Below are 72,089 nucleotides of genomic sequence, written 5' to 3' on the forward strand. Positions count from 1 at the left end.
AACCGCTTCAGACGAATAAACATTTTGCGAAGTGAGGTTGTTCCAAACAGAGATTTGATAGAGACCAGGAAATCAATAGAACAACTTTCCGAGCAAAATAGGTGCATCACTGAAAGATGTAAGCAGCTATCTGAAAGCGTAGAAATTCTGAATGGTAAGAAGTCCATATCAGACGAAAAATTAGAAGAGCAAGTCAACAGAAACAATGTACTAGAGCAAGAGAACGAACAATTACTTGCGTTGGTAAGAAGGCTTGAACAGGTTCATGGTACTATCAACATAGAGAAAAAGGGAAAAGGGTTTTCCCATGTTGGTCAAAGGCAGCAGCATCGGATCTTGAAAGAGTTAAAGACAAACGCGAAAAGATTTCTATGGTTCGCAAAGACATTTGGTTTAAATGTATCTTCAATTGAATTTGAAGATGAGTCCATTTCGCATCATGCTGTGAATTACAGTGAAGCAGGAGGGAACGATTCCAAATCTTATGTCGAGCTTACTGAAGACCAGAAGGATGTTATAAAGCAAGTTACGTTTATTACAAAAAATTCTGTATTGGCGAGGCGGCCTACCACGAACTTACCATGGGGGAGTCAGCCACAAATTTGCCACGCTCCTATCTGCTAAAACAATGCAAACGAGATTTGAATAAACTGGCACAAATCAGCAAAACACCAGGAGTGGCTGAAGGAGCACAGTTGGACTTTGAGAGTGAACAAGCAGGAGTATTAAGAAACAAGGTGGGTCAACTTAGTAATTAAACTTTGAAAGTGATCAAGATCCAAGATTATAGCTGCACCATAGCAAGGCTTGGTTGCTAGATTTAAGTCTAATGGATACTAAGCATCATTAGCATAATTATATTATTGAAAATTGGTAAACGCATTTTTTCTATCTTTCCCTTGAGAGTTGAGATTTATATTGTACTTATAGATTGAGAAAGGGGAAATTCAAGTTGGAAATGGTGAAAAAATCAAGGTTAAGATAAGTGGGGATGGAGCCAACATGACTTGCAAGACTTCATTTGTGGTGATATCATTTTCTGTAGTAGATAGTGATGATGTTTTGTCATCAAAAGGTAATCATATATTATATATTTATTTGGCAATTTATATAAAATATTTATACTTATAGTATGCCTTTTTTTATTACAGGAAACCACACAGTTGCTGTAATTAAAGGGCAAGAAAAGTATTCAATTTTAAAGGAATCTTGCTCTGTGCTATTTAAATCTATCGATAAAGTGATAAGAGATGGCAAAATTAATATTGATGGCATGGACATATTGTTGGAGATGTTTCTTGGGGGTGATTATAAGGTATATACATACTAGTTCAACTACATCCCTGTAGTGTACTGTGCATATATATATATATATAATGATAATACTGTACATATATAAAATGATATATAAATCTGAATAGGTAGGCAATATTTTCAGCCAAATTGTATTTTCAGTTCTCCTTCACTCCTTCTCCGACTGATACTCACAATACTGGGGCAGTTCGCGGCGCGCAACGGCTTAGAACCCACGATTTTAATTAAATTTATACGCATGCGTACTGACATCCTCTTCTTTCGTGGGCAAGCTTCGGTTGTTTAACTCACAAAATTCGCTTCAAAATCCTTCAAAAAAAATCATCCATCCGTAACAATTTCTCTGTGTTTATGCAAGCATGACCTCTGAAAAGGTAAGTGCTGAATATCGCAAGCTACATTATATTTTAAAAGCCATTTTATACCGAATAATATTAAGATAAAACTTAGCATCTTGTTTAATACGTTTACATTACCTTGGTTATACGTCGCCTGATCGGAAAATTGATATGTTTCGTCAAGTATGGGCCTTAAATTTGAGTATATCTCCTGCAGGTACCCATCTCGCAGGTAGATAAAAGCAATATTCGTCTAGAGTACCCTTTATTTCGGTTGTTCGACAAGAGCCGACAAGCGTAGATGTTGATGAGGATGAGCCCTCAGGTCCTGATCCTGACCACATAAAAGCTCTTATTGAAGATGCTATTGCACTACTGGGAAACGCACATTGTCACCTAAACATTTGGCGCCAAAAACGTTTCGCTGAATACCTAACAGATGTGGGTAAGCGTACCCTGAAAGACCAGATACCAGCTGACAAGTACCTGTTCCCCGAGCAATTTCATAATGTAATTAAAGAGGAAGATGATCATGCAAACACCAATCGCAAATTAGTGGCCCAATCATCCAAACCTCAAAGGTTTGTCTCCTCTAGAGGGCGTTTTCAAACCAACAAGTCCTTTCGTGACCAGCCCTTTCGTGACCAATCCTTCCAGCAAGCTAGTTTTACCAGCAAGCTAGTTTTTTTAACTCCTTCAGGAAGAATCCAAACAACAACAAGCCCTATTGGGCAAAACGTGGAAACCACGCAAAACGCAGCTGACTATCAGCTACCAACACTGAAGGACATCAAACCACCGGACAATCTTGTAACCGGCCGCATCAAACATTTTTATTCAAACTGGACACTAATTACATCAAATCCCTGGATTCTATCCATAGTTCAAGGGTACAAAATCCCATTTATTCGGCAGCCCATACAGTGGAGACAGAGACAAACAAAAGCAAAGTCGAAAGAGGACTTGGCTTCTATAAAAGAGGCCATATTACAACTCAAAGCGAAAGGCACAGTAAAAGCTGTACAGGAGGAGACCAACCAATTTACTTCAACACTGTTCATAGTAAAACAAGTGTCCAAGAACAGGCCAATTTTCAATTTAAAGAATCTAAATCGCTTTGTTCAATCTCAGAAGTTCAAGATGGAAGGTCTGGAAGCAGTGCGCAAAGTGATCCAACCAGGAGACTTCATGATGAAGTTAGATCTCCAGGACGCCTATTTTTCTGTACCGATTCACAACAGTCACAAGAAATATCTGAGGTTTGTTTTCCAAGGAATAACATACGAGTTCCAATGCCTACCATTCGGACTGTCCAGTGCACCCAGGACATTTACAAAACTGTTGAAACCAGTCATAATCTTGCTACGAATACAAGGAATACGGATTGTAATATATCTGGACGATATGCTTATTCTGGATCAAAGCCCAGAAAGACTGTCGTCAATTTTTTGGAGTGTTGTCAATCTACTACAACGTCTGGGATTTCTCATCAAACAAGAGAAGTGCTCCCAAGCCCCATCCCAGTGTCTAGAGTTCCTGGGATCCTTGATCAACTCGAGGGAAATGACACAAACGGTACCCAACGAGAAACTCCAAAAGCTCCAAATAGAGTGCAGGAATGCACACCAGAATCGCTGGCTGACGCTGAAAGAACTCTCGGCCTTGTTAGGCAGGATGAGCCATTGCTCTCAAGTGGGTCTAGCCCAAGGACCTTTGCATTATCGTGCTCTACAGAGGCAACATATCAACAGCATTCACCAGAGCAAACGTCTCTCGAACAAGACGAAAGTCTATCTGACAAAAGAATCACTAACCGACCTCAAATGGTGGATTTCGACTTGGATTCATCAGTTCAACAAGTGTCTAATCTCACTGCCAGCGTTCGACCTGATCATTTATACCGATGCATCCAATCAAGGATGGGGAGCACAGTGCAACGGCGTCATAACAGAGGGACGATGGAACATCCAAGAATCCAGACAACACATCAACATTCTCGAAACGAAAGCAGCCCTTCTGGCCATCCAGTCCTTTCTGACGACACAGGTAAAAATGCCACAACATATTGGATTGCAGATGGACAACTCGACAGCGGTTGCATATATCAACAAGAAAGGGGGGACCAGGTCTTCGACCCTAGCAGCCTTGGCGGTCGAAATTTGGAATGTCTGTCAACAGAAAGGAATTTGGATAACAGCACAACACCTTCCGAGAGTACAGAACGTCGATGCGGACTGGGCTTCTCGGCACTTCAACAAACGCACAGAGTGGACTCTGGACAAGGCGATCTTCACACATATAGTCACGAAGTATTACACTCCGCAAGTCGACTTGTTTGCATCTCGGCTCAATCATCAACTACCCCTCTACATGTCCCGACACCCAGACCCGGGTGCAATGGAGGTCGATGCAATGACATTGCATTGGAACAGATGGACATTGTTCATTCATGCGCCAACTATAATGCTGCCTCGCGTTTTGAAGAAGATACGAGAAGATCAAGCAAACTGTCTCCTCATTGCCCCCAACTGGCCGGGCCAGCCCTGGTATCTGCTACTATTAGAGATGTTGGTCAACATCCCGTCCCTTCTTCCAATGATGGAAACAAGTCTATATCTACCTTTCGACCGGGAAGCACAACACCCTCTGTGGAGAACAATGAAGCTGGCGGTATGGCCACTTTCAGGGAACGTTACCGAGCAGGAGGTCTTCCACCACAGGTTTGTGACATCCTTATGGCCTCCTGGAGAGAAGGAACGAAAAAGAGGTATGAAGGGCCTTGGAGACTTTGGACTAGCTGGTGTGTCTCACGGAATCAATGTCCATTTTCAGCCACTGTAGCAGAGGTTTTACAGTTTTTGACTGAGCAGTTTCATTCTCGAAAGCTGTCATACCGAACTGTCGGTGTTTACAAATCATGCATATCTCAACTACATGATCCAATAGATGGACAACCACTGGGAACTCTTCCGCTCTTATCCCGCTTTATGAAAGGTGTCTTTGAACTTCGTCCGCCAACACCCAAGATATGCTCAACCTGGTCAGTTGGGACATTATTAGAGCATTTAACGAATATGGAACCAAACAAGAACCTCTCGCTTAAGGAGTTCACTCTTAAAACAACTATTCTGTTGGCGATTACGTCTTCGGCCAGGGCTCACGAACTCGCAGCATTGCACTTGGATTATGTATCCCAAAAGAAGAATGGTTGGGAGTTTGTTATACCTAAACATGTAAAGAATTCTAGGCCGAATCACCCAGCAAGAAAGATTTATCTTCCAGCCTTACCAGACAACCAAAAGATTTGTGTTATTGAGAGTCTGAAACAATATGTTAATCGAACAGCTTGTATTCGCAAAGACCAGCATCTACTAGTATCTTATGCCTCGCCACACTCGGCTATCGGAAGTCAGACTGTATCACGCTGGATACGCACTGTATTATCCAATGCAGGTATTGATGCTCAGTACACGGGTCATTCTACACGAGCTGCAGCAACATCAATGGCTGCCGATAGCGGTGTCCCTCTTGAGGATATCATAGCTGCTGCTGACTGGTCTTCAGTCACAACGTTTGAGAAATTTTACCACAAGCCTATTTCAAAGGATAAGTTTGTGAACAGTATTTTAGCCTCGGCCGTACAAAAATGACATTAATAATTCCACTCCAAGATACATTAGTTAGCAACTTTGGGAATATATGTTGATATTGTTTTGTGTTCAATTCAGAAAAAAAGATTATATAATTACATTGATTAACAGTGTCTTTAAAATCTGCCCCAGTATTGTGAGTATCAGTCGGAGAAGGAGTGAAGGAGAAATTATATTTCCTCGGAAGGTACTTACCTGAAGGGGAGATATGGTTCTCCGAGCTCCTTCGAAGACTGATACGAGCAATACTGGTCTCCGTACCAGTGGTGGTAGATGCCTATACCACCCCACCCTAGTCTGTTAATCAATATTCAGCTTGCCACTCAATCAGAAGATGTCAGTACGCATGCGTATAAATTTAATTAAAATCGTGGGTTCTAAGCCGTCGCGCGCCGTGAACTGCCCCAGTATTGCTCGTATCAGTCTTCGAAGGAGCTCGGAGAACCATATCTCCCCTTCAGGTAAGTACCTTCCAAGGAAATATAATTTCCTCCTTGAATTGTTTGGCATGAAAGGAGCCATCTCTGACCATTCTTGCCTATGGTGCAAACTACACAAGAAGCACAGGTAATTAATAAAAAAGGAAAATTAATTGGCAAACATAAGGTGTGCAACATGTTATTTGATTATATGGTAAATTTTATTATACTTTCACTCTAATTTAGACATGACATGACAAAGCCAGAAAATTATTACTGGGAAATTCCTCTGGTGAGGTCCCTGGAAGACATATTTAAGTGTGTGAGACAACAGATGTACTCTTGCGTTCATCCCCCTTTGATAGAAATCGATGTGCAGCATGTTGTACCTGATGAGTTACATTTGATGCTTCGAATCACGGGTGAATAATTTTACCAACATAATTTCATTTCACATTCATAAATTATTCTCACACTAATTCCCAATTTTTATGATCAGGCTTTTCTTCAGTGTTCTTAGAAATATTTTTTATTATAATTGCCCTGATTTGATTTTATATTTAGATGTTTTATTGGAGCTCTTAATATTAGGAGCAGTCGCAATGGATGAGAAGCTTAACCATAAAAGAATGCCAATGGAAGTGGGAGTGGTACATTTGATTTCACTAGTCTCGTGGGTTCAGACAAGAGATAACTTCTCCAACATCTTGGTAAGCAGCTGGAAATCAATCCAGATGCAGTGGAGGAAAGCATCCAGCCCAGTGTTATAAAACTCTGGAATGTAAGTTTGTAATTGTGCATCATTGGAATTGCAGTAATTAGCCATTTAAGCAGACGTCTTCACAACATATTGTACCTATGCCCAAGCTGGTTTAATGTTTAAGGGAAAATTTATTAAAACTGGTCATGAAATATTGAACTTAAAGTTTTTTATCTTATTTTGATCTGCCTAGGACTTTAATGAGCTTTATAGCATACTAACATCCAAGAGTGTAGATGTGGCTAAAGTTGAGGAATATTTTCAGAAGGTATGTGGTTGTGACAGATTGTTTCAACAAACTTTTACAATGCATGTTTATGTCACATGCTTTCTCTTCCCTGCAAGCATATCATAGCATTTGATATATATACCACAATTACCACCTCTTAACACAAAACAGAGGACTATTTGTGAAACAATGGCCTAAATTGAACCTGTATAAGCCATGTAAATTGATAATACAGTAAATGGTAATTTTATTGAATATAAACAGAGCTGGTACGTAACACTTTATTCTAAAAATATATAGTGTGAAATAAGTAACATCTTAAGGCAGTTTCACATCTAAAGGAAGTTCCTCCCTTTTTTTTATATAGGCAAAATCATGGATTCAGCTTTTTGTATCACTTGAAGGGTTAGGTCATTCGCTACAAATAGCGAATATGTCGAATAGCTTTCAGTTGTTGTCTTGTCGAGTAATATATGGATAATTTGTTACCTCGTGTGCTCGTCAAAATGAGAAATCTACTGAGATAAGGTAAAGATTCATGTCGATGTTCATATAAACATTTCTCCTATAAGTTCGTATAAACTATAGTACTATAATTTGCTATGTTAAGTGTATATTTGAGCGTGGTTCTGTAATAGCATATTATATTTGCATTCGCCCGTCGTTGTTCGGTCATAAGGTCGATTATTGTATTGTTTATTTGTATCAAGTATCAACCAAGATTTACTGTATGAATTTATGTCTAACACACAGCCAATGCATAATACTAGATCTAGGTGCGTAAAGAAGATTTATATATTTGTAAAATCATGTAATCCGTGTTTATGTCAAACAATACAACGTAATCTTGATTACCCACCAAACCAATACGGTAATTATAGCGCATTATAAACAATATTGCCCTACTGTGACTCTTACTGTAAAGTGCATATAAGTGGCATTAAGCACATAATATTTGGCATATAGCATAGCTTGGAGCAATGCTAGCTTATGCTGTAACAGTTATGAATATTATTCTGTATTTATTCAGGCTTACAAATTGACCACATTCATGTTTTTATTCCATGGATGTAATTTCATATAATTGCCTGTTATTTCGACACACATGTTTGATGTTTCTGCTATTAGACATTTAAACATTTTTATGCGTACTTTTCGTGCATGATTTTTGTATAAATTTCGGGTTCAGATGATTAGTTAATAATTTTTAAAATTTAATTATTCCGGGGGGGGGGGCAATTGACCATCTCCCCTCTTTCCCTTCCGATAATTTTGACTAACGTGCGAAAAATCCTAGATCCGCCCCTGATCTATTTAGATGATCTTTTGCTAGTTGCAAGTTCAAAACAAGAGTGTTTAGCGCAACTTATGTTTTTAAGCCAATTGTTGGAAGACTTAGGCTTCGTTATTAATGATGCAAAGTCACATCTTGAACCAAGTACGCAGATAAAATTCTTGGGTTTCAACATTGATTCTATAACGCTAAAACTCTCTTTGTCAGAAGACAAGATACAGAAAATTGTTCTAGCCTGTTCAAATATTGTTGCAAGAAAACGCCTAACTATTCGGCAGGTCGCCCATGTTACTGGGCTCTTAGTTTCCGCTTTTCCAGCAGTATGTTATTTAAAAATATATTACAGGTCCATTGAAGTATGTAAGTCTGAAGTACTATCTATCACAAACGATTTTGAGCATCAATTGTCCTTAAGTTCCGAAGCAATTTCTGATTTGAGTTGGGTGATCCAAAATCTTGCCAAGTTTAATGGCTGTTTTTTTGGACCAAGACCGATTGATATCATGATCGAATCAGATGCTAGTTTGTTGGGATGGGGAGCCACATGTGGCCTCCAACCAGCACAAGGGTTATGGTCTAAATTAGAGGCCTCAAATCATATCAATTGCCAAACTTCGAGCATATGGCTTTGATGAAACAAGTCTGCAACTTATGAAATCATATTTGTCTGATCGTTACCAAAGAGTTAAGATTGATGATTGTTACTCAAATTGGGAACAGATCATAAACGGGGTTCCCCAAGGATCAATACTGGGACAAATTCTCTTTAATATCTTTATAAACGACTTCTTTTATACCATTAAAAGAGCCAGTCCACATTCTTACGCAGACGATACTCAACTCTATCATTCAAGTAAGGATCCTCATATAGTGGTACATACACTTAATGAAGAGCTCACCAAAGCACATACTTGGTTTTCAAATAATGGTATGAAAGCTAACCCAGATAAATATCATGCAATGATGCTCGGTAGTTCATCTAATTATGATAATTTTGAAGTAGACAATTACATTATCCCTGTAGAGGAAAACATCGATCTGCTTGGTATTAACTTAGATAATAAGCTAAAATTTGATAAACATATATCTAATCTTTGTCGTAAGGTTAGCTCTCAACTTGCTGTTCTAAATTGATTCAAGAACTTAATATCAAGTGATGCTAAAATGAAGATCTACGATGCCTTCATACTTTCGCATCTCAACTATTGCAGCATTGTATGGAATCATTGGGGTGCCCGGAATCAACTAAAACTAGAGAGAATTAACAAGCGTGCTTTACGTTATGTCCTTAATGATAAGACTAGCGATTACGATTCACTGTTAAACGAAAGTAACACTGTTTCACTTAAACATCGTCGCATTCAAGATATGCTTATCTTGAAAAAATTACTATAGATATATTTGGTTTTAGATTGTCATTACTATAGATATGTATTCTTTTTTAATTTTTATTTGTATATAACTTTTCAATAATTCGGAGATACTAGCATACTTTTTGCTAACTTAAATCCGAATTCAAATAAAGTTTCTATCTATCTGTCTGTCTGTCTGTCTGTCTGTCTGTCTGTCTGTCTGTCTGTCTGTCTGTCTGTCTGTCTGTCTGTCTGTCTGTCTGTCTGTCTGTCTGTCTGTCTGTCTATCTGTCTATCTGTCTATCTATCTATCTATCTATCTATCTATCTATCTAGAATTGTTGGCAGCCTTTTATGCCTTACAGACGTTTGTATCATGGCACCTAACAAATGGCGCTGAAGCTATCAATGCTTTTAGTATAAGTTGGTCTAATTTGAAATGTTATGCATTTCCTCAATTTAGTCTGCTACCTCAGGTTTTGAAGAAAGTTTGTGTCGACCGAGCCTTGCTCTTACTAATAACACCCGTATTACTACGCAAACTTGGTATCCTCTCCTTCTCCAGCTGTTGATAGACACACCAATTTTGTTACCGAAAAAAGACAATCTTCTCCATCTACCTCAGAGCACAATCCTTCATCCCATGAGAAATCATCTGGTTCTAGCCGCCTGGAAGTTATCTGGAGATCCCTTGAAAGTAGAGGCTTTTCTGAGCCGGCAGCCAAACTCATTACCGCATCGTGGTCACGAGGAACAGATAAACAATATAACTCCGCATGGAAAACATGGTGTCACTGGTGTGAACAAAGAAAAATTGATATATTTCAAGCATCTATAAACGAAGTGGTAAATTTCCTGTCTGAATGTTTTGAGGAAGGGAAAAGTTACAGCACTATTAACACATTCCGCTCTGCATTGTCAACTTCACGTTCTCCTATCAACGGAATCGCAATTGGATCACATTCTCTGGTAACCTGACTACTGAAAGGGATTCATAAACCACGCACAACAACATGGTGGTCACACAATTTTGGGCTCCTCTTTTAATATTGTTTTTTGCTTCGATTTCTAAACATAAATGGTGTACCATTGTTAAATTTCATGACATGGAGTTCCATGGAGTCAGGGAGTTTATGTTCTGCACTCCTTTGGCATCACAGGAAGCTGTAGCACTTGGACATCAAGCGTTATATGGCATGATTTATCGAGCAAACAAGAACAACTCCTGAATATGTTCAGCGAACATTCCGTCACTGTTCTACATTTTACTTCTCCTCGGAGGCTATATAGAACTAAACCCAGGAGATAAGTGGCCTAGTTGTGGTATATGTTAAAACCAAGTAAAACCAAATCATGATCAAAGGGGAATTTAGTGTGACAAATGTTATACATGGTTCCACATGACCTGCCGCCAAATACCGAACGAAATATTCAATACTTCGACAAACTCATTGTGTGTTTGGTTGTGCCCACAATGTGATGAGTTGAACTTGTCTTTCTGTGGCTCTTTGAATCCACTGTGTTCGGAAAATTCTTTTGCACTGCTTACTGAAGAGGTCTATCAAACTTTTTTGCCATTCTCAAGCCATGTTTATAGCCATAACAAGAATCGAAGTCGAAGGCAATTCAAGCGTAACAGCATGTCATGTTTGTTAATTAATTGTCAAAGTGTAAAGAATAAAGTTGCTGATATCGAGACTGTGATTAGCGAATATAATCCAGATATTATTTTAGGAACAGAATCATGGCTAAATTCTAACATTGGGAGCGGTGAAATCTTTCCAGAAACATACAACGTCTTTAGAAAAGACCGAAATACAGACAGTCACGGTGGTGGGGTCTTTCAAGCTGTAAAAAAAGACATAATTATCACTCATCGCACTGACTTAGATACTGAATGTGAATTAATTTGGTCACAGTGTCAACTGGCAGGCAGGAAGTCGAAGTCTATTTTCTTTTGCTGTTATTATAGACCTAATTCATCTGATATGGCAAGTCTTGTTGAACTGGATGCATCATTATTGAAGATGCATGACAATATTCATAAGAACAATGTTATAGTCGCGGGTGATTTTAATGCACCTGACATCGACTGGCAAAAGCCTGAAGTTCCTATTACCTCCAATACATCCGAAAGATTACTTGAAATGACGAACATGATCTAATCCAAATCGTCCAAGAACCCACAAGAAGACATGGAGAAACACAAAGCATTCTAGACCTTGTACTGTGTAACAACAAGAATATTGTAAGTAATGTGTCAGTTGTACCTGGGATAAGCAATCATGACATGGTGCTATTTACTGTGCGACCGTCTTGCAAAAAGAAACGGAATATTAAACGCAAGATCTATTGCAGAAAAAGAGCTGATTGCACCCGTATAAAGGAAGAATTGAAAGAACTTTCTGACGATCTTTTAACAAATGCTAAAGATTCATCGGTAGACAGTAAGTGGGATAAATTTGAACAAAATGTACATTGTATTATGGACACACACATCCCACACAAGATGACTAGCTCACGGTACAATCTGCCTTGATTTAATCGTCAATTGAGACATGAAGGGAGGGTTAAGCAAAGACTATACAATAAAGCCAAAAAATCAGGAAATCCAACACATTGGCACCAGTTTCGTGCAGCTAGGAAAAGGTTCCAAAAGAGTTTGAAATGTACCAGAGATAAGTATGTGTCGGAGTATCTTGGGACGGCAATTGAAGAAAATCCAAAGCGTTTCTGGTCTTACGTTAAACAGTTAAAACAAGACAACCCAGGAGTAGGAGATTTAGAAGTTGACGGAAAAATCATTAGTGATGGAAAAAACAAGTCAGAAATTCTTAACAAACAATTTTCTTCTGTTTATACCGACGAGAACCTTTGCAATATTCCAACAGTAGGAAGTAATCCAAATCCAGCAGTAGGATCTATCAAAATCTCCGTTTCTGGTGTGACCAAGCAGCTACTTTCGTTGAAGACAAACAAGGCATGTGGTCCAGATGCCATTCCTGCTTGGTTTTTAAAGGAACATGCTTAAGAAATTTTACCTATGTTAACTGATATTTACCAATGCTCCATAGACACTGGAACTGTACCCTCAAAGTGGAAAAATGCAAATGTATGTGGTATTTTCAAGAAAGGAAAAAATCAGAACCAGCTAACTATTGACCAATTTCACTAACTTGCATTGCTTCTAAGATATTAGAACATATAATCCACAGCCACGTTATGAAACATCTGGAACAAAACAATGTGCTAATAATAGACTGTCAACATGGATTTAGGGCGAAAAGGTCAACTGATACCCAACTCATTATAACTATACATGATCTGGCAAACACAATTCAACGTGGTGAGTCCACCCATGCTGTAGTTCTTGATTTCTCCAAACCATTTGATAAGGTACCGCATCAACGACTTCTGAGGAAATTGCATTATTATGGAATTTGTGGAGAATTGCTTGCCTGGTTTGAATCCTTCCTCACTCAACGATATCAATCTGTTGTGTGTGATGGCAAAATATCTACCCCCTTGCCAGTGACATCAGGAGTTCCCCAAGGGACAGTGCTTGGACCTCTCCTATTCTTGTTGTATGTTAACGACTTGCCAGACAAACTGCAGTCCACTGTGAAGCTCTTTGCAGATGATGCCTTGTTATATGGTGTCATTACAAGTGACTCGGATTGTAACCAACTACAAGAAGACCTATATAAACTTGAACAGTGGCAGAACTTGTAGCAGATGGAGTTTAACCCCACTAAATGTAAAGTCTTATGTATCTCAAACAAGAAAAACCCTCCCCAAAAGCGATATACGTTCTGTGGAGTAGACTTAGATCAAGTTGAAGAAATATCTTACCTGGGTATCAACATTACCAGCAAGCTGAAATGGAGTCACCACATCTCATCGGTGGCGAGTAAAGCAACAAAAATCTTGGGGGTCGTGCGACGTAATCTGTGGAACTGCCCAAAGCAAGTGAGAGAAACGGCATATAAATCTGTTGTACGACCTAAGATGGAATATGCAAGCACAGCCTGGGATCCTCATCTTAAAAAAAGATAAGTATGCTTTGGAAAGAGTTCAAAGAAAGGCAGCCCGTTTCTGCTCCAAGAATTATAACCGTATGGCGAGTGTCACTGATATGATCCAAGATCTGGGATGGAAAAGCTTAGAGATGAGAAGCAAGATGGCAAGATTGACTTTCTTGTATAAATTTTCCCACAACCTCACCAACGTTTCCACTGAAAACTACTTGCAGTTAAACAATGAGACTAGAACACGTGGTAGCCACAGTTTTAAATATAGAATTCCTAGAACTACTAAAGATGTTTTTAAATTCTCTTTTTTCCCCCGCACGATCAAGGAGTGGAATTTCCTTCCTGAGGAGATTGTGAGCTCAGAGAGCCTTTCGCAATTTAAAAACAAATTAACCAACTTTTTTTAATGCATAAACATATGTTGAATTTTTTAGACCTTTTATCTTTAATCTATATATTTTTAACTATATACTTTTAACTATATACTTTTAACTATATACTTTTAACTTTTAACTATATATTTTTAACTATATACTTTTATTTTTAATCTATATATTTCTATTTTTAATGGTTGGTGTGATATCGAATAGGATTTTACCAACCTAATAAGTGTAGATGTAGATTTACAATCTTCGCACTCCAGCTCCTCGATATTCGACCACGTGGGATGTAACTACGGTAACGAGTTATTTAAGAATGTTGTTTCCTTTAGCGGAATTAAGCTTAAAGACCTTGACGTTAAAAACTGTTATGCTTTTTCTTTATCATCAACTCAGCGAGAACAAACTTTATGTGCTCTAGATTTGAACAATCAGAGGGTATCTGATAACTGTTTGATTTTCAATATTACAGAACGTTTGAAGACTTCCAAACCTGGGAAGTCTATACAAGTTAAATTTGAGTGTTTACCTGAGGACCCCAAGATATGCATTAAGTGTACTTTGTCTGAATATATTTTGCGTACTGCGTGTTTGAGAAGTACTGATCCAGCTAAACGTGTCACAAAGTTATTTATCTCCTACGTCAAGCCTCATAAAAACATTTCAACCGATACTCTAGCCTGTTGGATAAAATCTATTCTCAAAACCTCGGGTATAGATACATCGATATTCAAAGCACACAATGTTAGAAGCGCTTCAACTAGTCACGCTTATGCTCAAAGTGTTCCAATCGCTGATATTCTCTAGGCCGTGGGATGAGCATCGAAAAGATGCAATTCCGTTGCACCCCTCGTGGAACTACGTAATTTTTACATGAATCAACACATAAAAACTTACTTTATCAGAATCCATTGCTCGCCAAGTGAAACAGGTGCACAATTGGGAAAAAAATCCCTCCAAAGTTTGTTATTTTGGCGCTTCGAAATATTCGAACCGCCATTGTTTTAATAGCAAATACGCATGCGCATGTCAGCCAAAGTCGCACTGCGCACGCTCAAACAGGTAAAATGGATTTTCCCTGTGGGTTTTCCCCAATTTCCCGTGTGAAAACAACAAAATAAAATCACGGAATAAAGATTAAACCTTGTAATATTAACGAATAAATACGCACATCAAATATTGTTTAAAACACATTGTACATTTTGCTTGCTCATATGCTAAATCACTTCAATTCATTGGCTATTGTTTCAAAATACCGTTTTATGAAAATTGCATCAAGTAATAAACCCACCTGTATCAAACAGGACAGAGAATATATAAATATACATACAACTCACACAATCAAGGGACAAGTTAAATATTTTGCTTAACTATATATAGCCTTCACATCACTAACAAAGCCTGGAGGAATAGCAGAATCCTTGGATGTATTCATCTGTGCAAGGGCAATCTCACGGCACAATACAAATGAGTGTGACATGCAATGTCCAAAGCCACTCGATAGAAAAATTACTGAGGCTGAACCTGTCAGTTGTCTAAGTGTCATGGCAAGTGCTATGCTCTTGGGCGCAGGATTCCTTCCCCCAGATGCTAAATTCACAAGGTCTTGTACAATTGATGTTAGTTTGGCACTGTTCTTGCCCTCAATTGGCAGGTACTCACTTAAAGTTGGCTCTGAAGAGAATCCACAAATCCAAGCCAATACATCAAAAAGTTCACATGGAACCACTTTTTGCACATAATCCATTGTCAAATAAGATGGCAATGGTGGCTAAGGAAGATTTAGTTTTGGTATTTCTTGGACCTTTTGGCAAAGAATCAATGCAGCATTGTATAGAATTTGTAACTCATTGACTTTAGAATTTCCCTCAGTTTCTGTGTTGGAATTCAGATCATCATCAATGGTATAGCTTGCTTCATCAAAGTTTTCATCGTTGTTTTCTGACTTGTTTGACATATGTTCCTCAACCAATTTGGAAGAATCCAAATTTTCCACTTTTACAATCTCACTAACATTTCTCATTTTCGGTACATAGAACACAAGTTGGGGATAACTTTTCATCAGTCGTTATTTGGATAAAGCTCTATATTTGGATGCATCCACATTTTCTGTGTCCTTAGCAATGATAACAATAAGACTTCTCGTACACTGATGTAGATCTTTCAGTCTCCAATTGCTTTTTTGCCTCTCTGGTGAGAAATTCTGTATAATTGTAGTACCAAACTTTGTGATAGATGACTTCCAGTGCTGCACAGTCTTTCCCCCTGATTTGCATGAGTATTCATCATTCCTTTTCTCGGCAGCTGTAGGTAGAAGACCAGCATCAATTGTTTCTGCCAACATGAGTGTGATGATATTTGCATTTCGTTTATTATTACGCTTACCATATAAGGTTCAGTTAATAGATTCAGATTGTTAATTGCATGCTTTATGTTAATTATCCATAGCTATATATATTACGCTGTATTTGTTTTATTGTATTATATATTGATCTTGTTAGCAGAGTAAACTTGTCTGGTTTTCCTGCACGCGTTACATGGTGTCAGGTGTTTAAAAGAAATGTAGTTGAAAGTCAGAATGGCTTCAAATAATTCAACAAGACCGCCAGAACCGCTTAATCTTGAAGACCGAGCTCATCGCAGAGAAAATTGGAATAATTTTAAGCGAGAATGGTCGTATTACGAAATAGCAGCGGGAATTGCATCAAAGACAGAAAAGATTAGAGTCGCCGCCCTTCTGAACGTAATCGGAAGAGATGCCCTGGATATGTACGAAACATTTCAGTGGGATGACGAAGGTGACAACTTCAAAATAGCAAAAGTGCTGGGGAAATTCGAAGAACGCTGTGTGCCTGCAAGAAATGAAATCTTCGAGCGATACAACTTTTTCAAGCGGAACCAGAACAATGGCGAGTCATTAGATGCTTACATTGTTAAAGCTCTCAGAGACGTGTGTGTTTGGGGAACTACGTGAGTCGCTAGTTCGTGACCGGCTTGTATATGGTATTCGAGATGACCGTGTTCGAGAAAAGCTATTGGGGAAACGTGACCTAGACTTGGATAAATGTATCGAGATACTTAAATCAAGCAAACTGACCCATTTCCAAGCTAAAGAAATTGCAAATGAAGAATCGCAAGCAAATTTCGTGAAACGTTCATGGTCAAAACAATCAGTAAAGCCGAAGAATGATGCAAACTTGGGTTCGAGTAAGTCGAAACGTGACGCGCCCAGTGAATCCAAAACGCCAAGAGAATTCAAAGACTGCAAGTTTTGTGGTCGTAGACACTTGCCCAAGAAAGAAAATTGCCCAGCCTGGAAGCACTGTTGTCGGAAATGTGGAAAGACAGGACATTTCGAGAAAGTCTGCCGTTTGTCTAACATTAATCAAGTCTCGCAAGAAGTCAAATATTTATATATTAACTCGTTGGGAAAGAGCAAGCCCGAGCAGCAAGCGTTTGTTACGTTTAAAGTAAACCAAAAAAAAAGATATTGCCTTTCAGATTGACACTGGTGCAACCTGTAATGTCCTACCATTTGATGAATATCAGCAGATAACGAGAGATTTCGACGGGCATAATCTGCAAGCTACGAATAATGTGTTGGTCATGCACAACAAATCGCTGGTTTTTCCCCGAGGCAGTACAATGGTGCAACTAGACCGTGGTGGTCACGGTTATCGAGTGCAATGTCTGGTTGTCAAGAATTGTGAAATACCATTGTTGAGTTTAGTGACAAGTAAGCAACTTGGTGAAGATCATCGATAGTGACAGCACACAAAATCCACAAGTTTCAAGACATCTACGTCAAGTAAGGACTGATATGCCTAACAAACCGATAGGGAAGGACCAAATTCTTTGCGATTACGGAGATGTTTTCGAGGGAATTGGCTGTTTACCTGGAGAATACCATGTAGAAGTGGATTTAGAACACTCTCCAGTGATACATGCACCTCGAAGAATTCCTATAGCGATTCGTGACACAGTTAAAAAAGAACTGCAGAAAATGGAAGAAAACGGTATCATCGCAAGAATAACCGAGCCAACTCCGTGGGTTTCGTCAATGGTCGTTGTTCCTAAGAAGAATAATCAAGTTCGTGTGTGTATCAACGTGATTTGAATAACGCCATCAAGCGGTGTCATTATCCATTACCAACGTTGGAAGAAGTCGCGACAAGATTGCCTAAAGCTAAGGTATTCTCGGTATTTGATGCAAAGGCGGGGTTTTGGCAAGTGAAATTATCAGAGAGCTCCTGTAAACTGACTACATTTAATACTCCGTTTGGGCGATATTACTGGAAGAGAATGCCATTCGGAATTAAGTCAGCACCCGAAGTTTGGCAGCGAAAGGCTCACGAGTTCATCGAGAATTTGCACGGGGTTGAAGTCATAATGAATGATTTCTTGGTCATTGGGTATGGTGATACGGTTGAAGAAGCTGTGGTAGACCATGACAAGAACCTTCTTGGTTTCTTAGAGCGTGCTCGAGAAAGAAATCTGAAGCTAAACCCGGAAAAGATGAGACTACGTTTGAAAGAAGTCCCATTCATTGGTCATCTGTTGACACCACAAGGTCTGATCCCTGATCCGGCTAAAGTGGATGCCATTGCGAATATGTCAACGCCATCAGATGCTAAGTCCTTGAGAAGAGCATTAGGAATGATCAACTATTTGGCCAAGTTTCTGCCAAATTTATCCACTACAAGTGAAGTTTTGCGAAGCCTGGTGCAGAAAGGTGTGGATTGGCACTGGAGTGATCGCCATGAGAAAGCCTGGGACGGGTCGAAGAAGAGCATAACAGAGGCTCCAGTCCTGGCGTTTTTCGATCCTGAGAAAGAAGTGACTATCCAGTGTGACGCTTCGCAAGGAGGTTTAGGGGCTGTCCTAACCCAAGAAGGAAACCCTATCTACTACGCGTCAAGAGCGCTGTCGAAAGTTGAGAAGAATTATGCTTAGGTGGAAAAAGAACTTTGCGGTAGTCTTCGCTTGTGAACGTTTTGATCAGTATGTCTACGGAAGATCAGTTACGGTTGAATCGGATCATAAACCTCTGGAGCAAATCACAACGAAGCCCTTCCATGAAATCACGAAGAGATTGCAGCATATGTACCTACGATTACAGAAATACGGCGTGAAGATCACTTACAAGAAAGGAGAACAATTGTTTATCGCGGATACCCTGTCTCGTGCATATTTGACGAAGACTGATGATGCACAGAATGATGTAGTTGGAAAAGAAGAATTCAGTATCCATTTGGAAGAGATCAACTTGGTGGTTGAAGTACCCATTGCCAACGAGAGGCTCAATTATCTCAGACGTGCAACAGCCACTGACCAGACACTTCAGAAGATTCGTGGCTATGTCGAGAATGGATGGCCAACTTCTCGGCGGGATGTACCACTTGATGTCCACTAGTATTATTCATTCTGCAGTGAATTATCGTATCAGCAAGGTTTGATTTTCAAGTTGGGAAGAATTGTTGTTCCAAAAGCTTTGCAAGAAGATCTAACTAGACGGTTGCACAGTTCGCATCTTGGAGTTGAAGGATGTCTGAGAAGAGCTCGTGAAAGTTTGTATTGGCCAGGAATGTCAACTCAAGTAAAAGATTTCGTATCCAGATGCTCGGTGTGTAAGACGTATCAACCGAGGCAGTGTAGAGAACCACTCTTACCCCATGAGGTCCCTGCTCGACCATGGGCCAAGGTAGGAGTAGACCTGTTTACTCTTGAGAACAGAAATTACTTACTAACAGTTGATTACTTTTCTAACTTTGTGGAAGTAGATTATTTAACGAGCACTACTAGCACAGCAGTTATTAAAAAGATGAAAGAGTAGTTTAGTCGACATGGTATTCCAGAGATTGTATTTTCTGACAATGGTCCTCAATTCTCGTGTGGAGAATTCAAGTCATTTTCTGATGGTTGGGAATTTGAACATCGTACGTCTTCACCGTTCCATCCGCAGTCCAATGGAAAAGCCAAAAACACGGTGAAAATGTGTAAGTTAATTATGAAGAAAGCAGCTTTGTCAAAGTCGGATGTACACCTCGCGTTGTTGGATTTCAGAAACACCCCAAGCGAAAGAGATAGTATGAGTCTGTCGCAGAAACTGTTTTCTAGAAGAACGAGAACATGTATTCCAACGACAACAGATCTGTTATCTCCTCAAGTGGTAGCGAAAGAGAGAGTTTTGGCTGGTTTGGATCGTGCTAAAGTGTTGCAGCAAAGGCATTATGATACGAAAACTCGTGTTTTGCCATCTTTAAAGCCCGGAAAAATGGTTTGTGTAAGATTGCCTGGCGAACAGAAATGGTCTCTGGCGACTTGTTCGAAGCAAGTTGGTCCTCGATCGTACGAAGTGTTATGTAATGATCAAAAGTACAGACGGAATCGACGTGATCTGAGAAAGACCCTAGAAGACCAGTCAGATTCCACCAAGGAGAAGTTAACACCGAGAGGGTGGAGTGAAATTCCTACTTCAAAGGACTCGGTTCCAGTACCTACGTCTGGAGATGTACTTAGTACTCAAGATAGTGGGCAATCATGTATAAGAAGATCTACTCGAGTGAGGAAATCACCTGAACGTTTTCAAGCATAAGGACAGATGGTTTAGTTTAGGAACATTTGTAGGAAATATAGTATAATTACTAGAAGTTACTATCGCAAGGTGAGTGCTGCTCGAGTGCTCATCATGGTAAATTAATATTTAATGGTAGGACGCTCCCTATGATTTTCCGATGATGACGTTTTCGAGCAAATTCTCCTTCGTATATGACGCGGGGAAATGACTGTTGCTAGCTTATTTTGCATGTGCAAAAAAACCTCATCACATACACTGTCCCAGCTAACTTAGTTAAGGCTAGCAAATAGTAACTTATTTTAAATCAGCAATGTCTGATAAACAATACTGTCAGGCGTTAAAACTACAGTCTTTAAGTAGATTCATCAATTCTTTATAAAAATATAATTAACATAGTATTTACAGTAGCATGTTTTTCTGTTAGAAGATTATTTAAGAAAGAGGTATTATTTTATATTAATAAACAAAGAGAAGACACATCACATCACATCACACTACATCACGTCACATTAGTTAACATCATTGATCATCACATACATGACATAAAAAAAGGAAGAACTCTATGTACATGGTCGAAAATTGACATTTGACACTGTATGTGTGCATTTTGTCCAAAAAGCTTTTATCTCAGGTGAAGTTCATGTTTTCACATTTCGTATATTACCGAGATAGCTATGTACCATTTTTAATAGTTCATTTGGATCATTTGATAAGTTGTTCGTTATTGCTCTTTCGGAAAGTGACAATTATCGCATTCCACATATAAAATATCTTCAATAAAAACATATGTAAATGTTTGAGAATTTACTTTTTCTTCTTCGAGGACTCTTTTGGTGGTAGAACACTGTCAACATTACATCAATAAATGATGTTATTTAAAACTGCCAGATCCATGAGATTGAATGTTAATTTGGTTCAGGTGTCCATTGATAGCACACTACCGACAAGTAACAATATACCATACACCTTTCTTCGCGTACAACTGTATTTTTCCATGAGTGTACATAACAGTATTGCAGATTCATTGTGTTTTCATCATTGATTGCAATCCAATTGTTTGAACAGTTTAAATTCCAATATATTTGACAAGATCCAATCTCCAGTAATGCCATTTTGTTTGCTAATTCAGTTACTCCTTAAAATTTTTATCCAGAAAGAGGTATCTACAAAACAAAAGAGCGAAACTTTAAGAATACAATACATTTTTTAGGCTGAAGAATGTTGAAAGGAAGGTGGAGTAAAAAACGTACTAAAAAACTTACCAAATAACTTGCTGATGATCATATTTTCACACATACAGTGATAATAAATATAATAACATAGAATGATAAACATACAGTTAACATTAAAGAATAAAGATAATACACAAAATGAAGGTTAATGGGATGTATAACACAATCCCATGTCTAATTTCAAACCTATAATATGGTTTGTGAATTTAGAATGCACTGCTGTTGGTAGTCTGTGCTAAACGATCTAGGCGGTTTTCCTCCTCAAGCCTGTATTGTAAATTAGCGGATGATTTCAAGCTTGTTAATCGCTCGTATGTCATGGGTTCAATGACGCAAGAAGAAAGCAACTTCACTCTGCTTATGGCCACGTATGAAACCCCAGCAGTTCTTTCTGTTTTACCAATATCTATCCAAGCTTTTGGAAGAGTTAATCCTTGGCTCTTGTGTATTGTTAGAGCCCAGGCGAGTCTTAGAGGTAACTGTTGCAGCTCATGAAACCCAGTTTCTGACTGTGACGAGACAGTGATTGGACATATTGGAACGCAAGATGGTTTGTCCACATTAAAAGCAGGACCTCTGTAGTTCTCAAACTCAATAATGACCACAATAGGCAAGTCAGGTGGTTGATGGTTGTTCTGATAGACAATATCAACAACTATTCCAGTAGCACCATTACAAAGGCCAACACTTGACCACAAATTCATGGTTAACATGACTCTGGCACCTTTTGCTAGAAATGCAACAGGTTCTAAACCAGACATGTCATCTGCGGATAACTTCTTGGCAAATGCAGAGGAGTGGCGAGCATTAATATGAGCGATTGGATGCTCAAGTTTTGTTAGTTGTTCGCTATTGTAGTTTGCAACTTGTTCATTACTGTAGAACAGTCTAGTGGCATCTGCAAAGTCACATAAACTGCTGACATTTGATGGTTGGCGGGTCAAAAGTAATTCCCAGTCATTGACTGTTGACTCACCTTTGCCAAGTCGTAACAACAACTCTCTAAACTGTATCTGTTCAGGTGTCATACCTTGTACACGTTGATTTACAGTAAGTTTAACAAATTTGTCAAACATATGATATGCTTGGAAACCTTGTTCACCAATAGCATTTGATGGTTTCGCATGATAAAGAGGCTTATCTGCCACTGGTGGCAATTGTCCTGGATCACCAGTTAGAATGAATGATTTCCCACCCAGTGGCGGATTCAGCGTACATCAAACCGGTCAAGTGATGTACGTAAAATTCCCAAAGCCTAGCTTTGTTTAATTATCATTCAGCATAGTATTACTATCACTATCTCAAACTATGCGGTTGGTGCTGGTTTCGGTTTGAATCCGTTTGACTATATGGGGGATATTCCGTTTATATAATTCGGTTTTGTTCTGTCGCATTATGATGCAAAGCAAAGTTTCCGAACATGATGCAGTGTTACAGCGGTCTTTATGACCGGTTTGCAGGGCTTTCCCCCACGAAATTGAGACTTGTGATTGGTCAAATCTCACATTGCCATAGAAGCAAACTTTTTTGACCGGTCTGCGGGCAAATTTTAGGGGGTTTGCCACAGTAGCGGGCAGGCCGGCTATGCGAGGCCTTCAATGATTGGTTACTTTCAAATACTTGCAAGGCTTTTATTGGTTTATTTCTCTGCCCGGTCATGACGCACATGGCTGCATGGTTATATTATCTTAATACAGCGGAGCTATAGACACAGTTTATTATAGTATTTCTATCTTTCCGAAAGTGTTTGTTGACCCTACGGTCTCTACCTGTGTGTAATATTACTTAAAATACATGTCTAAAATGGAAAAGAACGTTTTCTCAGAAGCAAAACCTGCCCTTCAAGAGAATAATTTGAAGTTTTGTCGAATTTATTCGAGTCGTATCAGTGATAAGCATAGCTATAAGGAACAAATCAATTCTAAGCCTGTGTGAGCGAATTATTGACCGCTCGTGAGTCGTCTTCGGCTCTTCGCCGAAATTTCGAAGCGGATTCTCTGTTTACGTCTATTTAATAAGGCTGGATTTAAAAGTGGTTAAAGCGCGAGTATATGTTTATATGAAACACTTTACAATATGTTTGTGTGAGTGCGGGTTCTTAAGGCCAAAGGTCATTCGGGCACTTGCAAATAAAGTGTATAACAATAATGAGTATGTTATAACTAATAAATCTATCCGAAAATTTTTTGATGGGGGTTGTGCGTTAGGATGAATCCGCCCCTGTTCCCACCAAATACTTTGTCATAACAACCAGTTGCTTGTTTGCAACATCTATCTATCCAGCCAAAGCTAACTTGGCCAAGCATGGAGTATTCATCGATAATGATGTATTCAATGTTTTTAACACTTTCTTGTAATCTACACAAGCTTTGTCCTATTAGGTCTTTATTACCTCGAGACCTTACAGGTAACTTTAACAGGGAGTGCACAGTTACATCTCTAATGTTATAAGCTGCTTTACCTGTGGTAGCAGAAATAGCACATTTACTCTGCAAAAGATTTCTGAAAGCATTAATAAGGTAACTTTACCTGTCCCAGCTACACCATTTATAATTAGACATAAAGGCTCTTTTTCAGATGATGTATCATGAAAATGAGATAGTACAATGTCAAATGCAAGTTTTTGCATCTTGCTAAAACTGTTTATGTCAATAACATCATATTCTTCATCAACGGTGAATTGCTCTTTGTTTGTTTGTATCCATGTTGGCATTTCATTAATTTGTTGTTCTGAGTAATTGCCTCTGTCAAGATGCCAGTCATGAGTTAACTCTGGTGTATGCTCAGAGTTGTCAAATGCAGTGTGGAGATCTGATAATATCATCCACTCTTCTTGAGTTCTCTCCTGTTCCTCAGAAGGCTCAACTTCTGATTCTTGACTTTGGATGACAGCTTGTAATTTGTCAAACCAGTCTGGGACATTGGATTGTCCATAAGGTGTTTGCAAGAATTCTTGCCAAAAATGGAGTAAGATATCATCAGTGGGCTCTTGATCACCCCATGCATTGTTTTGGGTTGTTCTCCAGGGTTTATACTTCAAAAGTTGATATTTACAATGTAAACCAAAATTTTGGCCTTTGGGGTTAGGTGAGTATGTTGGAAATATTCTTGGTATAACATTCTCTGGCAATTTTGTCAGTTCATTGTTAACAACTTTGAATGTTGTAGCAAATTCAACAAAGTTCATATTCATGACATCTTGTGAACTTTCATATTGTTCACGGTTAGCATAAACATCAAGAAGTGAATAATCAGTGCATGTTTCACCCTCCTCAATACTTGTTGTATCATGCACTCTACGTGAACCATTTAGACTTACAGGCACCACTTTGAATGATGAGCTATGTAGTTTTAAAGACAGCAAATGGTGCATTGTTTCTTGAGCGGCATAGTCTCTTTCACCAAGAGATTTCATAACTTTTTTTTTATAATAGTTTTGCGAGGGTCAGTACTGCTGTCAACATTTTGGATAATAGAGTTAAATGCCTGTTTAAATAATGGTGACCTTGGTTCACCTTTAGCTGCATATTTTGTGAGATATTCAACACAGGCATAGTGATCAATGACAACTTGAATATCACAGTTCGCCCTCCATCCTTGAAGCTGAAGTTGTTGGTGGTTATTTAACCTTGAGTCATTGCGTTTAGTCACAATTTTAGCTCTGTAATGTTCATTATCACTTGAAGTATGAATTTGTTCAAATTCTAATTTTGTCTTAGGACATTTATCAAAAGGAAAGTGAAATCTACATTGCAAGTCAGTTTCATTTCTCTTTCTTCTGAGACAATAGTTTGTACTGCAACGAGTGTGTTGTTGAACCATATTTAACAAATCTACATAATCTGATTGTTTTTCATTTGCTGAAATGTCATTATGTCGTCTCTGACATAAATGAGTATCAGGTCTTATCCACAAATCTTCATCAGGTGGATTTGGATTGACAGTTGATAACAACCAATCGACATACCAACATACTGTATCAGCTGCTTTTTGACCAGATTCAATATCATGGTCAAGTTCTGTTGTATCAGGACAATCATTTGCATCTTTAAATTTTTGAGCTAAGAAACCTGTTAATGCTACCTGAGTAAGTTGACACAAACCTGGGTCATTGTTCAATTTGGCAGTGCCATGACAGTGGATACTACCTCTACCTTGGTATTCATATCTAAACCAGTGCCATTTTGCACCAAGTGTATCATAAAGCCAGTGTTTTACAAAGCTTTCTAATCTTTGGGTGAAAAACCAATCAACAACATGTGGATTGTTGATTATATTTTGTCGTCTGACCTCACTGGTGAAATTATCAGTTTCACAATCAGTATCAGCTTAAATAAACCATGTAACTCAGGCCAATGCATATCTGCAGAGGAAAAAGTGAAAAATAATGTTGGTGCTCCAACATTAGTTATAATAGCTTTAAGTTCTTCCCTTACTTTATTCCAGTAAGCATTAGTACCAGCAATATTACCAACATATCTAGACACTTTTGACATAAATACATTAGTATTGTTATTGGCAGACATTTCCCGCAGTTCATCAATGGTGAGATGTGCTTCACCTGGGTTTTGTTTTAGGAAATTCCACTTTGCTGTAAGATTCGTTTCCTCTGAATCATGTTAAAAGCCCAGTAAGAAAATCTAGGATGATTGGCAAAACGATAAACCCATTTGCCATCAATAATTTCAGCAAATTTTAAAAGATGCTTTATTCGTTCTTGAAGAGGAACATCTCGCAAAAGTCCTTGATTAGTAGGATCACCTTTTCCATCAGGAAATAATGTTGGGAAAGCCATTGTTGCCCGATGGGAAACCTGATATTCATTCAATGGTTCATTTTCAACTGATGGCCATTGCATTGGCTCATTTTCTGAAATTTGATTTCTGACAGCATCAATTTCCTGTTGCTGTTGTTCACCAACAGGCAAAAAACTACTCATTTCAGTAGAGTCATTATAAACAACATCTTGTGAGGATTTTCAGTAGGAGGACCTACATCAGGAGAACAATCATCATCTGAAACTATATCATCATTAGTCTCAACAGTCATGAGATCTTGTGGTACACCATTATCAGGCAATACTTTTAGTGCATCAATATTAATTTTTATATCAGAATAATGTGGATTATTATTCATAAGCCAAAGTAAGGCATTGTGCACTTTTTGTTTTTGCACTGTCACATCTTTGAAGGAATTGTCTCTACCTTTCACCTTGACAATAATAACAGCCAAGTCTTTAGGATATCTTGGCAAAGATGTTGCAAGTTCAGTCACATTTTGTGGCAGGTTGATACAATGCCCTGAGTAACCTCGTTGACCACCAGGTTTAATATAAACTCTCATGATTGGAAGAGCGCAAGCAATTAACATTTCCTCAATCTGAGTTAAATTTTGTAATTCATTTGGAACATTTGAAGGTATCATTGAATTTTCAAATGAAAATTTTTTAGGAGATTTTTTATCTCTAGAGCATCGTGAACACAAATATGGTGACTTCGGTTTGGATTTTAAAGGCCAAGCCTCTTGACATACAGTACACTGACTGACTGTAAATTGCACAGATTCAACGAATTTATTCATGTTAACCTTTGCCCAACATTGCTCATGAATAGGACCATTTTGAGTGATGTCAAACATATTTAAAATAATCCTGTTGGTTTATTTCTTTTTGAAGCTACAATGTTCTTTTTGCATGCTTTTGTTTTCTGTCTTTGTCAAGTCGTATTTTTCTTTCAATGTCAGTTTCTGCTGATGTTTTTCTCTTTTTAGGCTGTCTAGCTTTCTGAAGTCTAACTTGTCTGTGACTATCAGTTTCCTCTGATCGCTTCATTTTTCTAGACTCAGTACTTTTATAAAGTAAAGTTTTCTTAAAGCTTGTTAATTTCACAGGTACAATTTCAAATACATTGATATGCAAATCTATTGACAGATTATAGAAATGTTGTTCTAACTTGCAAACATCACTAAACTTCATTACAACAGCTGTGCCATTGGGGTCAGGCATACCATTGAAATCTCTGGCATGTGAGTCAATTAGATAGAAAGAATTCATTTGCTTTATCAAGGCCATCATATAACCTTCTAATATGAAAATGGCATGACAGCAATCAGCAAAAGTATTTAACAGTGCAGTATGAATATCATAGTAGTGTGATTCAATTTCTTGGTCAGTTATAATTAGACCTTGAAGCTCTTTTCCATAATTTATACAGCAAATTTTGTTTTCACTTCCTGCCTCAATGGGCACTGTAATGGACAGATCACTTTTGTTTTGTGCCTCAATGGGCTGCATCATAATAGGCAGATCACTTTTGCTTTGTGCCTCAATGGGCTCTACCACAATGGGTAGATCAATTTGGTTTTGTGTCACAATGGGCAGATCACTTTGGTTTTGTGGCTTAAAAGGCAGACAATGCATAGATCCACTGATGTCAAAAGGAAATTCATTTTTAAAACATGCAACGCTTTTCCAACTTTTGGTAAGTCATTTACTGACAGAAATTCTACACCTGGTTCTAAGACAATTAAACCACTATTTAAAGCATTCAAGTACATTTTATCCCCTTGTAAAAGGACATTATTCAATGTTATTTTTGACCAATCTATCAATGGTCTGTCTTGGGCTATTAAAATAGCCGATAAAGTCATAAAAGCACATTGCTTTCCTCTAGACTGAACAATGAAAAGTTCACTGCCTTGATGTACATTAGCAGAAAGAAATAAAGCCATACTTATCAAGATTTTTCTTATGTAATAAAAATAGATTTCGACCACAACCAAATTAGTAGCAACATTCAGACTGAGCGCTGTCCACTGTGGCGCTGTCATATGGAAAGCACGTGGTATTGGTAGCCTGCATCACACTGTGCCTGCATGCAGGGCAGGCGTCACTGAGCTCTATATTAAATTGCTGCATGGAATTATTATATAGCTCAGTGGCATGCGTTCAGTCGGCACAGTCACTGAGCTATATTATAATTCCATATAAGGAATTATTATATAGCTCAGTGGGCACAGTCGGTAATTTTGGCACCCCTGGACTTTCAATAGGGAATATCCAAATATGGATAAAAATAAAGGTAAAAAGTATATAAATTGACTGAGATGTTTTTTCTTTTTTTATATACTTGAATGATATTGATAGTTGACATAGTTGTTCAAGGTTTTTAAGTTTGTATAAATGAGTTAAGGGGACTTATGGACTTTTAACATTTTTCTCTGAATATATTAGAGCTACCAGATATCGATTGCTTCATTCTTTGTATCTCACCACTAAAGAAATCAAGTGGGTCACAATATATCAATTTAGATATCCAGACAGAGTCTGCTGTGGTTAAAGGTGTATGTTTTGCACCTGAAAAACAGCCAGCTCTAGAATCTCTTGCACTACAAAAATCACCTGTCAAAATTAAGAAGTACAATATCTCTTATCCCAACAACAGTTGATTTTTAGTACAAAACTTTGGACAACAACATTTCAATTGCCTCACTGTCGCAAGTTGCACCTGACCAGCTGGTAGCCATTAAGGGCTGTGTAACGCAGTTGTCATCTACAAAGTCTGTTATCCTGCATGGTTGGGCAGTACGAAAGCAGCAATATTATATATCTGATCCGTCTGGATATATCAAGTTGATACTTTGGGGTAATCATACTGATAACCTTGATGAAGGTAAAACATACCTTTTCAACAAATTAAGAGTTAACGCAACAAAAGGTGAGAAATATGTAAACACACCAAAGAATCCAGATGAGTGCACCATAGAACCAGTTGAAGCCTTTACAGAAAGCCTTCCTGAAGTAGAAGTGGTAACAACCATCAAGGAGATTACTGCCAATATACTGGGGTTACAAATGCCACAAAGAAACAGTGTTGTTGTTCATGTGGCAAGAAGGTTTTCATGAAGGGTAAACTGGCATATTGTGAAAGCTATAAAATGGCACAAAAGCCCAGTCGTTGCAATTCAGAATGGTATAAACGTATTTATGCTGAATGTGTTGGCCACCCACAAGAGAAGGTACGCCTATCTGTGTTTAACGACATAGTCCAGAAGTTTAAAATTTGCTGTAAACTTCCAGAAGACATGTCAGAAGACCAGCTGGTAGAAGGGATTTTGATGTTGGACACAGTTACACTCTCATATGACACACAGAGCAATAAACTGATCGATTTTCAAGTAATTGACATATAAACACAAAAACATTATGTCATTTTGTATTGACATATAAAGTATAAGGCTAGAAATGTTGATGTTTATGGTTGAACAGGTTGATATTGGGTTTTGCTAGTTGCATGGTTATTGAAAAGATTATAAAATGGACATTATCATATATATATATATATATATATATATATATATATATATATATATATATATATATATATATATAAACATAAAAACATTATGTCATTTTGTATTGACATAAAGTATAAGGCTAGAAATGCTGATGTTTATGGTTGAACAGGTTGATATTGGGTTTTGCTAGTTGCATGAGTATTGAAAAGATTATAAAATGGACATAATCGATAGTTTCAAGCTGACTGGCCACAGTAAATACGTTTTTGCTGCTGTTATTAATTAAATGTTTTGTTTTGATAACTTCTGTTTTCACTAACTGGCTCTACTTTAAAATATATCCCCATAATTAATTGTGATTTATATTTAATATTCTGAATTTCAAAACAGTTGGTTACTATGTCGTTAAGAAGAGTCCAATAGAGTTCAAGTAGACTATACTGAGTTGAATTTTGGTGATACAAGTTAAATCTGGGTTGTGTAAAAAAGGAGCAAAATGATGTATAGGTCCAGACTATTACAGTATTAGTACAGATGGGCAAACATTGTTTTAATACATGCAAACTGTTAACACCAATAACACGAATACACGATATCTTTCTTGCACTAAATTGAACGCTAAAAGTTATTGATAAATATACTGAATGTTAAATATCGTACTGATGATAAAGCCGATCAATAAAAAGCATACTTCTTGCACTAAATTGAATGGTATAACTTATTGATGAATATACCGACGCTTACATGGCAGAAATCCCGTCAACCCCCCACATTTCAAAAATGACCTGAAGCCAGAGGTTCTGTCCCGGAAATGGACAAACCGTGAATCGACTTTTTGACTAAACATAAATCGGCATGAAAGACTGGGTCGAGTGGGCGTCAAGAATAGTGTGCTGCCTTGCTACGCTCGGCAGCAATTAACTTATTTAGTTTTGAGGAACTTATCATTATTACTTAAACAGGAAGAGATGTGACGATATTTGCATTTCGTTTATTATTACGCTTACCATATAAGGTTCAGTTAATAGATTCAGATTGTTAATTGCATGCTTTATGTTAATTATCCGTAGCTATATATATTACGCTGTATTTGTTTTATTGTATTATATATTGATCTTGTTAGCAGAGTAAACTTGTCTGGTTTTCCTGCACGCGTTACAATGAGTGGGGTTCTTCTTCTCTTCTTAGTTACCTGGTGTGAACAAGGTATTTTAAAACATCTGCGACTGTCAGATTGGCGTGTAATCTTTCGCCTTGGTTCAATTGGTTCCACTTCTACATGTAGTTCTTCGGTAGAAGTTACAATTTTAGAGCTTTCTTCTTTTCGCTGTTGTCTACGGATCTTCTCTTCATCACAAAATCTCTTCCAGTATCTCATATGATGGTACCATTCTAGGTTAATGCTGTCAGGGTCTTTTCCATGTATGAATTGACAGATCCGTCATCGAAGTTCGCGTACGATTTCTTAGCTATTTCAGCTTGTTGGCATTTAAGTTTGGCCCATTTAAACCTACACAAAAGAAATTTCTTAAGCCTTTGGCATGTAACTTTGCAAAGTTGCTCCGTAACGCCATCAAAATGAATAAAAGATGAGGATATTCGAGTTTTATAAATACCTTCAGCCATTATTGTTTTGCATAACTAAGCGTGTTTCCACTTCGAAGCATGTGCGTACTTATGCGCGTCCGCAGTGCGAGTTTGCCTGACAAGCGCATTTGCTACTAAAACAATGGCGGTTCGAATATTTCGAAACGCGAAATTAGCAAACTTTGGAGGGACTGTTTTCCCAATTGTGCACCTGTTTCGCTTGGGGAACAACAGATTCTGATAAAGTAAATTTTTATTTATTGATTAATGTGAAAATTATGTAGTTCCACGGGGGGTGCAACAGAATCCGTTTTCTAAGCATCTTTTGGATGCTCATCCCACGGCCTATGACATTTGAGTTTGCTATAAATTTTATACAAAATCCCAATTAATTTATTTGGGATAAACCTATATGACTTTAGAGTGGACCTCACATTAAGGGATTGAAACGTACAGCACTTGCGCATTTATGTTTGTTATCAAGCAATCAGTGCTATCATAATTAACATAATTTATACAGCTATGTTTATACACCGTGACTTAATATGACATGGGTGTATTGCATTGATAATATCTAGTGATACTGTAGTACCAAGAGCAATAAAAGACTCGATTTTATAGTTTACATAACAACTTCTTTATTTAATATGAACCACAATATAATACATAGCATGCCTATTGAGAAAGTTAGTCGAAATCACTGAGTCAAATACGTATATTAAACGTTTTTCCTTTTGTTATTGGATTACCGCTGATTCCAGTACTTCATGTCAGTGTAGCTGCAGTGGGTGCCACAATACTTTCTCTCTCGACCAACTCGACCATGAAAAAAAAAATCTTCACCGTCCGAGAAAAATCTCAACCCTCCTAGAAAAATCTCGACTGTCCGAGAAAAATCTCGACCATCCGAGTAAAATCTCGACCATCCGAGTAAAATCTCGACCGCCGTCTGAGAAAAATCTCGACCGTCGGAGAAAAATCTTGACCGTCCGAGTAAAATTTCGACCCTGCGAGAAAAACTCAAGAGCTTTTGTCCAAAATGGCATAGTGGAGGGTGCAAACTTTCGCATCCATTGTGGAAAAGGTATGTTATGTGTCTTATATATTTTGTTTTTTATACGATTTCCATTGGAATCTGCCCGGAAGTATAATGTTATGTATTACGAAATACAAATTAATCCAGCTTCGAAAACTTCCTGTTGAAATGAAGTCTGCTTTTCGATGGTGCAAGCGGTGGCGTACACAGAGAAGAGATTTGGGGGTCGTACGTTCGGGTACCTACTTCTGTAGTGCATGTTTGTACTTGATAGGAAAAGGCATATATTTACAAGCATAAACGTAGAGGCCCAAAAATTAGGAGGTTCGGGGACCTAGGGGGACGTCTCATGGAAATATTATTAAATTCAGACCCTCGGGCCTCGGAACAAAATTGGTGCTGTTTTGGGCACCAAAGTTTATCTATGGAGCTCCCTATTTTTAAAATAATACCTAACAGTGACTGAAATTGCTCAGCTTGGTGAACCATTAAGGCATAGAGCTTTTTTGGTTTAGTGCTACAGTCCTGCTGTGACAATATAAATATCAAATTTCTGTGGCTCATGAGCACTGAGCTATAATATAATTCCTGGAGGACCGGCTCCTAATGTTTTAAAATACAAAAAGTGAAGCAAAAAACATGGCGGATTTTGGCGTTTGCTGACGCCAGATTGACGCCACTGGTTCTTATTTGCCATGGTAGTTACCACTGACCAAGGTTCAATTCTGAGCCTGCTACAAGTCCACTCCCCCCTGGTTTTTTAAAAATTTAGTAATAAAATAAACAATGTTGTCATCTTGATTTAATTTTGATGACTTTCATTTTTGTTTAAACTGTTAAATGAATGTACAGCAATTGGTAACAAATGTACATTGCCTTCTGCAAATGCAACAAGCATTAAAAATCTCAGCAAGTCTGCAGTTTCAGTAGACACGGGAGCTCCAGGTGTAACGACTCACGAGAGCCCGAAGGACACATAGGCTACGTCGAGGTGGGTATTTTTATCAGTCATTTACAATACAATATAGTTGGGTCATCTACATTGATTCTGTTACCGTGTGCTGCAAAGGTCCATCTCCCAGTGAATTTATCTTCTTTAAAGGTTAAAAAACAAAATTAAATCCCATGCCCCTCCCAAACATGTGGGCATTCGTCCCGGGGGGTGAAAATCCAAGATGGCCGCCGATCGCCATTTTGAAAACAATTGTCTATTGAATAATTCATTGTTTTCCTCACTGTGTTTTGCCTTTTACATGAGTTATGTATATTTTTGGATGAAGAATACCTTTTCGCGAGGAATTTCTTGTTTTTCAATCATTAAACGAAAATTACCTTGGATTTTTCTGGAAAAAAGAACGCTGACAAAGTGAACAGCAGGTCAGTAAATCGATTTTTCTGCGTAAATAATTACTGTATATAGTATAATATTATTATTCTTATTGATATTGTTATAGTTATTGTCATCGTCACCGTTATTGTTATTGTTTGCGTTATTGTCATCGTCATCGTCATCATCATCGTTATGATTATGATTATGATTAGTATAAGTATTAGTATTAGTATTAGTATTAGTATTAGTATTAGTATTAGTATTAGTATTAGTATTAGTATTAGTATTAGTATTAGTATTAGTATTAGTATTAGTATTAGTATTAGTATTAGTATTAGTATTAGTATTAGTATTAGTATTAGTATTAGTATTATTAGTATTAGTATTAGTAGTATTATTAGTAGTATTAGTATTATTAGTATTATTAGTATTAGTATTATTAGTATTATTAGTATTATTAGTATTATTAGTATTATTAGCATTAGTATTAGTATTAGTATTAGCATTAGCATTAGCATTAGCATTAGCATTAGCATTAGCATTAACATTAGCATTAGCACTAGCATTAGCATTAGCATTAGCATTAGCATTAGCATTAGTATTAGCACTAGTATTAGTATTAGTATTAGTATTAGTATTAGTATTAGTATTAGTATTAGTATTAGTATTAGCACTAGCATTAGCATTAGCATTAGCATTAGCATTAGCATTAGCATTAGTATTAGTATTAGTATTAGTATTAGTAGTATTAGTATTAGTATTATTAGTATTATTATTATTATTATTATTACATTATTACATTATTACATTATTATCATTAATTTAGTTGTTTAGACTAAACACGCTGTCAGCATGGCGCTCATTTAAACGTCATCCAGTCCTGATTGACACCACAATGTTGAGAGATCATCTCACACGGCTTGTCGAGTCAACAACAGATCCTTTCGCAAGTGATATCATGTACCACCATGCATGCTGGCAGAAGTACATTAGCCACGCGAAGCTCAAGTCAGATGATGCAATACATCTTCAACATGTTTGTCTCTCAGAGGCAAGAAGCATTTTCTTTAGGCACATGGATTCTGTCATCTTTACAAACCGTGAGATTCGTTTATTTCAGTCACTTTTGGCTGACCACAAGCACATTGTCAGTGACTATGGCTACGCAGTGGGCGATATCAAGTCCTCGTATCTCAAGGATCTTCTTATCAATGAGTACCAAGACATGATTGGCTTTAAAGAAAGAAATGAGAAGAATAAGAGCCTGTGGGTTTATGACATTGGTGGAGGAGGTAGCTACATTGAAGCAGCAATATCTTCATTTGGCGTCAGTGACGAGCAGCTACTCGAAAACGTGGCACAGCGGCTATCTAAGACAATTAAAAACACATCGACTGTTCCTTGGCCACCTCGAATCGATCAGCTAGAAGAAGAAGAAGAATTATGTGAGTTGCTGTTGAAGTTATTGACATGGTTGAAACAGCCGAAAAGAAAATCCATCGATCTCAGCCCCACCACACTCAGCCTGGCTTCCATGATAACCTACAATGTGACCGGACGGCGTACCAGCACTGCTATTAACTTGGGAGTAAATGTACATGGTATGACGCGGAGTAGAGAATTGGTAGAAACTCTGCACAAAAGTGGTGTCTGTATGAGCTACGCAGACACGTAGCTCCTTTATGATCACTGGGCTTTAATGGATGTAAAAGCGTCCGCAACTTGTCCTCAGGAAATCGCAGATGACACGCCAGCTATTGTGGTTTTTGATAACGACGACTTCCAAATCAATTTACTAACAGGCAACGCAACGGGAGCTCATCGGACTAATGTTATGTTCGTACAACCAGAGAAATACGAAGAGAAACCAGAGGAAACCGAGGCAATTGGGCATATAAAGAAAAAGGAAATCTCTGAAGAACTGAGTCAAATGTGTACCCAGCTGACCTATGAACATCAGTACAAGTGCCCTACTGGCAGCAAGAGTGAACCACCATCTCGTCCTGTGGTAAATGCACCGGTGAATGGCACGTCGATTCAGCGAGCCCGTTCTGTAATACACGCAATGTCTCGTGCAGACAACGATGGTATTGTTCCTATCCTTGGTGCTTTTCATCAGCAGATGTCATACATCTACGCCATCTACAAACGATTTAAAGACTCTGGTATGGCAGAAACTCTGGTCGCAGCAGAGGTAATTGTTGAGGGCTCCGTTGATCAAGCACTTCGAGGGAAACATTATAGACGGGGTGTGCGATGCATCATGATCTGGAGAGTGATTCTCAAACACCAACGATTGAGAGCGGTTCTTGAACACGATGAACTGACAGAGGAGGTGAAGGAGAACCTTGACACTTTACGTAATACGTAATGCCCTCACAAAGTCGCAGGAAGATGTGGCCAAGGCTCACATGAATCTTGAGGACGACCTCAAAGAATTGATTAGACAAGTTTTTGAGAAACCTGGTACAGATATGGGCAACTTCTGGGTCTCGCTCATGGAGATGTCCGATCCTCTGGTTCAGAATATCGATGTGTGCCATGCCGGAAATGGAGTCGAGTATTTGTCCTCAACATATGACATGCTGCCTTGGCTCATGGCATACGATAACCATGAGTATGGGAGATGGTTTGAAGAATGTTTGAAGGATTTTGGTGCTGATCCATTCGACATTGCTTTACCTACCTTGAGGTCACTTCAATCTGGTGTTATCGCCACACCTGAGTTGGTAAATGACTTCGCGACCGCATTTTCTGAAGCCCAAGCCCAGGTTGACATTCTGCTGCAGGAGCGAGTGTTTACTAAGAATGAGCCTCTCACGTCAACCATCCACAAAAATAAGAGGCGTAGCTTTGCTAACGATCAGGTCCGAACACCGCTTGGTGCACCTATGAAGGTGGCCCAGAAGGAAAAAGCAGGGATGGCTGCCCTCATTGACCTTGCAGAGGGATCTGGTATGGTCCAACTCGAGTCAGTCCTGGAAAGCAGAGTTACTGAGGAATGCCTTTCACTCTACAACGTTGATGGATCACTGCGCAAAACAGCAAAAAGCAAGTTGTTAGAGATGTTCAACCTAGAGCCAGTTGCTGAGAAACCACGTGACTATGTTAGCGTTGTCGACATGGGGCTAATCTGGCGATTAGCCACTCTGACAGCCGAGGATCGCGAGTCTAAGAAAAGTGATGGAGCAGAGTACCACTGGAGTGACTACTTAGATAAGATTTGCGCTATCATCTTGTCACGCCACGCTGATGCAAGCCTGGTCATCCTCATCAACGACAGGTATGACCTCCCTTTCGGCATCAAAGATGATGAACACGATCGACGGGCAGCAAAGCATGATCATATTCCAAACGTCTATCCAAAGCCTGTAGACAAGTTCCCAGGAGCCTGCGAATTCAACAAACTTATGGTCAATTCCGCAAACAAAGTCAGACTGCAGAAGCTTGTTAAGCAACATCCGCAAATGCGAGTTTGTTTAATTCTAAGCGTCATCATATACTGTGAGGGTGAGACATCGACCAACCTTAGCACTGGCGTGGCTAGCATTGACTATGCCTTTAATCACCCAGAAGCAGATACTATGTTGTTCTCTGCCTATGCCAAACTGAGAGCCAGTGACTACAGCGGAACAGTCGTCATTGATAGCGAGGACACAGATGTCTATGTCCAAGCGGCTTATGTCTCACAACAACTTGGAGGCGAATTGCTTATTAAACGAAAGCATGAGTTAATTAATTGCCATGACATGCTTTCTGAAGAAGTATCAAATACCATTATTCCTCTCCATGTGATAACTGGCAGTGACCACACATCTGCATTCTATGGGCACGGGAAAAAGCTGGTGTTGTCCAAAGTTACCAACGATCCTGAGGCAGGTGAGCTTCTGAAGCGAGTAGGAGAGGATGTGGAATTAACTGACGAAGTCAAGGCTGATATGCAGTCATTCTTATTTTGCAATGTGTATGCTGAGAGTGGCAACTGTGGGCAAGCAAGAGCTTCCAAGTGCACAAACGAAGAGAAAAGTACCATGCGTCTTCCCCCTGATGAAAACTTGTTAGATCTCCACCTTCAAAGGACCAATTAAATCACATATTGTCAGCGCCATTATAACCTGCAAGAACACTAATCCGCCCTTGGCAATGGCTGGGAAATTATCAATGGGAAGTGTCCACCCATACGTCACACGCTGCCTGCATTGCTTAATCAGCTCACGCGTTTGGATTCTCCAGGTGACAGTACTGATGACAGCAGCAGTGAGGACGAGATGAGTGAATGTGGAGAATCAACCGACTCGGATGAAGAGTAACATTCTGCAGTTACTGAACTAAACATTCTGAAGTTTATTTTGTTTACACAGTTTTCTACAATGTTATACACACATATATATTACCTATTGTGCTAAAGATTAGATTTACATTAAAGTATGTTTGTTAATGAACACGTGAACAGTTCGTGGAAGTCTTGATACTTCCGGTTTGTGGGTTTTTTACATACGAGAATTGTACTTTTACGGCAAGATATATCTGTGTTTTTGGAGCCGGTTGTATGTATCGAATTTACAAGTTATCGAGAGAAGTTTACGAGTTATCGAGGGAAGTTTACAATTTATATTTTGTAAATATTTGGCAAGGGTTTATTGTTTATTAAAGATTTGTTTATTGTTATCTAATACGAGAATTTACGGTGCAAAAGTGTCGAACTTCATAAAATGGCGCCCAACGTGGGGCTTGTTTGAACGGCCAAACAGACCCATATCGACAAAATAAACATGTCAGAATCGAAGGAAAAATTAGATAGACTTCGAGCAAAGCGTGGTGGACATCGAGGAGTTAGTACGAAGCTTGCAAAGGAAGTAGATGCGGTAGTTACGAGCGATGAATGCGATACGAGTCGAGGCGAAATAATAAACAACGAAATTGACGAGGAAATAATTACAATATGCGACGTGAAAGATATCTTGGGCGAAATCGAAGAGGCAGCTGAAGTAGAAGGATGACTTTTGAACGCGATTAAGAAGGTCGGGAAGTTTTTATATGAACAAACAAGCAAGAATACGGTGAGTCAAATTAGTCAAAATTCAGTTGTAAATGTCGACGGTTCAAGTCAAAACGAAGGTAGTAGCACATCAAATGCGAGCCTTATAGTCGAGAATTCAAATCAAACCGAGAGTAACACAGCAAACGTGGGTGGAATTAACGATAGCATCAATATACACAATGACAGCAATCTTGACACTAGTACTAGTAGTGCAAATGCAACCGAATCAACAGTGACTTAACTATTTGAATTCGCTATTGGAGGGCCCAGCATTACGTTCAATTCAAGGATTAACTCTAACTGGAGCAAATTATGACAGTGCAATAGAGATTTTACAAGATCGTTTCGGGCGACCACAGCAAATAATTACTGCACACATGGATGAACTGCTCAAAATACAAGCTTGTACGGGAGATCGTCTAACTTCCCTCAGGTTTGTGTACGATAAAATTAGTGTGCATGTACGAGGACTAGCTTCCTTAGGCGTATCATCGGAACAGTATGGCAGTTTGTTGATCCCCATTATAATGTCCAAAATGCCAAGTGACATTCGTCTCGAGATAGCCCGAAAGGCTACAAAGGAAGTATGGAAAATCGAGGACCTACTTAAGACTATCAAATTCAAAATTGAAGCGCGTGAAGTTAGCGAAGCGACAAGGTCAACGACAGAGAGGGGGGCCCCCAATAAGCGAGACAAGGGTGTGAAAGGTCAGACACCTACTGCGAACAGTCTATTAGCTGGTACAAGATGTGGTGAAGGACATCCTCCAAGTTCTAGTGGACAGTCGAATCATGGGCAAACTGGGTCAAAAATCCAGTGTGTATTTTGTAGTGGTTGGCATTATTCGGCCTCATGCGAGAAAGTCGTGTCAGTGAATGAGCGTAAAGCAATTTTGAAAAATTCTGCTCGATGTTTTAGGTGTCTCTACAAGGGGCACCACGTTAGAGATTGTAGGAGCCCCAGAAACTGTCGGCATTGTAATGGATCGCATCACCAGTCGATTTGCGGCAAAGGGCACAAGTCTAAGCTCCCGAAACCAGAAGATCAGAATTCGGAGGAAACCGAAGGTACCACAACGGCTGCTGCACCGAGCACGAATAAAAGGTACGTTTTGTTACAAACTGCATGTACAACTGCAATAAATGAAGATGGTTCGCGATCGACACCTGTGAGAATTCTCTTTGATAATGGCAGTCAAAGGTCCTATATTACGGACAGTTTACGAGCTAAGCTAGATTTAAAGCCAGGGAAACGTGAGACTTTACGTTTAAACACTTTCGGTAATAACAAATACAAGACACAGAAATGTCAAGAGTTTCCCTCGAGTTCAAGAATCGTGACGGACAAGGGTTTATTGTTTATTAAAGATTTGTTTATTGTTATCTAATACGAGAATTTACGGTGCAAAAGTGTCGAACTTCATAAAACCTATCAAATGTCAATTTCCATACCTTGCTAGTTCACTATTCATATTTGTTATCATGTTACGACATCTCCAAACAAGTAATAAGCAATTCTCCTGCTTCACATTTGTTGTACACAAAACTGGCTATTCATTAAGTAAAATTAGGTCAGCTCAAGCTTCTCTGTCTTTTTTAGAAACCACTTCATGACAATCATTGTGTCATATTATGCTTGGAAAAAGCCAAAATAGTATAGTATATAGTGTGCATATGGATTTATTAATATGAATAATATCTTTGAATATATGAATAATATATGAATAATATTTTTTGACATTATTATTATATATATATATATATATATATATATATATATATATATATATATATATATATATATATAAGACTTACTTAATAGGCAAATTTAAAACATGTAATTGAAACAAAAACAGGTGCATTCCATAGGTTAAAAGGATGATCAAGCCTTTTAACAATGTGCTGACTGCTATGTAAAATGTAATTTTTTTTTATAAACTGAAATAAAATCCCCATAAACTAAGAAATAAATTTTAATCTAAATTGAGCATCCTTTTACCTGTATATTTTTAGATATAACATTACATTAAAATTTGTATTGTAGTGGTTGACATTAAAGGTACATTATTAAAGGTATTAAAACAATTATTTCAGGTATAATTATGTCAAGGCTGTGCATGCATATTTGTTGGCAAGTGGCCTGGTTGGACACGTTTTTCTGGATAGAAGCTGTTCTTCTCTTCAAAAGAATACACAAAGAAAAGTTTGCTCAAATAATGGGCAATGATCAGTACATTAATACCTTATTTCTTCATTGATAAATAATTCATTTGGTTTCACTCGGAGCAAATGCTATATATGGTACATTTTGCTTTATATATGAGCAGCTTAATAGTAATTAATGGTTGTCACAAAACCTGTTTTGTCATTCATAGAATTGTACCATGGCCAGATCACATGAGATACAGACTGCAACCCTAAATCAGAACTTAAAACAACACAAATATATAAAGCAAATATTAATACAGGGGCTTTGGAGGCTGTTAAAACCAAAATACATTTTTTTAATCAGAGCATAATTAATGTGATATGGTCGTTGCCATATAACACCAAAATGACATTGGTCATACACCAACAAAGTATCACATATGATATGTGAGAAAATAACTTCAATTTATAGTGCCTCTTGATCAGTCCATGATCAGTCTAAATAACCCTTTAATCCGTAATTCTTCCCCCTTTTCAACATATTACAAATTAATTAATTGCAATACATATTTTACACCAGATATAAAACAAATTATTGGTTAACTATAGTAATAGTACAGCTTAACAGTACTTTGTGCAATGTTATTTTTAATGTTATATGTTGTTAAATATTACAATTTGTGTGTTTTATTTGCTGGCCAATAGTATTTTCAAATGTACTTTGACTAATTTATATTTACATTTTAGCTAAATTTTATGTAATGCATGCATATGCATAACTTAAATACCAATTAAGCAGGTTAACATATTCTCTGTGACACCTTAATGAATTGTATGTTGAAATCAATCTTCATACAAGGACATATAATATACCATCCAATATCCATATAGGCTATAGTTGCAGTTTGATTATATTCATATCCATATAATTCCTCTAATGCATACAAATATATTGCATTGCTTTGAGCATGCAATATATAAATTGGTTGCATGTTTCAATGATTTGATCAATAACATTATAGATGGGATTTCTTCTACCACAATATTGTACATTCATCAAAAGTTGATTTTTGATAACAAAGGTATATACTTGACAAATAATATCTTTGACAACATCTTTTTGACCATATTTTTTCCATATTTTGTTGGTGCACACATCTTGATCAGCACCATTACAACCAACATGAGGGTCTGTATTTCAACAACTTTTCTTCAGCACAAGACCAATGAGATTTTCTCAGTACCATGCAAGCATGCATGGACTGAATGTTTTGTCCTGGTAAGATTCCACTCTTGGATTATTCCCATTGGTTGTCAACGATTATTTGCTGTGAGGCAATAAATTACAGCTATATAACTGTTGCCTTTTTCTGTTTAGTGTCACATTAGAAGACATTTTGTTGTGCATTATTTCAGAAAAGCGCCAAGTAAAATAGAATACCCACATGGTAATAATGTATACATAGGCTATACTTTAAAACCTTTGTGATGTGTATGCATGTGACTAAATTTGTAATAAATCTATTTATATTTAAGATATTAACATTACTTTTTGAAAGGTGATATATATCTGGGGATATAATTATTCAAAACTCAATTAGTAATAGCTAACTGTGGGTAAAATTGAACACACTAGCTGGGTGATTCTGTAGTCACACATGTGACAATGCTATTCTATTTTGTTACATGCAAAATATGGAGCCTGAAAAAACAGCAATGTCACGTACAAGTGAGACCGGAAAATCACCCAGCTGCATATTTTTGTTTATACCATGCTTGCTTTCTGTAATTGCTTTATAAAAAATAAAGCATTTAAACAATTCACCCAAGGGTATGCTAACATGATTTTGAACAACTGACCCCTGGTTTGCATTACACATATTAGATCAAATTTATGTGATAATTCAGTGGGTCATTCTACTTAAATTAAATTAGTGATTTCATCATGATGTCAGATGAATTGCTTTTCACCTGAAAATAAACAAAAGGAATCCTGCAATTACAAAGTTTAGAGTTTAGACCAAATTAACAGTAAGCACATTAAAAATTGAAAAGTAAAAAGATAAGTATTACCTTTGGGATTACCACCAAAATTAATGTTTTTTTCAAATTATACTCTTCAAATTATAATTGACATTGTTCAAACACCACTCACGTTCTTCTGTCAACCCTAGAACACATCTAAAATGTGCAGGCATCGTTGACACTGCATTGTACACAATGCACACTTCCTCGAAACACAAATAATTGTGCCAGGATACACCCAACCTTTCAAAGTACAATGTCGACAACTGGAAAACTAAACTGGGGTTAGCATGCAGATAGGATTTATAAAGTTTACAAACATAGGACACACTTGGTGTTTGGCGTTCAATTCGATTTTGAATTTTGTACCAGATAGTTGACATTGTATTAACAGGCATACAGGCAAACCTCGAAAGCACCAATGCTGTGCCCAGGTCATGTAACTCTACTGGTGTTTGAACAACACAAGCTTCGAAAACTGCTTACGTATTACCTTCTCATGCATACTTGCATTTCTCAACTTACACAAATGATGCATACGAATTGTCACGTAACTCTGAAAACAACATTTTATCAGAGTAAACAGGTGGTTGTCCAATGCTGGCGAGTCAAACATGCGTTGGTCTAACATGCTAAAGACCCCGCTCTTCATACATATTTCCAGCACCGTCTTGACAATTGCTCCATAGTCCAGTGCCACGAGGTAAACCACCTTGGTTAGAATTCAGCATTCTCATAATACACTTCTCTGTTTCTTCACAGATTTTAATAAGTCCACGGGATGGCAGCTTTAAACCTCCGTTTGTTTTCCATGTTACAAACAAGTCTGGTATGCTCTCTTTCGTGGTCGTCAGAACTGTTGTAGTACATTGTGTGCAACGGATCTTTTTCGTCACCATTTTCACGACGTACCCAGCAATATACGATATTGCAGCCTCTTTGTACTCAGACAGTTCAATGGGATTAGACACATCACAGTAGTCATGATCGACTGCAGCTGGCTCTCTTGGCTCTAGGTCGTATCTTCTTGCTATTGCTACGTCGGAGATCCCAGTTGGTACTTTGTTAATCTCACACTGGTCTTTAACACAGTCTAATATCTGCGTGTCATCTTGAGCGATGCAGTTTCCGAGTCCTCCTTTAATATTGTGCTTCATCAGCAGTTGTTTGTAAGCTGCTACAAACTGGCGTGTTGTTGGATTATTATTCCATCCTCCGCATGCTCGCACGGCACTGAAGAACAACTCCAAGTGATCTTGACTCATCTTGTACGTCAAGAGATATTGCAGGACTGGTCTCTCCGCCATAACCAGATCATCAGCCAATCCTAGTACTGCTTTGATACAAATCAAAAAACCAAGAAATCCTGTTTTCCTCTTCGACTTGAGTATCGACTTTCCTTCTGGACCCTTCAGACTTCTGATATATTCACTCGCTTTGTCTAGAAACTTCTTCGTATACTGATAATTTGATTTCCTTATTGCTGCTTTATAATTCTTCGCGAACCGGTTTCTAGATTTCAGAACATCAAATAGGCAATCAAAAACACGAATAAACTTCACTGTTGGACCGCATCCTTTAAATTGTGGCAATTTCAGCTTACCTTCACAAAACTCTAAAGAATCTGCGACACTTGAACTTAGTGCCTGTGCTGCAAGGAGCTTATTGGCAAGATGCAAACCCTCCGACTCCTGTAGTTTGTGCAGCCTCTCAATAAACTCCCATTGAATTGTGTTGCCATCTTTATCTTTTAAAACTCTCCAGTTCGACATAGTGTTTCGAACCAACTTAATCATATGACAAGCATCCAGGAAAAAATAGATCTTGGCTTTGGAGTCACACGGATGTTCAAAGTACGCCTGTAAACTATCTGGTGACAACTTGACTCCAAGAATCTTCAACATTGCCTGATGAGTCAAAGGTCCATCGCAGGTAAAGGACACAACCTTCACACCAACTTCGTGCAATTTAGCTATGCAGTCTTTTGTCAAGTTAGCCTTCTCTTCACCGGTAAGACCATCAACCAGAAAATATCCACAGGGTATTTCCCATCTTGAGTTTACAGAAACGGCCATGAAAACGAGAGCATCTGTTGCTTCGGGCAGCGAGTCATCTTCAATACCGGTACCCAGGTCAACAAAGCCGCGCATTCTCTTACCGTCCCACTCGACATGTTTCCGTATGGACATCTCATGAAGCATTAGGGAGCAAAGTACTTCTTTGCCGTCTCGTTTGGCAGCTAAGACTTGGGCTTTCATTGCTGTTAGTGCATCATTGGTAAAACCTGGTTCGCCATGGTGTACCACGACCGAATCACCGATACATGTGGCAACCCTAAATTAAAACTTTTGCGAACGTAATTATATGCTTTCGTCGAAAAAAATTTCAAGATCAGCGCAAATGACCTGAGCTCTGAGGGATATGCCCCGGTATTCTTCTTTTTTTTTTGTGACACCAACCTTTTCATTAGTTCCTCTGGAACTCCAGAAAAGGTTGTTTCTAAAATGGCCGCACAATCACTATTAATCATATTTTTCTCTTTCAGCTCACTTACCACTGAGGCGAGACTGCTAACCTTTCTTTTCAGACGCCTGGTTTTCTGTTTTGACACTTTGTATCTCTTCTGCAACTTTGTTAACTTGTTTGCCAGACTATCTACTTGTTGTTTCATTCTACGAGGAGATCTGTTGATATGATAGGTATGATCATGATCACTCCTTCCAAACAAACTCAACTTATGTACTCTTTTTGGAGTACTTAACTCATTCAGAGCTCCTATTTCCTCAGCATGTTGTCTCTTTCTACCTGATATAGTAACTATGACCTCACTACTTACCTCTTTAGTGACATCATGTATACTTACATCATTGTCCTCATGTCTAGCAACAGTTTGCCTGTCATCCTGTAAACTTATTAATCCATTATTACCTTCATTCATTATTACTACAACACAATTTTGTTCTTCCACACTTCTCTCTTTTTGCTCAACTTCTGTATAATCCTGATCCATGCTCCATTCATCTTGTTTATTTACCTACAATATTCAGCTTTCATATGAATGTCATTGAAATTAATTAAAAAAATGGTTGGTATATCAAAGTAACTAATTTAATTCCTTCTTAATTAAGATTACTACGACAATTAGTAATTTATTGGCTCAATCTATAATATAATTTGATATACTTGTATTGTTCTAGTTCTGACATGCATTTTGAAAACACAAATTATATATTATCTACAACCTTATATAATTTTGTTATTATCTACTAGCTTGTCAATGGCATAGTCATGCCACTTAAGGAAATATAACATTTTTTTAGCAGGCACACAACTTTATTTAGAAATACTAAAGTCAATGCTAATTTCATTAGTCAGTGGAGTCGGATGGGATCATGTCAGGTTGCCAGGTAGTTAGCATTATAGTTACTTTGTTAGCATGGATAGTTAATTAGCACACATAGTTAGCATGGTAACAAAATTGAATGGCAGTATTGTACCCTGCATGCACTTTGTACTGGCAATAATTCACCCATATAGATAAGTACAGCAAAAAAACTTGAGTCAATCAGATCACAGAGTAAAATTATAACATACCTGAACATTAGAAAATATTGTTGGAATTGCACCAGGTTTCAGTATCACTCTTTCTCTATCCTCCTCTATCATATCCAAGGGAAAATGTTCTGAACAAAGTCTACTTCCTTTCGTTATGATTAACGGAATTGGGGCATGCTGATTCACATTGTCAACCCATTTTGCATGAGTCCTAGGAAACTTTTTGGCATTCGGAAAGCTGTAATTTAAATATTAGTATTTAACATCATTTAATTAAATCAGCTGAAAATAATACGAAAATAATGTCCCAGTCGAATATAGATTGTTTTCAAATGATTAAAGAAATTTTTGCAATGTGTACAGGCAACGATTTAACACAAAACAAAACAAGAGAAGGCATTTCAAGAAAAAACAATCTCGCCTTTTTATTAAAATTTTATTTGGCAAAACTGTCCTGCTTATGTTTCTAGTGAAAAACTGATAGTAAAGGTAGTAAAACTGAGTGATACCATTAAAAAAAGTATTTGTACAGATATTGATATGTAAAAAAAGAAACTGTTTCGGACGGTCGAGGCCGCTGCTTTTATAAAATGATAAATGACCTAGTAAAAACTTGCATTAAACAAAAAAGCTGGTTATTAAACTCTTACCGGTGAGACGAAGTTTTTTTCTTTGAAAAAGAACTGTGGCACCCGTAAGTGACACAGAATGGCATTATTTTAAAAATATTGCTGAAGTCGACGAAAGTTGTTTTGAATAAAGCATAAACAACTGCTGGCAAGGCGGGAAAAAATTCATAAAACCAGGAGGGTGAAGCCATCCGATTTAGTTTAGGATCGCGGTTGGTCAGTGGTAACTACCATGGCAAATAGGAACCAGTGGCGTCAATCTGGCGTCAGCAAACGCCGAAATCCGCCATGTTTTTTGCTTCACTTTTTGGTCGCGGGCCGGTCCTCCAGGAATTATATTATAGCTCAGTGCTCATGAGGCACCACATTGGTGCTGACTGAGTGACACATCACACACAAACCCTACTGTGTGCCCCTGGGTGCGGGTGAAACTGTTACCAAATTTATCTATTTACTGTTTAATAACTTTGCCATATGTTAATATAATCGCATTGTATGAAACTCAAGTAGGATAGATTAGGGCACAGTACCAGGCAGTGAGTTAAAATGTGATCTTGATTTAGGAGGTTCTGTCCATCTCAGAGTCTTAGACTTTGTCTCTAAATCTGAATGATTATCATGCAACCGACTAAAACAAATACAAAAATTATTTCTCAGAATTTCAATATACCATTTTTTTTCCTTCATCCCCTGCTTCATGACTGCTAGTATTTGAGCTTATGAATGTCCTGTGTGATGCTAGTGCACTGTTCTGACCAATAACTAGTGTTATTTTTCCTACAGACTTGCATGAAGATAATGGTATCGTCGAGCACTTAAATGTCGACAGTGAAGATGAAAAGTCAAGCAGACGATGAACCTGACGATGATCTTCAGGTTATAAAAGCTCCTGAAAGTATCAAAATAAACAAAAGATCTCCAGCTAGAGTAATCCAAAGCGTCTGGTTTAATAAAGAGGCTCAACCTGAAAAACATTATCACGAGTTGATTATGCTCTTTACTCCTTGGCGAAATGAGCAAACCGATTTGATGGGAAATTATTCTTCTTTTGATGTGCAATATTTAGCTTGATATGAAGAAATCAACAACCAAATGGAACAATATGCTGTTTGTAGTGAAGACTTAAATGAAATTGGACATCATTTAGACGAATGTGATGATGAAGGTTTTGATACCATTGCACCTGTGACACCAGATGTTAAACCACATGAAGGATGCGTGGATACACATCCTGATTTAAACTAAACATTTGATCATCTTGCTGAAAATTTGCGCATACCGTCTTCTTTACCAAATAATGAGCCGTTGATTTTAAATTAAATGCAAGATAACGAATATCGAGCCTTAGTTCAGCTGCTAAATAAGAAGCAAAGAGAATTCTTCTATTGAAGAATTACCATTGACGAGCAGGGGACGATTTTCATCGTGTCATATATTATTGCTTGCTCCAACAGGAAAAGCTGCATATCTTATAAAAGGTAACACGATTCACAGTGCCTTGCGCATTCCTGCCAGTCAGTAATTGAAAAATTATAAACCATTGGATTCTGGAAGACTGAATACGATGAGATGCGAACTAAGTTCATTAAAGTTGATATTGCTTGATGAGATATCAACGGTTGGCAACAGCATGTTCACCATTCAACTGAACAACCGTTTGAAAGATTTAAAAGGTAGTAAAGAAGATTTCGGTTGTGTCAGCATAATCACAATAGGTGACTTATTTCAACTCAAACCTGTAATAGATGGTTACATTTTTACAGATGTTCAGTCTTTAAGTTCTTATGATGTTCTTGCCCCGAACTTATGGAGAAAATATTTAAGAATGTTTGAGCTCGATGAAATCATGCGACAGAGAGAAAGCAAGATTTTTGCAGAGATACTTAATAGACTTTGTGAAGGTAATCATACTCCGAGTGATCTACTAAAACTAAAGGAAAGATGTATTGAAGAGAGTGCTTGCCCCAGAGAAGCCGCACGTTTATTCATTCAAAATGCTTTAGTTGATGAATACAATGATATTGTTTATCAATCATTTGATTGTAGTGATAAATACATAATCAAGGCACAAGATAGGGTCATTGGAGCCTGTTCAGCTGGACTGAAAGAAAAGATAATGAGACAAATACCACATGTTCCTTTGAAAAATTCAAAACAGTTAGCTCATAAACTGCATATTGCTGTCGGACAACAAACAGAAATTGCCGTGAATATACGCACTGATGATGGTCTGACAACAGTGCAGGTAATGTCATTAAACATGTTCAATTGACTGATAATAGCTATTAAACCTTCTGGCATCGTTTGGGTTCAGTTTGATGACGAAGATGTTGGAAAGAAAACCCGACAAGAAAATAGAATTCTCTATGGTTGAAGTACATCTATACTAAGTATTTGGACACCAATAAAACCTGTTACAACGCAGTTTGCTGTAGGTGAAACGAAGTCTGCTCAAGTGGTAAGAAAGCAATTTCCTTTGAGGCCAGCTGTCGCGAAAACGGTTCATCGATACCAAGGTGATACTCAGTCACAAATCGTTGTTAATCTAAATACAAGAAGAAGAAAATCCTGATATTCATTACGTCGCCCTAAGCCGAGTAACAACAATCGAAGGGCTATATATAACTGATCTCTGCGAAAGTAAGATTTCCGTCGATCCTAAAGTTGTAGAAGAAATCAGTGCACTTACTGAGAAATGAGTATAAATTAGATCTTTGTTTCACTCCGTTGTACATGCTGAATCCCACTGATTTAAAAATTTGCTATCTTAATGCAAGATCTTTGCACAAACACATTGAAGATATACGAAAATATATTAATTATACGTCTGCTGATATCCTAATTTTTACCGAAACAAGATTTTGTGAAGGAGATCCTGGTGAAATGTACTCAATTGAAGGCTATGAGTTATTCAGAAATGACGACCTTTCAAATCTCAACCGTCCATATCATGGAACAGCTGTTTATTCTAAACTTCCTATGATTATTGGATATCCTTGTGCGAGAAACTCTCATGGGATCGAGGTAACTATTATGAAGATGGTCGAATGTTCAGACCTAATTGTAATTGGAATATATAGACCTGATTGTAATTGGAATATACAGATCTCCAACACCTGCATTATCATCTCTTTTGGCTGCCATTTCTACGACATTGGAGGAACATCCTTCTCCACAGGTTATAATAATTGGAGACTTTAATGTCAACTGGCTTGATGAGATAGAACGAAGATCACTGTACAATCTTATGATCATAGATATCTCAAATACACTAGATAGCGCATCCCACCCTGCAGGCGAGCAAAAATTGAAGCCTGATCGCAGTTGCATTTTGCGGGCGGCGGCCATATTGGTCGTTCCCACGGAGCCAGATAATTTGTATATTTTGTATTGCGGAAATTGACGAAGTCGACTACAAATCCTCTTTTGTGCAGTCAATTTTGGTTTTTTGAGTCTGAAACTTGCTGCAAATGATGCCAGATCGTTAGAGCTTTTTATTTTAAATAACGGGTAAGCAAACTTTAATTATTTTTTTGAAAATATCAATATTTGTCGACCCGTTAAAGAGCGGCCAATGACAATGTTTATGACAATTTATACGGACATACTATTGTGTTTTTTCAACATTTGGCTGTTAAATATATGATGTTGTGTGTAGAATTAAGATTGTTGAGGCATTTTCATGTATAATCAATTCCAAATAAAGCATTTTGAGCCAGTACTGCGGTAAAGATAGCAACACTGAAAAACTTAAATTTTAGTCACAGTTTAATATCAATGGCAAAACAGTCGATATATAGCATTGACATTCAAACAAAAATGGTTCTTATTTCTTAGTATTTAAATATTTATTTAAAAACAACATATATGTATTATTTCTTAGACCCATGGAATCATATCAAGACGAAAATGTAGTATTAGAAGCATAGATAAACTATGATTAGAAGCTAGAGAAAAACAATTACAACTTTATATTCGCAGGCAATATAAGAATTGCTATTGTTTTATGTAAATGTACTTTATAATCGTATGAGTATAGTTTTTGATGTTGTAAAATATTTCTTTTGAGGTCTATGAGTACAAGACATTTCATTTTTAATCCAAGCAATCAAACTACCAAATTACTGTTATTTAGTAATAACAGCTAATTGTTGGAGTAATTTGTACTTTATAGCTGCTTTGGAAAATAAATTTTTCTAATAATGCAAAATATTTCTCCACATTACAGTATATTTTAAGATCAATGAAATAAACTGCATAGATTTTATACTCTTAAATATAGTTACATTCATTAATTATTGTATGAATAATTTTATAATTGTTATAATAAAATATTGTCTTTGTATTTGTGTAATAGCGCTTTGTAATTCTTTCACACAAGCCAAATGCACAACCCCAACCTTTCTAAAAACCCCCTGAAATTTACAACTCTTTTCTGGAAGTAAAAATATGATAGACTCTCAATTTTAGCCTTTCAATTTAGTGGTTACTGTAAATATAACTTAAAAAACGTACGATGTCCAATTTTAAAACCTTGCCGTATTCGAGACATAGATTTGGAGACCAGTGGCAGAGTTTTTACTCTTTTGGCGCCAATTTTAATGAACTTGATTTAAACTCAGCAACTTTTATAGCAATGGGAAAAGTTAGAGGCCCTCAATGTTGTGCTTTCGGATGTTCTAAACGTAAAAAAGTAGGTCCTGATTCAAATACTACAAGAAGTGATAGTGAAGGGCCAAGTGATGAGGAATCAAAACTGAAGAGAAAACTTCCCAGGACATTTCATCAGTAAGCAATTTATTTTTACAGTGTACTATAGTATTTTATGGACTGAAATTAGACTTGCATTACATGATAAGCAACCTTTATAGATTTCCTAAGGATCAAGGCCGATAAAAACAATGGATACACAATATTCGTAGAGAAAAGTGGTCACCAAAAAAGCAGACAGTTATATGTTCTGACCACTTCAAAGAAAGTTGCATCAATAGAACTGCAAATGTGGTCAGGATAAATCAGGATGCTGTACCAACCAGGTTTAAAATGTTTCCAGATCATTTAAAAAAGGCATGTTATTATTTAGTAATAATTTCAGTCTGATATTTATACATAGTACATTATATGAACTACAATTTCCATGCATGGTCTAGTGGTAGTGGTTGTTCGGGCATGCCCCCCCCCCTCTAGTGAAGATCACTGCTGTCTAAAATACTGTATTTAAAGGACAAAAAGGAGGGTTACTTAGTCAAGAACACAATGTTTTAGTATTTACACTACCAAATCTCTCCAGATATCTCATATATCTAAAAATTGAGCTCCAGAAGTTTAAAAATAATAACAATCATGATTTTTAAGTCATGCTACAAGTTCCCTCTTGAGGAGTGATGTCATCTTTACTGATAAAACATTAAAAGTGGTCCTGATAAACAGATTAAAACATAATAACAATTATAACTGTGGGTTGTCTGGAGTCACATGGTTTTGCCTAAGGTGCGGCACTGAATGTCATAAGAAGTAGGGGGTGTAAAAAATTTTGTGATCCCCTAATAAAATTTACCTTAAGGTTACAAAGGAACGTAAAACAAAGTCAAGCACCACTCGTGCGCAAAGAGATCTTACTTCAATGCAGAGTTCAATACCTGTCAAAAGAAAAGAATGTCAACCTGATCAACACCAGTCCAGTATGCCACTAATGGAAGGATTGCCCTGTTCTAATATTAAAGAGACATCCTTACCAAGCGAGCTTGATCAAAGACAACATAATCTGCCAACAATAGAAAATCCTTTGTTGAGCAAAAATTATCAAGACCAACCAAGTGTCCAGCCTTGTTATGAGAATGACACAACAATGGCAATTGACTGCAATGACACATCTTCTATCCTTCCTCACCAGGATGTTCCATTTGTACCCCTTCAAGAAACCAAATCAGTTGAACCAGCAATCCCAGTTCTGAAAGATGAATTGAAGAAGTCAGACAAGAAAATTAAGATGTTAAAGAAAAAGCTGAAATTGTCACAACAACGATCACGTCGTTTGCAGAAAAAGGTTTTCTCATTAAAAGAAGTTGTTAAGGAGCTTCGAGATAAAAACCTGATTTCTCCTAATTGTGAGGACATTCTCAATCAAACATTTGAAGGGGTACCATTAGATTTGATGAAAAGAATGAAATCCAACAAAAAGTCTGGCAAAGGTTGTGTGTACTCACCTGAACTAAAGTCTTTTGCATTAACTCTTCAGTTTTATTCTGCTAAGACATATTCTTTTGTTAGAAAAACATTCAATCTTGCATTACCAAGTCCATCCCAAATTCGAAGATGGTACAGCAAAATTCCAGCTGATCCTGGATTCACAAAACCAGCATTTGATGCAATGAAGTTGAATGCAGCAGAATCCAAGGAAAATGGAAAGGAGGTTCTTTGCTCTCTGATAATGGATGAGATGTCCATCAAAAGCATGTATCTTGGGATGGAAAAAAATATCAAGGGTATGTAGATCTAGGCAATGGAGCAGATGTCGACTCGTTACCAATGGCAAAGGACGCTCTTGTATTTATGGTTGTTAGTCTAAACAGTTCATGGAAAGTACCATGTGGCTACTTTTTCGTAGACGGGCTTAGTGGGAAAGAGCGTGCAAATCTTGTAAGAGTTTGCATTCAACGTCTTCACGATGTAGGAGTTCCAGTAACCTCATTAACATGCGACGGACCATCATGCCATATTTGTATGTTAAGAGAACTTGGTCTCAGTCTAGATCTTTCTGACATGGTTACATACTTCATTCATCCTCAAGATCCCAAACTGCGAGTGTATGTATTCTTGGATATTTGCCATATGTTGAAACTGGTGCGAAATACATTTGGAGAATGGGGTATTATTGTTAACAGGGACAGTGAAAAGATTTGTTGGCAATATTTAGTAGAGCTTCATAAACTGCAAGATGAAGAAGGTCTTAGATTGGCAAACAAGCTGAAAAAAGCTCACATCAACTGGAAACAGCAGAAGATGAAAGTAAATCTGGCTGCTCAATCCTTAACTTCAAGTGTTGCCAATGCATTAGAATACTATGCACAAGAGTTAAAGCTACCTCAATTTCAAGGATGTGAAGCAACAGTGGAATTTATCAAGATGTTTGACCATCTTTTTGACATTCTTCATTCAAGAAACCCATTAGGAAAGGGATACAAAGCACCACTGCATCCAACCAACAAGTGCACTTGGGATGCATTTCTGACAGATGTGTATGATTACATTATTAAATTGAAAAATACCTCTGGTGTACAAATGTGCCAAACAAAGCGTAAGACAGGTTTTCTTGGGTTTCTCATTGGCATTAAAAGCATCAAGCAAATGTTTCATGATTTAGTTGAATCACAATCAGCCCCACTTAAATATCTCCTTACATACAAATTGAGTCAGGATCATCTAGAATTATTCTTTTGTGCAGTCCGCGTTTGTGGAGGGTTTAACAACAATCCAACTACAAAGCAATTTACTGCAGCTTACAAACGGCTACTCCTGCAAAGCCATATTGAAGGAAATGGAGGCAACTGCGAGAAACAAGATCCTATTGACATTCTCAGTGTACTTGGAGATTCAAATGTTGTTAATGGTCACGAAATCAATATTTCTAATGTGGCTATCATCCGAAAGTATGATTTAACTGGAGAAAGCCATGAAAACAATGTTGATGATTATTCCAATTCGCCAAACATCTCGACACCTTCCCAATATAAGCAAGCAGCAATCTCATATATTGCTGGGTATGTTGGAAAGAAAGTTAAAGAAAGCATTCACTGTAAAGAATGTAGTATGGCACTTGGTTCAGAAAGTGAAAAAGCATGTTCCAACTTCTTAGTTTTGAAAGATCATGGTAATCTTTTCAAACCAACATCAAGCGTCATCAAAGTATGTGAAGAAACTGAAAAATGCTTTCAGCGAATGCTAGCTATGACAGATGGACAACTTCCTCATGCCCGTGGTATTTCTGATGCATTTGTTGTAGCAGTGTTAGCTTCATTATCCATACCCAGTCTTTTTACAGAGCTTGATCACCATCTTTTTGATTCACCAGTGGGTGAAAATCATGTTGTTCAGTAGATCAAAAGCATAATCAAAAGTTACTGTAAAGTCAAGTTTTATCATCTTGGAAAGAGTGCCACTGAGAATTCATCTGGAAAAAAAATTAGAAAGAAATTAAACAAACTTGTACTTTTTAACCATCAGTAATTGACACACATGATGTACAGTATCAAAGAGAATTAATTATTACTAAAGATTTACAGTGAGCAATGAATGCCCAGGCTGAAAGTGTAGACTTTGTCTCAAACATTGTACTAAATATTTACAGTGAGCAATTAATACCCAAGCTAAAGGTTCAGACTCTGTCTTAAACATTTCACTAAAGATTTAGAATGAACAATGAATGGCCAAGGCACCGAACTAAACGTTCAGACTCTGTCGTAAACATTTCACTAAAGATTTAGAATGAACAATGAATGTCCAAGGCACCGAAATAAACGGTTCAGATCATAGTATTGATATGGTAAGATGAACCCAGGTAAGGAGGTAATCACATCCGACTATAGCGTTAGCATGTTACAAGAAAAACCATACTATTGACATGGTTTGATGAACACAGGCCAATATTTATAGGCCTGGCTCCAATTTAACAAAAGGTAAGCATTTAATTTTTCGGGGTTTTTTTTCATTTTATTTTCGCATGCAATTTGACCATTTCCCTTTATTTTTAGGTTCCGGTGGCATATTTTCAAATTATTCTCACGATGTCGAAGCTGAAACACTAATAATTCAAAGGTAAATAATAGATTTGTGTTGCATACTAGCTATACATATGCGTTTGTTTCTTTGATAACGCGAGTTTTTGCTTTAACAGGTCTGAATCAGCTAAAATCACAAAGAAGTTTTAAAAATGTCAGCGTTGCTTGTTGCCAACCGTGTGGATCAACGCTAGATTAATCCGAAAATAAAAAGACCGCAACACATGTATTGGAAATCCTCGTTCCTCTTTCCAGACATCTTCTCTCCACATATTGCAACTGTAATCTGTTCATCGCAGCAATGAATGCCAAACAAGAACAAAGTTCTCTGGTAACCTTACTGGTAAATGCTACTCATACCTTCCTGGTAACTACTGAGCAATACACATTTATATGAATGATGAATGATGGCATTCAATGTTGACTGATTGTAGGACTGATTACCACAGTGATAAGATATTGTCAACTGATAAATTTAAACATGGAAAATCCACACAGTTTTTTTGGACCTACGAACTGGTGCTATTATGTCCATGAATGATGGCATTCACGAACTGGTGCTGTTATGTCCAGCTAATTTATGCTGATAAGTTATCTGTAATCAACATTGGAAACCACCTGTACCTTCCTACTGGATCAATGAAATCATACTATCATCTTCAGTTACAATCGTGAAACGTATTGTCAATAAACTTTTGCAAACAAGTGGTATAATCTTATTGGAACAATAACGTTTAACCTTTATTGACTATTAACATAAAAATAAAATTGATTTATCGACAAAAGAACCAATCTTGTATGTAACAAAGACATGCTGATAATCAAGGGACATCAAAACGAAATAATTTGAAAAAGTCTGAAACCTTCTTTTTCTCCTTCTAAACTAAGCTTTATGTTATCAGACGATGTGTGCCACCATCGGTTCTTACTCTCTTTTTTCATTTCCTGTCTCTACTCTTGTAAAAATGCTTTTATACATGTTTTGATCTGTCATAAAATGTATTTAATATAATAAAATATTATAATATATAGATTGTGTAATAAATAGACTTCGTTATAACTGTACTCAACCAGCTAACTATAGCGTGTTTATTCCGTTGTGTATGGCATTAGAACATAAGACAAGAGAATAATATTTTATTGCATCGGTTGATATTTACTCGCAACTATAGCAGCTTTATTGCAGTTAATAATGTTTTACAGGCTACCCACACGCACATATTGCGCGTACCTATTTTTGATGCCTGCTGTTGAAGATGACATTAATACTGAAGACCTACATCTCGCAAATGAATTATCAAATTTCTTATATTACATCGTTGAGAAGACAGGACATCTGATGGAAGAGGAAATAAACAATGCGAATGCTCTGTCGCTCCACATTGCTCTTCTTGATCAAACTATAAACTTCCTAAGGTCAACTGCTGAAATCGACGATCCTGATTATGACGTTTGGATCTAGCTGGTGTGTTTTTAGAGCTCCTAACTCTTTTAAAGCAACGACAACTTGAGCTACTAAGCAGGCCAACTTTGGTCACATGGATGGAATGTGGTATAAACCATTCTGGGCAACCAGGAAGTCCTTTCATTATTCCTGCCAAAATGTTAGAAGACCTGCGTGGTTATGGGTTTCCTTGGAGTAAGATTGCGCAATTGTTCGGTATATCTAGATGGACAATACAAAGACGTGTCATCAGCTTGGGTCTTTCAAATCTGGGTGACTTCACCCTAATTTCTGACAACAAACTTGATCAGCTAATTTCTGATTACATTAATCGACACAGAGATACTTCAGGACTGTCGACGTATATTACTGGTTACTTGCAATCCATGGGGTTTCACATTCAGCGTCATCAAATTCGAGAAAGTATGACAAGAGTGCAGCCACGAAATGCAATTCTTCGATGGGGAATGATTGTACAATGTAGAAAGTATCATGTGCCATGGCCGAATTCATTATGGCATTTAGATGGCCATCACTCGTTGATACGTTGGACTTTCGTTGTTCATGGTTGCATTGATGGATTTTCTAGAAGAATCATATATTTGCACTGCAGTACAAACAACCTGTCCAAGACAGTCCTTTCCCTCTTTCTCAATGCTATCGACGAAGATGGAGGATTATGGCCTTCAAGGATTCGAGTGGATAGAGGGGTAGAAAACGTTCTTGTATGTGATGCCATAGTGGCTGCAAGAGGAGAGGGTAGAGGCAGTTTCATAGCTGGCCCGTCCACACACAATCAACAAATCAAGCGGTTATGGCGCGACGTATTCCGCTGCGTACTTCATTACTTTTACTATGTATTCTATGCCATGGAAGATGCTGGCATCCCGTTTCTTGACAATCCCACACATGTTTTTATATCACACTACGTTTTTCTACCCCAAATTAACCATTCATTGCATGGATACAAGGATGCTTTTAACAACCATGGCATTTGGACTGCCAATAATTGGTCACCAAACCAAATGTGGTTGAATGGTATGTTGAACGGAGAAAATCATTAGCACATGAGGGACTAGATTTCACTCCCGATGATTTACAGTATTATGAATACGAAACTGATAGTCCATTGCCCTTAAAAGATAGTGAAAAAAACGTTGTCATTTCACCAATATATCATGATACTGTCACAGAAGTTTTAACCACTCTTAAAGCAGTTGATCCCCTCAGACCATCGACTGAAATGGGAATCGATGTATATCTGGATGCTCTTGGTTTGGTTGAAAACATGTTAAGAGAGCAGGCGGAACAGTAATTTTAAAAGAAGTAGAACAGTAAAAAGCTCATCTACTGCAACTGTTTATATGTTTTTATGGAAATAGATAAACACACAATAAAGTCAAAAAGGAAACTTCCTTTCTTGTGCATATGCTCACACATACCCATATATGTTCAATATTACTATAAATGCCATGTGCATCATACACTACTATTGTTTGGCGTTCTTCATCACAATGCGAAAAAAACAAACACAAAACTTTCCTTGTCAGAAAAGTATATCTTCCACCCATGCTGTCAAACCTGACCAAGAATGACCAGTATTCTAATTTTCCTTTCACAACTGTTTAACAGAAATAAAAAAGTTAAAATAAATTTAAAAAATCCAAGGCTGGATGGTGAAAATCAATGTGCCTTGATTGAAAACAACACATTTTTAGAAGATATACTTTCTAATTAAAAGATTTTCGTTAGTTATATAACATTTAACGTTTTTTAATTTAAACTATGTAAATAACGACCTGTCTCAACAAATTGGCACAACACTTCTGAGATATTTCAAAACTGCTGAATACACTTGATTTTAAAATCTACGTTTGTTACTTCCAACCTCACTAGAATCTGGCTGAAGAATAGTGGTCAATGATTTCACAGTAAGATTCTTAACCCTGGGGGTTAAGATACGCAGAAAATTTGGCAACCGAACGCCAACCTATACCAACAGAAATATAATTAAATACTGCAAGAAAAATTGTTTTATATTTTGATATACCCTGAACGTTCTCAATGCAATGTAAAACATATTTTTACCCGGTAAAGCCCCAACTTTTTCAAACTCACATGAAGCTGGAGGATGCAACCATCTACATGAGCGGTTCCAAATAAATCAGTGGTATAATCGTTAAGGAATCGAATGGAATCTTTCCATCCTGTATAATACTCAGACCTATAGCAAATACAACAAAAGTTAATGTGCCAAGCATTTACCATTTCTTTGGGCTACAAACAACCAGTCAAATACTTCAGAAAGTGGCATAATCCATATTTTTGAAAATCTTTTCTTGGACCACCTCATTGTACCACCAGTCCTGTGCTTAGACCACCAGTCCTGTGCTTTCTAGCAAAAAAATTTTAAATCACATCAGTAAACAATGATTTATTGTTTTAAACTGACATATTCAGATGTAGAACATGCATAAAACGTATGCTACTCACTTCACCATAGAATTGTACTTCGAGAGTTTTTCTCAAACATTCTAATGACTTAACTTCTTCAAAAGCTGTCTCCAAAATGTTGTATCTGTCTACCATAATAAAATTGGTATCTCCCTCTTCAACCACTCCACTATCCAGAATCCTTAGTGCTCTTCCTTGGACCATATGTTTTGGAAATATTTTAGTATTTCAATACCATCTTCAACGTTGTGTTCCACACAATAATGCACAATCTCATCGGCCAAAATATCCATATTAACCTCAGAAACATCACCATCACCAATAATGATGGGAGTGCTCACAGGCACTGGTATTGAAAAAGTTGATGAGGATGAACTACCTGTCACATTGATTTCGGTGCTTGCTACAGCTGAAGGCATTAACACTATCAGCAAAGAACAAGTTGCATCAAAAAAATACATTAGTGGTGTATTTCAGGGGCATTACAATACTGGTATTTCATGGGCATTGCAGATATGCAAATGTATTATATGTAGAAAAAACAAATGTTTATAAGAAAGACCATACGACCATATAATTTAGGAATATCAGAAAAAATAATTACAGCATTACATGAAATAATATTTAATATCGACAGTTGGAAAACAGTCCAACAATTTTTTATGACTGGGACCTGCATGCAATTCCACTCACCTACATAGCACCCATCCCAACCCCCTAGCACTAAGTAGCTGTTTTCAAAGCCATCAAGCACATTTTTGCCGAGTCCAACAATATATGTCTTTTACCAAAAAAAATATTAATAACCTGTTTCATCTTTGGTGTTTTCATCATCTTCTAATATTAAACAATATGCCCAATCTTTAAGTTTGATGTATATTGAGCCTTGCCCCGCTAACAGCTTGAAGTCAAAGCCGCCACAGTTAACAGGTTTCTACAACTTTCGGTGAGTAGCTCATAAAAATTGGAAATCATCATTTGAAATACTTGCGTACTTTATTCGGACCGCCGAGCAAATTGCTCGTGGATTTAATTTTCCTTGAGTGTACTTTCTATCTCTATTATTCCACGCAATAAAACGTTATCTTCTGATAAGGACCATGGCATTTCGGTGTCTTTAACTTCCACCAGTACAAACTCATAAACTTTGGTTTCTTTACGTTTTTTTAACGTTGAGTTGGAGTTAGACTGGTTGCTAATGGCTGTTGCTTTTAAACGCTCTCGACGCCCAAGTCGAGAAAATGCTCCAGCAGTGGAACGTGATATCATTGCTCGTGCGCGATCCAAAACTGAATCAACGGTCGTTGATGCCGTTGATGTAGAAGATGACACAGAAGAACTGCCGGAATTTGCTACAGTTGAACTCTGAGATGCATTTGCTACGGTTGAACTATGAGATGTATTTGCTACGGTTGAGCTCTGCAATGTACTTGATTCATTCAAGGGTGCCATAAACGAAGTCAAAATAGAATTTGCCTCCTGCAGATGACGAGAAAGCACTTGTAGTTGCTTGGCGTCTACCATTTTGTATCATTTGTATTACCATGTGCATGTTGACCATGTGACTTTTAAGCTTGGTAACCGCGCATCATTAAATTGAATATTTGTTGAATTTAATAAAAATTCATTGAATTGAATATTTGTTGAATTGAATAAAAATTTATTGAATTGAATATTTGTTGAATTGAATAAAAAGTCATTGAATTTAATAAAATATCATTGAATTGAATAGTTGTTGAATTGAATAGTTGTTGAATTGAATAGTTATTGAATTGAATAAAAATTCATTGAATTGAATAATAATTGAATTCTATCCTGTCATCAGTCTAGGTCACTACGGAGCCACATGAGATGCGCATGCGCATTGCCAATCAGTGCTTCGTGCTTCGCTGAAAAGTCTATTTCAACTAAGTGAGTTCTTGACATAAATCCTATAATTTCTGAACCATCAGGTAAATATCTGCAAATTTCCGTTTGGAGAACGACGAAATAATACGTAAGTATCATATGTTCTAAATATTTTGCATTTTAGGAATTTCCTTGGTATTAATATGGATGAGCAAAGTCATTCATCCATAAACACGCCGGCCGATATTGACAATTCTTTGGACGAGCGTTCAAGGGAAAATACCGAGACAAGTATGAACATTGCTCTCAGTAATATTGATAACAAAATGGGGAAATTGACTGACTTACTTGTACGATTGTTGGATCAGAATGAATCTTCTGTTAAGCCTTCTCAAGGCGAGCGCCCAACGGGGAGAACACAATCTAATGATTCTCAAATTGCGCCTTCTCAAGGCGAGCGCCCAACGGGCAGAATTTGGCATCATGATTTTGATGTTGAGCCTTCACATGGCGAGCGCCCAACGGGCAGCAAAGGGAAAGTATCAGATGTCTCTGAATCTGAGAATGAATCAGACTCTGACATAAACAGTTCTAGAGGCAAGCGATCCCGTGGTGCCCGAACTTCCGATGATCTCAGCATTTATGCTGAAGATAGCGCTGATGAAGTGGCTGATTTGAGGGAACTAGCTTCCACCTCAAAAAATAAAAATGGGGAAACCCAGCCTCAAGGCAACTCAAAACTCTTAGAGGATCTGGCAAAGTCCTTGTCAGATGAGGATGAGTCAACCAGCTCAAATGTTGAGCCTAAGTTGGCTGATATTGCCATGAAGCGATGGGGGAAAAAGCTTAACTCTGAAAAGCTCAAGAGCATTAGTGATAAATACCAACGCCCAGCTAATTGCACTAGTATGACAGGTATTAAATGTAATCCTGAAATATGGAGCCAGCTAAGCTCCACAAAAAAGAGAACTGATCTGCAGTTACATAACATTCAACAGATAGTTCTCAAGTCTGCGGTCGCAACCTTACAAACAACTAATGCTCTAGCTACATCTAAATCAGATGATGATTACTCTCAGTTACTCTCCCAATCCGTAGACACAGTAGCATTGTTAGCTCATGCCCATTCTCAACTTTTGCAGGTCCGAAGGGATCAGATTAAACCAATCCTAAAACAGGAATACTCAACCATATGCTCGGCTGAAATTCAGCCGGACAGTAAATGGTTATTTGGCAGTGATCTTGCAAAAGCTCTTAAAGATGCTAAAGAGGCAAGCACTATTAGCTCTTCTTTGAGAAATTACTCCAACAAAGCTAACAACTATAGTTCTGCCAGATCAAATAAAAACATGTCTTCCTACAAACGCCCACAGAAGGATTTTTTATGGAGAAGCCAACAAAAGCCTCCACCAAAAAGGAAAAAGTCTTGGAACAAGGGCAAGAGGGAAGACTCAAAATAATTGAACAACTAAAACAACTACGATCTTCAGTAAGTAATTTTGCTCAATTTGTGCCCAAGCTTTCTAGTTACTTTGAACAGGCATGTAAAAAATTTAGAGCTGGCCAATTGGGCAATTTCTTTGCAGAATGGACAAAAATTACCAGCGACAAAGAGATCCTTTCTAATGTATCAGGAGTGAATATTGAACTAATGGAAACACCTATCCAGCATAGCTTTAATGCACAAAAATTTCAACCCCATGAATATCCTATTTTGGATGGGGAAATTAGCAAATTACTGAGTAAAGGAGTAATAACTAAAGCAGTCTATGAGCCCGGCCAAATTATTTCTAGTATATTTTTACACCCAAAAAAGGATGGGTCTTACCGCCTTATTTTAAATCTAAAACAATTCAATACCAATGTAGTTCATCACCATTTTAAAATGGATTGTATCCAAACTATTGTAAAGTTGGTGACAAAAAATTGTTTCATGGCATCTTTAGATTTGAAAGATGCATACTATTCACTCCCGATACAAACAGCTGACCGAAAATTTTTAAGGTTTCTTTGGAGGAATGAACTCTATGAGTTTACATGTTTACCCAACGGATTGGCTTCTGCGCCCAGGATATTTACAAAAACTTTAAAGCCTGTTCTAGCAACTCTGCACAAAATGGGACATATTTCAGTAGCACACATAGATGACTGCTTTCTACAAAGCCAGTCCTATGATCAGTGTGTTGGTAATGTTATAGACACCATATTACTGTTTGACAGTTTAGGCTGGGTAGTGCACCCGCTTAAATCAATTTTTATACCTGCCCAAGAGATCATCACCCTAGGATTTATTATAAACTCAGTATCCATGACTATTCGATTGACAGTTGAAAAAGCTTGTGATTTGAAAAAGTCTTGTGAAAATATTCTAAAATCAAACAAGTCACTCACCATTCGGGCTGTAGCCACAGTTATTGGAAAGATAGTGGCCAGTTTTCCTGGGGTGATGTATGGCCCTTTATACTATAGGGATTTAGAGGCAGCTAAAAGCACCGCCCTGAAAGTGGAAAAAGGTGATTTCAACACTACAATGTCGCTTTCACCATTGGCCAAATTGGAATTACAATGATGGGTCAGCAATATAGAATCTGCTTATCAAAAATTATCACATGATCAACCCCAGCATCAAATTACAACCGATGCTTCTCTCTTAGGATGGGGGGTTGAATGTTCTGGGGTATCGTCAGGTGGATCTTGGACTGAATTAGAAGCCACTCATCATATAAACTATTTAGAAATGCTTGCCATTCTGCTTGTCTTACAAACGTTTGCCCAGGATAAAGAGAATTCTCACATACGAATACGCTGTGACAATACGACCGCAGTTAACATTATCAACCATATGGGCACAAGCCACTCGGAGAAGTGCAACAAACTAGCTAAAACAATTTGGGAGTGGTGTATTAACCGGAGCATTTGGATCAGTTTGGCACATATCCCGGGTAAACACAACTTGGTAGCCGATTTTGAGTCACGAAGAAACCAAAAGGAGTCGGAATGGATGTTAGACAAGTTGTTGCTTTCTAATGCTTTAGAAAGACTTACCCGGAAGTTGACCTTTTTGCAACTTGTCTCAACACACAGTTTCAAAAATACATTTCCTACCGACCTGATCCAAATGCTATTGCAGTCGATGCGTTTACGTTAAATTGGGGTGAGTTAAAATTTTATGCCTTTCCTCCTTTCAGTTTAATAACGACTGTATTATCAAAAATCCAGAAGGAGGGAGGCGAGGGAATTTGTGTGCTGCCGGATTGGCCAACCCAAGGCTGGTACGCCAAAGCGTTTCAAATGATGAAGAAACAACCGATACATCTCAAGGCGAGTCCAGATTTACTCAGATTACCAAGTCACCCAAAAGAACAACACCCACTATGGAACAAATTGAATCTTCTGGTGTGCCTCTTATCAGGAAAAGTTTAGATAGATACGATTTGTCATCAAGCGCACAGGGGAGAGCAGGTACAACTAAACAATATCAAACTTACTTAGACAGATGGAAAATTTATTGCAAGGAACATAATGTGGATTTATTTGACCCAGATCTGAAGCACCCGATTGAGTTTCTCGTTTCACTGTACAAAGCTGGACTCGGCTATAGTGCGATAAACACTGCTCGCTCTGCATTGTCCAATGTACTAATGTCTAAAGACGGATTTAAATTTGGGGAACACCCATTAGTGTGTCGATATATGAAGGGTGTTTTCGAATTAAGGCCTGCACTGCCTCGGTATAAAGAAATTTGGGACGTTAAGGTTGTATTGGATTACTTAAAAACCTTTGAAGATCTTCGATCAATATCGCTCAGAGATTTAACTTTGAAGCTCACCATGCTATTATGCCTCACAACGGGACAAAGGGGCCAGACAGTTCACACAATGAAGGTAAATTGTATCCAGGAACTACCAGACAGATACAGAATAACTATTGATGAAAAATTGAAGCAGACAAAGCCAGGCAGACACCTAAAACCTTTGGAGCTGCGTGCGTTTCACGAAGATCAAACCATTTGCGTGTTTCGTCATCTGAGAGAATATTTACAACGAACTAGACACCATAGAACACAGTATTCCCAACTGCTTTTGAGTTACATTAAACCGTTCAAACCGGTTTCTAAGGCTACGGTTTCGAGATGGGTTAAACAAGTTCTACGGGCGTCAGGGATCGACACGGAGAAATATTCGGCTCATAGTGTAAAGCGAAAGGACTAAGTATGCAGCACATTATGACAGCAGCGGGGTGGTCTAACTCAGAGACGTTTGCCCGATTCTATGAAAAGCCCCTGGATTCAAATCAAGATTTTGGTAGCACAGTGTTGGGACGATAAAAGTGTTTTTGCTTGTTAATGTTCTTTACGTAATATTGAATTTAAGTAAATCTGGTGAATCATTGGGATATGTTGTGTTATTTACTTCGGTTCGTAGTACAGGACTTTGAAATCTCATGTGGCTCCGTAGTGACCTAGACTGATGACAGGATAGAATTGGCTTACTTACCTGTAAGTCGATGTTTGATTGTGATTCTATCTTGTCATCAGTCGGGAACGAAGGAGTCACATGCCCAAATTCCCATCCCTCCCGTCTCCTTCGTTCCTTCATTTTCCTGTACCACTCACGTTGAAGACTGATCGGCAATGCGCATGCGCATCTCATGTGACTCCTTTGTTCCCGACTGATGACAAGATAGAATCACAATCAAACATCGACTTACAGGTAAGTCTCGTTTAATTTGCCAATTAAAACGATGAAATATATTGCTACAATTGGCTTGCCATACCTATGGTTAAAATGGCGGAAAACAATTTGGTAGAGAGAACAACATTAATATTGAAAAATGCTATTAAAGAATTGGAAGAATGTGCCAGTGATGGTGCAAGTACTAGTACTAGTACTTCAAATTCATCTTCATCCAACAGTAGGCAAACTGTATCCAACAGTAGGCAAACAACAGTGTAGACCGCACAGCTTCGAGCATCAGTGATTAGTACTGAGATTACTGTGATTATCACTACACGGGTTCATATTTAATAATTCATGAATATTAAAATATGATCAAACTCAAAACTGAAAGTTTATGCATGTTGTTGCACACAAAAATTATCTTCAGTTCCAATGAGTTGCCTATTGTGAATTTCTATAGTCATCAAACTATGTGATCAAAGCGTATGCAAATAATATCGTGGGTATTTATAAATATAAAGCAATAAAAAAAATGGCTACATTCAAACATAATGCCTGATAAATCAATAATGCTCAATAAAACATACGAGTGGTGAATCTAAATTTTATAGATCGATTGTACACATGCTGTATAGTAGTTTAATATTTTTGTAAACAAGCTGTACAGTGATTCAATATTTTTAATTTTCTTTATGGGATTAATTCATTGGATTAATTGTAGAGAACTTTATATACAGTATGTATTTCGACTTAAGAAATGCAGCTACTGGCTCTCTAGCAGTAATCAAAACCTGCAGTCATTCAATTCCGTTGCAGTGCTCTAACCGACAGAGGCAGAGCTTTTGTGGTATTTTGTTTGGAATCCAAATGCTCATTTTAGGAATGGGCATTCTTGTTAAATGATGGGATCTAAACTAAGTGTTAAGGTGTATTTTAATTGCAAAATTTAGTATGATAATTTGAGGTCTTTATAGCATGAGAATAGTTATACAATATAAGAATAAATTATACCATTCCTGCAGAAGAGCATTTCCTGGATTATGTTCAAGTAATGTATCCAGGGCATTGATATCAAGCGTAAGTACATCAACAAGAGTAAGACCTGCCATGGATCCAATTCAACCAAGGCCAAAAAAACCCAGGCTGCAAGGCTATATGCCCCCTCAACTTCACCCCATTGGAAACTTGGACCCACGATGTTTGTGTTTTAGGAAGGAATGATGAAAGTTACACACCTCGCAGGGAAAGAAATGAAGTTCTTGTGAATGCTGGTTTGGGAAAGATGAAATTGGTGTTTCCAAATAAGAAAGCAAACCATGCTGATGTTCAAAAGTTCTTGAATGAAAAATTTCCTAGACCGAGAGATGGAGGGGGCATTGAAGTATCACGAGCTCATGGGGGTGGAGGAGGATCAAGATCTCTTCATCTTGTGCCACCAGGCAAAGATGGCTATTCCCTACCATAAATCAAAGAACGATTTCCCCAAGCTACAGCTAGTGTATATTAGACCTCTCCAAACAGATCTGGATGAGTCACCAATGTCATACAATGTAATTTATCTTCAACATTTTACTGGTAGGTTTTTGAAGTTCTCACATTATATATGGATTGCCTTTGAAGTGTTTCATATTTCAAATATAATTCAGACATATAGTATGGTTATTGATAATTTACATTCTAAAACATAAAACTGCATCCATTGTACCAATTGGCAGTGGTATGTAATTGTTAGGATTTAATGGTATTGTGAAACATTTGGAGTTGAGGCAATTGTATGAAAATGCTTTGATTGATAGTTAGTATATACTGTTTAACTCTAAATATGAGAGGCCAGCAAATAACGTTTAGTCCAAACATACTGTATTAAAAAAACAAAAATTCAATTAGCTAACATTTTGTTGTTTACAATGCAACATCTTCAGAGCATTTATATGAAATTTGCAAGGAGTATGGTGAATATATTACAAGTAATGGTTTATGTTACAAAAATAGTTACAAGATTTGAAAAAGATTTGATTTTGTTTAATATATTTGGACTATGTTTGTTTTATCTTAAGACCTCATCTTCCATTTAGAATACCTACTTTATTGTCCTACATGAATTTTGTTTTCATCATAAATGAGACATGCAATAAGCTAAGTTTAAATTATATGCACTTTTTCAAGAATATACATAATATATCCAAACTAGTGTGAGATCTTTGTAGACATTCTTGCTTGCATTATATAACATATTTGGAATTCTGAAATACCTCTATCCAAAAAAGCAGGAAATCACATTTGAGGGACTCTAAATTTCAAAGAAGTATAGGCTATTCCACTACTTTTACTGATGCTCAAAAACCCACTCACCACAAGCGATTCCATGGAATTAAAAAGAACTCACTGTGCTTGTTCTCTCACCCTGCAAATACCTACTTATAGAATGTTTGTGATTGTTAAATGTTTACCTAAATGGAGCACTTGGATTCTTTAACTGCCTGAAACAGATAAGTAAAATTCTCAATGTTTCGACCTAAGAGCCTTCGTCAGGAGAGTTAGTGTGTTTAGGCAGTTAAAGAACCGAAGTGCTCCTGTTACATCAAAACGCTGCCTACGCTGCAACCTGGTTATGTGTGTGTATATGTATATGTATAGAACAATCCATTAAAGAACAAATTAAACTAGACAAAAGACTAGCTGAAATGCCAAATGCGGAAGAGGATGAAAATGATTTACTCACAGTGAATGATGACGTGAGCACGTTCAATGACGGAGACGTTAAAAGCAAATCCTTATATGAGGCCCTGCAAAAGCTTTCAGTTAAAACACAGCCGGGAACTGAAAAAGCAATCAATATGTTCGTTCAAAGACGTTTTGTCCTTAAGAACGCATTGGAAGACCTGAAATGTTCTACAATGGTATAAAGCAAGGTGTCAGTCGAATTTGTGGGAGAGCCTGCTGTTGACACTGGTGGACCTTCAAAAGAACTTTTTGCTATTGCTTTTCAGCAAGCAGTTGATTCTAAAATCACCAAGAGATCTTTACCTAATGTCACTTTCATGCATGACCAAGCTGCACTTTCAAATGGCGACTACAAAACATTTGGGCAGCTTGTGGCACTGTCATTTCTAAATAGGGTTGGTGGACCGCACCTTTTTTCTCCTACCCTGGCTCATTTCATCTTGGGTACAAAGGAAAATTTGCCTGTGGAAGACATCATCAATGAACTTCCCCTAGACCAAGCTAACATTGTTACAAAATTAAAGAGCCTCAATGCATGCACAACTACTGAAGATTGGGTAAAGGCATTTACTGCCTTTGATGAACGCTTTGATATGGGAATCAACAGAGCAACAATCCCATTTCAAGAAAAATATGAGGTGATCCGTGGTGCTGTGAAACAGATCATGATAAGTTCTGTTTTGGAGGAAATTAATTTTATAGCTTCGTTGGAAGGCTTATCAGCATTTTGAATTCTCAGTGTTTTGAAGAAACACCCAGAAGAAGCTTACACCGAGTTAACCTACATTGAGCTAAGTGTTGAGGATGTGAGAAAACCATTTATACCAACATTATCAGTGAAAGAATCATCAAAGAGGGTAAAGGAAGAGCAGATTATTTTCAACTACAATCAATTCCTCAAGAAATGTAATCAGGGTCAAGTCAGTCATACGGTAATGGACCTTGACAGCATTTTAGTTGAGTCGTTTGATGTTGAAGAAATCACCAAAACCTTGACCTTACATGATGTGTTCAAGGTTTATCACTGGTTCACGGTTCTCACCCCCTAGCGGAATAAAGGGAGCACTTGATTTCACACATGATGCACTCCATGGAGCGAGATGCAAATCCAATACATGTGCCAATTCCATCAGCTTTCCAGTTAATAGCCGGTATGCAACTGAAGATTCTGCTGTTTTTGTGTCAAATTTCGCAGATGACATCTTCGATGGGCCAGGGTTTGGCAATGTGTGGAAGCAACACTAATTGCAGTTGCTACCTAGGTTTTAATGACAGGACAAACCTGAACATGTTCGCCTCCAAACAAAAGGTAGCGTGCACATAAATATCGCACATCGAACAGAAATTGCCCAAGAAAACACAGCAATGGAGTGTTTACATGGAGTGCCTGCGACTGCAATCTCTACGAAGAAAGGGAAGTTTTGGGTTTGCAACAAGAACAACCTTAAATGCTGTGAATGATTTTGCCCTGAACAAGATCGTTCACTATTTGATACGGCTATGATGATGTGGAGGTCGAATGGCGCGATTCATCCGCTGTGTGATACCCAACAAAGACCGACCAGGATGAGAGTGGTGAAGGATTTAAGTTAACGCAACCTTGGGAGACCGTTTTCCTTGGGAACAGTCAATTTTTAACGAAAGCATGTGCGGCCTCAACCCGAGATGATGTGCCGCACAAGTGTGTTATTGCAACATAGCTTACACATGGAATGACTTGCGTGGGAGGGCTGTGCACTCACGCTATACATAATTATAAATACAAACTAAGGATTTGCGAGGAAAATATTTTATTACTCAAATGTTACAACATTGAGAATATTTCTTTCAATACCATGAGGACCGTTCATTTTAAAAGTTGATTTTTTAAATATTCTTTTCTTTGTATATGCTTTGTGATGACTGTTCTCGTGACTTGTAAACTGTTCTCTTGTCGTTTTAACCGTGTACTTAATGGTATACGGCTTGGTATTAAAGGAGACAATTAAACCTGACTCGAGTGGGTCATTTTATATGACTTTTCTTTCCAACGAGATAGCTGGTTCAAGATACTTAGAACATATTATCATTGTCATATCGTGCGACCCATATTTAGATGATTGCTTAACAAATGCCTAATAATTGGCTCATTTTTTCGCGAGTCAGGTATTTTATTAGGCCCGTTTGGGCCCTATATGGCCTTATATGGCACTATTAGGCCCAATGGCCCCATTACTGCATGACTGGGCGTCCTAACTTGGACAAATCCGGGCTTATCAACGCAAACTCTTCCTTACGCCAATAACACCAATATATATTTCACTCTAAAAATGTTTACATTTTCCCATTCGCCATACCCCCTTTTTCCTCCCTTTGTTGAGTTTGGGCCTGAAATATCTCATTGAGCAAATGAGCATCTGCTCATGAGCATTTATGAGCATGTGCTCACAGGCCCGTTTGGGCCACAAATATTCCATTAAACATGTACGGGAGCAAGTAAAACAGGAAATGCAGGGAGAACAAGCCAACATGACAAAGTTGCCAACGTCTTCACCAGCTCTACCAATACTAACACGAGAGGAAATGATCCCCTATACAAGCACATACCAAACCTGGCAGGATTACCGCTTGGTTCTATTCACACCATTGTTGGAATCGGATTTAGTTGGAACACGAGGGCTTTGCAAGCACCCAGAACAACTGCCTGATTCCAACAATGGTGTGTGTAGAACCAAGCAGTAATTCTGCCAGGTTTGGCATGTGCTTGTATAGGGGACCATTTCCTCTTGTGTTAGTATTGGTAGAGCTTGCGAAGACGTTGACAACTTTGTCATGTTGGCTTGTACTCTCCCTGCATTTCCTGTTTTACTTGCTCCCGTAGATGTTTAATGGAATATTTGTCCATATTCGCGGGTTAGGACGTTCAGTCAGCAATTGGGCCTAATAGTGCCATATAAGGCCA

The 72,089-nt window shown here is 37.7% G+C and overlaps 1 protein-coding gene across 1 annotated transcript; it reads right to left on the minus strand.

The window, feature by feature from the left end:
- Positions 1 to 21,782: 21,782 nt before the first annotated feature.
- On the minus strand, positions 21,783 to 22,604 carry LOC114531829 (ATP-dependent DNA helicase PIF6-like). Its single transcript, XM_028553443.1, has one exon. The coding sequence runs from the start codon at positions 22,602 to 22,604 to the stop codon at positions 21,783 to 21,785; it is 822 nt and encodes a 273-aa protein (XP_028409244.1).
- Between the last annotated feature and the right edge of the window lie 49,485 nt (positions 22,605 to 72,089).

Source organism: Dendronephthya gigantea, unplaced genomic scaffold (genome assembly GCF_004324835.1).
Source record: "Dendronephthya gigantea isolate DGI-Jeju-01 unplaced genomic scaffold, DenGig_1.0 000075F, whole genome shotgun sequence".
Taxonomy (NCBI): domain Eukaryota; kingdom Metazoa; phylum Cnidaria; class Anthozoa; order Malacalcyonacea; family Nephtheidae; genus Dendronephthya; species Dendronephthya gigantea.

What these genes read in the sequence shown, in the direction of transcription:
- LOC114531829 (XM_028553443.1), bottom strand. Translation starts at nt 22,604, where the DNA reads ATGACACCTGAACAGATACAGTTTAGAGAGTTGTTGTTACGACTTGGC.